The following is a 72,089-nucleotide window of genomic DNA, read 5'->3' as shown; positions in this document are numbered from 1 at the left end:
AGAGTCACATGCTGCCACCGACTGAGTGATTGACGTCGCAACTTCCACCGTTTCTGATGAGACTGCGAGATCCAGGTCATCAGGGGACGCAACGAGCTCGACCACATCCTCAGAGGCTGAACTGACAGGAAGTGGTGGCGCGGGAACCACTGGGTCCTTACTCTTTTTAGAAAGCTTCCTCTTCTCTCTCTTGTCTTTGGGAGGAGGGTGTGCATCCTGGGAGGGCTTTCCTAACGTATCGTCAGGAACAGAGGAAGAGCGTGAAGCCCTTCGACCAGCAGCTGGGGGCTTCTTCAGCCACTGGCTAGTGTCTTGTGAGACATTGGTAGAGTCCTTGGAAGGTACTCCCCCAAGGGACCCCTTCCGAACGAAGGATTCCGGAGGAGGCTGTTGCATCTCTGGCGGAGTAGCCAGAGAGGGCTGTAGCTTCGGGAGTAGTGGAAGAGAGAGTGGCCCGTACCAGCAGTGGGGCAGGCGTAACTTGATTTCTCTGTGGGCCAACAGAGAAGGTAGTCATTGCAGGAACTGGTGGTGTCTGTGTGACGGTAGCATAACTCCTCAACATAGGTGTGAGGTTGAGTCGTTCCAGATTCATCTTTGCCTCTTGGTAAGTTAAACGGTCCAAGGTCTTAATTTCTTGTATCTTCCGCTCTCGCTGGTAGACTGCTCAGTCTGGTGAGCAGGGAGAATGATGCTCCCCACTGTTAACGCAGGTGGGAGGCGGAGCACATGGAGCATTAGGATGCGAAGGTCATCCACAATCTCGACACGTGGGGCTGACAGTACATCTGGAGGACATGTGTCCGAATTTCCAGCACTGGAAGCATCGCATAGGGGGCGGGACATAGGGCATGACATCACACCGGTAGATCATGACCTTGACCTTCTCAGGCAAGCAGTCGCTTTCAAAGGCCAGGATGAAGGCACCCCTAAAGACACGAGAGACAAAGTGTACACCTTGTCGTGCCAGGTCCTCCCGTAGCTCGTCATCAGGCTGTAGCAGAAGATCTTTATGAAAAATAATCCCCTGGACCAAATTTAAGGACTTATGGGGAGTGACAGTAATGGGGATGTCACCGAGCTTCTCACAGGTGAGTAATGCCCAGGACTGTGCAGATGAAGCTGCTTGTATCAGAATGGCCCCGCTCCTCATTTTGGAAAGAGACGCCACTTCACCAAATTTATCTTCGAGATTGTGCACAAAGAAAAGAGGCTTAGTCCCCAAAAACGAATCCCCATCAGTTCTGCTGCATACAAGGTATCGCGGCTAATATGACTCCTGTCTGTCTGCAGCCCTACGTTCCTCCCATGGTGTGGCTAGGGAAGGGAATGAGTTGGGGTTATATGTCACAGCGTTAAATTCCACCTTACCACGTTTAGAGACATTGGCGGTCAGGTGACGACCAGATTGAGATTTCACCCGCTTCATTGCGGGCACCGCCCCGATGCTTCCCACTCTGACCACGGGCTCTCCCCACAGGCGCCACCCAGCCACAGCTAAGGCCACCTGGCAGGATGGCCATTTCCAGGAGTCCCGATGCCCCAGAGAGACAGGCATCTACTCCGTGGCTTATGTGGGGAGGTGTCACCTCAGGCATCGGCAGTACGATCCCTGTGTTGTCAGGGGGCTACAGCCTAGAAGGTACATGACGACCCCACCACAACGGGCTGGCTACCGTGCTGGATTTTGGGTGCCATGGGTAGTCCATAGTGATCGTGGGTGCAGATGGTGACGCACTAAGGGCGTAACTAACACAATCCATCAGGTGTGTATGCCCAAAATGAGGGATGGAGGGTGCAGTTACGACGCCAAGACGATAAAGAGTGCCAAGGTCTTAGGGCACAGAGGACTCATGGTGCACCACGTAAAGTGTCCTTCCCCAAAAGGCTTGTACTTCTGTTGAATTTGGAAAAATGAAGGTCAAACCCCAATGGGGACCATCACATTAAAGGCTGAAACAGTTGAGACTCCTTTTAGTTGCCTCTTACGACAGGCAGGAATACTGCGGGCCTATTCTTACCCGCAGACCCGCAGGGGGCTCATTCTCAGACGCTGAGCTTGCAGGTAGCGGTGGGACAGGTGCCACCGCAAGTTCCTTGGCCTTAGAGATCTTCCACTTGGATTTCTCACGCTGCTCCTTGGGTTTCACTGGCTGGGAGGGCTTCACTGATTCAGACTCCGGGATGGAGGAGGATCACGAAACCCTACAAACAGCTGGTTGTGGGCACTTATGCCACTGTCGGGCGTCAGCCTTCCCACTTGTGGAAACCAGGGAAGGATGAGACCCTTGCAAGCGAGAGAAGCCAAAGAAGGGAGATGCTTCTCCGGCTTAGAAGCGGGGACTGACATTCCCGATGTGTGTGGGGGTTTTGCCCCTGAGGTAGGCAGCACTAAAGCCACAAATGGGATGGTTCCCCCTATGGGCAAGGGTACAGGTGTTGTACGGTTCGGCGATCCGACTGCAAGTAGCAGAACAGATGGTGCTAACACAGTTGTCGTTGCAGCGGTATAGGAGGAAGTCATTTGCACAGGATGTAGTCGTTCATATTTCCTCTTAGCCTCAGAATAGGTCAGTCGGTCCAGGGTCTTATATTCTGTAAGATCCTGTAGTCTGGCGAGCAAGGTGAATGATGCTCTCCGCAGTTGACACGAATGGGAGGTGGGGCACATGGATTATTGGGGTGTGATGGGCGTCAGCAAACTCGACATGTGAGGCTGGACGTACAGCGGGAAAACATATGGTCGAACTTCCAACACTTAAAGCATCGCATTGGGGGAGGGATATATGGCTTGATATCTCAGCAGTAGACCATCACCTTGAACCTCTCAGGTAATGTGTCACCCTCAAAGGCCAAGACGAAGGCACCAGTGGCAATTTTATGATCCTCGGACCCTGGTGGACCCGCCGGACAAAATGGACACCTCGTCACTCTAAGTTGATGCACAGCTCATCATCGGACTGTAAAATGAGATTGCTGTGGAAAATAATGCCCTGGACCATATTTAAGATTTTATGGCGTGTGATAGTAACAGAAACATCCCCCAGCTTCTTACAAGCGAGTAATGCCCGTGACTAGGCAGAGGATGTAGTTTTTATCAAGACTTACCCAGACCGCATTTTGGACAAGCCCTCCGCCTCCCCGAACTTGTCCTCCAAATGCTCTACAAGGAACTGAGGCTTCATGGGTACAAAGGATTCCCCATCAGCTCTGGTACAGACGAGATACAGGGGCGAATACGTTTCACTGTCATTCATAGCCCTCCGTTCCTCCCATGGTGTGGCTAAGGCGGGGAACAATTTGGGGTCATACATGTTAGCTTTAAAGTGAGCCCTCGAGCGCTTAGAGACTGCTGGTGGTTGGCCACCAGAAAGAGAAGTGCCATGCTTCATTTCGTGTCACCCACCCTGATGCCACCTACTCCGACCAAGGGCCCTCCCCACGGGCGCCACTCAGCCACAGCAAGGGCCACCTGGCAGGATGGCCATTGCCAGGAGTCCTGATGCCCCAGGGATATGGGCATCGACTCCTTGGCATACGTGAGGAGTTAACGGCGCAGGCATCAGTAGAGTGATCGCTGTGTTGTCATGGGGCTACAACCAACTGGGTAAATGGCGGCCCCACCATAACGGACTGGCTACCATGTTGGATATTAGGTGACAAGTATTCCACGGTCATAGTCAGTGCAGAAAGCGGCACTGCACATTGCAGGGCGGAAAGTGCACGCAGGAATGTATCCGTGGCCAAGAGATGGAGAGTGGGCAGAACTACAATGCAACGATGAAGAAGCTGGCGAAAGGTCTCAACAGGCCGGCCGGTGTGGCCGTGCGGTTCTAGGCGCTTCAGTCTGGAACCACGTAACCACTAAGGTCGCAGGTTCAAATCCTGCATCGTGCATGGATGTTTGTGCTGTCCTTAGGTTAGTTAGGTTTAAGTAGTTCTAAGTTCTAGGGAATTGTTGACCACAGATGTTAAGTCCGATAGTGCTCAGAGCCATTTGAACCAAGGTTTCAACACACAATGGACACAATGCACCAAATAAAACGCCCTTCCGAAATCGGCTCGCTCTTCGGAATAATTTTGAGATATGGAAGTCAAACCCGACAAGGAACCACCACATTCGGGCCGGAACGTTTGAGACTCCTTTTAGTCACCATTTACGACAGGCAGGAATACTGTGGGCCTAGTCTAACCCCCAGACCCGCAGCGGGGTGACAGAGGGAACATAACCTGGTACCATATACTACCACTTGCGGATTGAGAGCAGGAAAAACGATTGCTTAAATGCCTCTTAGTCTTCTTTTGTCCCTATCCTGCTGCAGCAGTACGTAGAGGATTGAAGAGTACCTCTACAGTGTGTCTGACTACTATAGGTTCAAAGGAAAGGACTGAGCAGAGGACACCAAAACAGGTACATAATCGTAATAAGCATAGACCCGGAATGGTTTTCACAAATCCCCTTTTAACACGATAACGAACTTGGAACGAACACTTCAATCAGGTAAAGATCCTCAAGTGCAATTTAAGCAAAAAAAAAAAAATTCCTTTGAAGTTTTCAAATTCTCTGAATTGAAACTTCTGGCCTGGGGACAGCTACCCTAATCGTCTGCAAGTTCGTAGGCCACTCCCACTACTGTTCACCTCGTGTAACCCAAGCACTACCACCTGGGCCTGGCCTGTCCTCTACACTTGTCTTTGGTTTCCTGAGTTGGAGTCGTCTCACTGGTTTCCAACAGCGTCAGTACATGGCGATGTACTGTGTCTTAATACATCGTAACGAGGAAAGAATTTTTTTATTGTGATTATGTGCTTGTTTCATTGTCCTCAGCTTCAACCCATCCGTAACAGTCTAGCATCCTGTAGATTCTTCGCTTAATATTGGTTCTTTGGGAATTTTGTAATACCGCTTACGTGCGATAATTGGTGTATAGCTCTTAACCCTAGGTTGCATATACAGGGCCTCCGAGACCCTTGTATGTCTTCATTTTTAAAAAATTCTGTATTTTTTTGTTTGATTTCAAACTGCTTTCCAGTACTCTTTCGCTAACACTGTGACATTCCTCCTATCAAATCTGAACGAGATACCTTTTTAAGTTTTTTGTATAATTCAATATGTTTACTCATACACCGTGAATGCATAAGCAGGGCTTCAGAAGCCCTCACACATTTATAAATGTTCTTTAGCCTATATTGTGTTCAACATTTGTTTGGGAGCAGTTATTAAGTCAACAATAACTGTAGTGTTATTTCCAGTAACAGAAGAGCCAACAGCAGCAGTAGCTGTAGTAGTAATAGTATAACTAAAAAATAATACACACTACTTTCACATATTGGCGATGTATTATTGATCTTTTTGCTATCAAATGTTTTATTATTGCTTAGTATTGTTATCCTGTGCTGCTCTTGTCAGCCTCATTGTTACTATAGTTTGTTGCTGCAAGACCCATATGGTTACGAATATGACTCGTTTAGTGTTGCACAAGCTGCTGTCCGAGAGAGACTCCTTTTGCTATGGCTTCGACACGCCTAGCAAGAGAGTCAGTACGTGGAAATGCAGCTAATTTTAAAAGTGTTGTGGCTCAGTGGTTTGAAGAAGATGATTCTTGCGAGGAAGGAAATATTTTTGAAGATGCAAGTATTGAAGAATCAGCCAATGAACCTACAGATGTGAATATTGAGGTAGATGACAGTCCTTCCAATTATATTACTTCATCAGAGACTGAAAATGAAGAACCACCACAAAAAGGTATAGAAGACCACACATACATTAGTCGGAATAAAACGATTTCGAAATTAGATCCGCCTGTCCATAATATCGTAAAGAGGGCACCTGGTTCAGCCCATGTTTTGAAAACCTGTAAACCTAAGGATGCCTGGGATTATTTCATCTCCAAGGAAATACTAGAGGAAATCATCAACTGCACAAATATTGAAGGCAGAAGAGTGGCTGCTTTACGTGGTAAAACGTTTCGCTTGTTGAAATGGAGGGTTTTCTTGGTCTTTTACTGCTTTCTGGTGTTGAGGAGAGTTGGGATGTCCCTATTAGAGAATTATTCTTGGATGAAAAGGCAAATCTTACGTATAAGGCCACCATGTCAGGAAATAGATTCGAGGATATAAGGAGAATGATTAGATTTGATGACAGGCATACCCGAGAAGCTCGATCTGCAGATGACAAACTTGCAGCTATTTCGCTATGTGTGGGAACTATTTCTTGACAAGTGTAGAAATAGAATGATTCCCAATGATTCGTTCACAGTTGACGAACAGCTAGTCCCATTCCGTGGAAGATGCAGCTTCACCGAGTATATGCCATATAAACCAGCCAAATATGGCATAAAAATATTTTGGTTATGTGATGCTACATCTGCATGTGCTTTAGATGGAATTGTTTACACGGGAAGGAAGCCCCATGAACCTATTCAGAAAAATCTTGGATTGAATGTGGTGAAAGATCTTGCTAAAAGCATTGAAGGTTCATCAAAAAATATTACTGTTGACAACTTCTTTACTAGTGTGCAGCTGGCAGAAGAGATGCTTCAGAAGCAAATTACAGTGGTGGGAACAATCAAACAAAATAAACCAGAAATCCCTAATGCGATGAAACCATCTGCTTCAAGAGCGATTCATTGCATTTAGACGTGACATTACAATGGTGCGTTAGGTTCCCAAAAAGAAATAATCTGTAGTTCTCATTAGCACAATGCATCACGACAGAAACATTGATGAAACTCATGCAAAAAAGAAACCAGATATAATAAAGTTCTATAACTCTACGAAGTGTGGAGCAGATCAAATGGACCAGAAAATTCGTTATTACACTTGCAAGAGACAAACAAGATGATGACCATTTGCATTATGGATGAATATGATGGACGTCGCAGCAATGAACAGTGAAATTTGATTTTCTGTCCAACATCTGACATACCATAGTGGAAGAAGTTATAAACGGCGTTTATTCCTAAGAGATTTAGCAGAGGAAATGGTAAGACCACTAATGGAACTTCATATTCAGATCCCTAATCTTCCAAAGAAAATCGTTGATGCCATGCAAAGGTGTGGTGTCCAAAAAGATGTCATATTGCCGAACCAACTGCCTGTTTCAGGAAAAAGAAGAAGATGCAATTATTGTCCATATAATAAACACAGGAAAATGCTATGACATGCATTAAGTGTAAAACCAACATTTGTACGTAACATAGTGGCGTTCTTTGTGTTTCTTGTTTGTCACATGTTGAAAACTAAGAAAAAGGCAATTTTATGTGAACAATGAATAATAACTTTTTGTCAAAATTTTGCCAATATACATAATATTGTGAATAATGAGTATGTTTTAATTGAAGAAATTGACTGTAATAAATGTTATAAAATGTAAACTGCAATAAAATTATTTGTATATAATGTATGTAACTAACAAAAATTCCCTCTTAGAGTGAAATTAATAAAATGTTAATCAGGCCAACCAGATCCTGTTACTGTATCGTAGGAATCTTTCAATATGACAGATTTGACAGAAATAAATTTAACTCCAAAGAATGATTATATGAAAAGAGGAAAAATTTAAATTAGGGCAGGGCCTTGGAGGCCCTGCATATGCATTCATGTGTGTTTTCGGCACCATGCATCCTAGGGTTAAGAGTCTGCCATTTCAGGTCTTTCAACGTTTCCCTGACGTCCTCGAGTCAAAGAAATCTGCTAGACAATACTAATTGTAACCTCAGGTTGGTTGGTTGTCTGGGGGAAGAGACCAAGCAGCGAGGTCATCGGTCTCATCGGATTAGGGAAGGACGGGGAAGGAAGTCGGCCGTGCCCTTTCAGAGGAATCCCGGCATTTTCCTGGAGCGATTTTAGGGAAATCACGGAAAACCTAAATCAGGATGGCCGGACGCGGGATTGAACCGTCGTCCTCCCGAATGCGAGTCCAGTGTGCTAACCACTGCGCCACCTCGCTCGGTGTAACCTCAGGCATTTTGCAGATGACGCAATGTGTAACGAACTACTGTTGAAAAGAGGTGCCGGATGTTTTGTCAGAAGTTGATAACATTTGATATTGTTCAGAAATATACAACTGTGCACGTCACAAAATTCATAAAACGGGTATTCTGTGACTAGTATGTCACTCAGTGAAAACTGGACTCATTCACGACATACAAATACGTGGTTGCAGGAATACCTGGAGGTATGAAATGCAAAACCCCGTTGTAAGTGAAAAAAGGGCTAGCTTATGAAACACTCGTGCGACCCAGCGTAAAATATTGTTGAAGTATGCGGGACCCATACCAGATAGGACCTACAGGGGATGCTGAAACACACAATGAAGAGCAGCGCAATTGGTCAGAGGGTTGTTTGATGCGCGGGAAAGTGTCACCGAGGTAGTGATGAAACTGGCTTCGTAAAGCAGAGGTCAACAATTCCCCCTGAACCTAATCTCGATGGAAGTAGAGGACGGGGTATTAATTGTCTACGCTGAATTACATGAAATCTCTTTGAACAGTTCCATACAAAAGAGATAAAGTACTCCAGGATGACCGCCGCCCGACACCCACTGGGTGGTGGAGAGATTGGAGACGGCCTCTTGGCCCTGCTGGCGGAATTCTGAATCTCAGTACAATCTCAGGGCGGTGTGCCACAGAACCTGCTGGTGAGACCTGACCCAGGCCGAAACTGCAGCAAGTTACAGCAGGACTCTTGAAACTGCGACCTCACTTGCTACTTTCGTCATGCAATTGACTTAGCACAGACTAAATACGTGGTGCCGAAAACGACAACGAGAAATTAAAGTTCCTTTAACATAGACACAGGGGTTTAATGTTCATTAAACAGGTAATTAACCTATCCTTAAGGCCTCTGGTATGCGGTACCAACACCAGGAACCCAACAACTTAACAATGTGTGCTTATCTGGGACAGACCTGGAAGGCGGCAGGTGGCTTAAACACCATCAACGAACTCTAACAGTTAGGAGAAGCAGAGCTAAGTCTTTAGTAACAAAATTTTCAAAACTTACTGTGCTTCAAAAAAGTATGTCTGGCCGAGCTCGTAAGTACTCCGCCCAGTTACTGCTACACAGGCTGCCTAGTAGCCCACAGAATCACAAAATCAGTTACAGATGCCGATGCACAAATTGCGGTAGCAGCCATTAAAACAAAGGACTTTTTCGCTGCGGCGGGACCTTCTCATGAAATTTCAATCACCAACTCTCTCCACAGAGTGTGAACATATTTCCTTGGCGCCTACATAAATAGGGAGGAATCATCATGATCATTATCCGAGCGGAATGGTAGAGAAATAGCTTTAAAATGGTTCTATGAACCCTCTGCCAGGTACTTAATTGTGAATAACAGATTAATCGTGTAAATGTAGATAAACTTAACCACAAAGATAGTACGACCGTATTCAGATCAGTACTTCACGTCAGGCACACTTCAGTAAGATCACTTCACTTTTCTACACAAGCGAAGCGCCCTACTTGACACAAACGTGCTCTGCAGTAACAACCGATACAAAAGACAGAAAAACAACACTATAAAAGCTTTTAAAATCAACTCAACGAAACCAATACCAGTTACAAACAAACCTGATCTCACAACGCCGTGCACTGTCGGGCACAGTCTGAACCCCTGACAACAAACCACCGGGACGCGTCACGTATCACCATTCTGGAAACAGTACCACGGCGGCAGCCCACAAGTTGTTCCCTTTCTCATTAACCTGATAGCAGCAGCAAGACAGAAATGAGAGATGACCAGTAAATCAGTAACGGGCGTTTCCGTCACTTTACGACGGCAGCTACGCACAATAGCACTCCACCGCAAATTACAGACCTAAACCACCGACGTTGCTTTACAGTAATCCACGACGGCAGCACCACACAACTTCTCGACGGCGGCGTGCTACATCTGGAGTTTCCTTCTTATAAGTAAACGTTTTCGAGCCGTATTTCACCGCCTTACTGCTACACTAAGCACCTTGCTGCCAACGGTGAAGCTACATACAACAGGGAGCGACCGACCACTCTTGGCTACAAATTGCGCAAGCCTGCACCTCGATTGTGGCCCGTGCAACCACCAGAAACAGAGATCAACAGGACTCTATCTACCACGACGTGCTTAGCGACACCAGAGTACGGCCGAGCTATCGGAATCCACAACCCTGGCCCACGGTAAGCTCGTAAACACGGGCGGTAGGGAAGTGAAAGTCAGCCCAAGCGTGTAGTACCACACCTCGCGGCCGCAGCGGACGCCGCTAGCGCCACCATGGCAACGCGCGCACAAAGGACGTCAAACACTCCGTGGAGTACAGAGCAAGTACACCAGGTGGCGCGATGGCGCGAATCCCAAATAGTCGGGGAAGAACACGAACTGGCACTCGCCAAAGCCTACATACAGGGTGTTTCAAAAATGACCGGTATATTTGAAACGGCAATAAAAACTAAACGAGCAGCGATAGAAATACACCGTTTGTTGCAATATGCTTGGGACAACAGTACATTTTCAGGCAGACAAACTTTCGAAATTACAGTAGTTACAATTTTCAAAAACAGATGGCGCTGCTGTCTGGGAAACTCTGTAGTACGATATTTTCCACATATCCACCATGCGTAGCAATAATATGGCGTAGTCTCTGAATGAACTTACCCGAAACCTTTGACAACGTGTCTGGCGGAATGGCTTGACATGCAGATGAGATGTACTGCTTCAGCTGTTCAATTGTTTCTGGATTCTGGCGGTACACCTGGTCCTTCAAGTGTCCCCACAGAAAGAAGTCACAGGGGTTCATGTCTGGCGAATAGGGAGGCCAATCCACGCCGCCTCCTGTATGTTTCGGATAGCCCAAAGCAATCACACGATCATCGAAATATTCATTCAGGAAATTAAAGACGTCGGCCGTGCGATGTGGCCAGGCACCATCTTGCATAAACCACGAGGTGTTCGCAGTGTCGTCTAAGGCAGTTTGTACCGCCACAAATTCACGAAGAATGTCCAGATAGCGTGATACAGTAATCGTTTCGGATCCGAAAAATGGGCCAATGATTCCTTTGGAAGAAATGGCGGCCCAGACCAGTACTTTTTGAGGATGCAGGGACGATGGGACTGCAACATGGGGCTTTTCGGTTCCCCATATGCGCCAGTTCTGTTTATTGACGAAGCCGTCCAGGTAAACCAAATGCTGCCCACATGCATATCGCCGTCATCAATCCTGTGCACTGTATCGTTAGCGAATGTCTCTCGTGCAGCAATGGTAGCGGCGCTGAGGGGTTGCCGCGTTTGAATTTTGTATGGATAGAGGTGTAAACTCTGGCGCATGAGACGATACATGGACGTTGGCGTCATTTGGACCGCAGCTGCAACACGGCGAACGGAAACCTGAGGCCACGGTTGGATCACCTGCTGCACTAGCTGCGCATTGCCCTCTGTGGTTGCCATACGCGGTCGCCCTACCTTTCCAGCACGTTCATCCGTCACGTTCCCAGTCCGTTGAAATTTTTCAAACAGATCCTTTATTGTATCGCTTTTCGGTCCTTTGGTAACATTCAACCTCCGTTGAAAACTTCGTCTTGTTGCAACAACACTGTGTTCTAGGCGGTGGAATTCCAACACCAGAAAAATCCTCTGTTCTAAGGAATAAACCATGTTGTCTACAGCACACTTGCACGTTGTGAACAGCACACGCTTACAGCAGAAAGACAACGTACAGAATGGCGCACCCACAGACTGCGTTGTCTTCTATATCTTTCACATCACTTGCAGCGCCATCTGTTGTTGAAAATTGTAACTACTGTAATTTCGAAAGTTTGTCCGCCTGAAAATGTACTGTTGTCCCAAGCATATTGCAACAAACGGTGTATTTCTATCGCTGCTCGTTTAGTTTTTATTGCCGTTTCAAATATACCGGTCATTTTTGAAACACCCTGTACAAAGTTGTAAGAACCACCTTTCGTTGATGACTCTGCGAATAGGCCGCAGCTGTTGCGTATTGCTCCTGTAGGTATCGCGAAGACTTTTTTTTTTTTTTTTTTTTTTAGGCATCAGTCTTCTGATTGGTTTGATGCGGCCCAGCACGAATTGCTCTCCTCTGCAACCTCTTCAACTCAGAGTAGATTCGCAACCTATGTCGTCAATATCTGTCTTCCTCTACAGTTTTTCCCCTCTACATCTTCCTCTAGTAACATGGAAGTCATTCTCTCACATCTTAGATATCCTATCATCCTGCTCCCTCTCCTTGTCAATGTGTTCCACATATTCTTTTCCGATTCTGTGCAGATCCTCCTTATTCTTTACCTCATCAGTCCATTGAATTTTCGAGATCCTTCTTTGCCAGTTTCGGATTATAGTAGGCTAATTACACCTCTCGCGTATGCGTTTAAAGGTCAATTCTTCTCAGCCAGCCAAAAATATAAGCAATTTTTACGACTTATTTGGAAATGAGAATGAAGCAATCAACGTCAATCTTTTTGGACCTTATTTACTGACCCTTGGACAACAATCTCTAACTTTTTAAAGAAATTCAGTCATCACTAAACACCCCACTCCCCCATCCGAGGAGTTAAAGTTGCTCTGTCCAGAATGAGGTGTGTCCATGATTCCAAGTTCTGCAGTCTGCAAATCTTATATGAAATAAGAACAATTTTTTTCGTCTATAGAATATTGCTCACAGAGTAATAGCACACTTTTTTTAAACTTAACAAAATAATAGAATGGTGGACATTTGAAACAAAGATCTAGTTTTGTCGTGTGTTTATGGTCACTTTTTTTTGCAATAACTGATTAATAAATTAAAATACACCAATATATTGTATCAAGAGCTGACACAATGATATGCGGGTCACTAATAAAGACATCTTTCTGAATTTCCTCTTCATGTATGTCCGCAAAGAATAATAGGCTATTTTTTTATTTTAGTTTATTCATTAGTTACTACAACAAATATGACCAAGAAAACACATGACAAAACTACCACTGTGTTTCAAACGTCCACCATTTTATTATTTTGTTAAATTTCAAAAAACTGTGCTATTACTTTGTGCACAGTTTCTCACAGATAATTTTTTTTTTAAATTTCAAATAAGACTTGCAGTTTGCAGGACCTCCCTTATGGGCACATCTTGTTTTGGAGAGAGTAGTTCTAACTCCTCGGTTAGTAGGTTTAAAGATAACTAAATTTCTTTAAAAAATCAGAACTTATAATGAACTGAACACCCTTAGCTGCTTACAGGCGTTGACATACGTCAAAGGGGACAGATTCCCATTATGTCAACGCCTGTAAGCAGCTAAGGGTGTTCAGTTCATTGTAATTTCATTCTAACGAGCTGCCTGGTCACCGATGGCATCTGTTCTTTCGGACATGTCCGCAGGGATTCATTTCGGGAAATTTGAATGGCCGAATCATTCGCTCGAATTGTCCAGAGTGTTCTTCACACCATTAGCGAACAATTGTGGCCCAGCGACATGGCGCGTTGTCATCATAAAAACTGAAGCCCGAGAATGGCTGCAAATGGACTCCAGGCAGCCGAACGTAGCCATTTCCAGTCAACAATCCGGTCATTAATATACATTCTACTTATATTAATGTGCGAGTACCACCTGCAATAATCAAGAAAGCTAAATATGCCGGGTATAGCTACCAACACTTAAATTGTTGACCCCGGACGAAACATTCGAAATCGACGTCTGGGTCAAATCGTATTATTTTCCCGGGCACACACATTCTGTAGACACGTTTTTACCCACTCTGAACTCCAAAACAGTTACCAAAAACTACTTTAAGCAGCACCAAATTTTACCAGTTTGTCGGTGGAGTACCCCAACTCTCCTTTTGTTAAGCGATATTCCATTCTCCCAACCCCCCCCCCACCCCCCACTCTCGCCCTGTCATTAGACCCTCCCCCCCTTTGACCGACTTCTAGAATCGCCTCTGCTTAAGAGAATCATAACTGGTCATGAGACACAGGTCTACTGTTACGATGTTTGAGACCATGGTTCAATCTTCACAATAGCTCGGGAAACGTTCTCCAAGACCAAAAAAAGCTCTTCAGGTCACGTCAAATGTAAGAACCATGCTAACAGTACTCTTTGAATCTGGATTCATGCGGTAGGGACAAACTGTTAATCGAAGGTGCTGTCGGGACGTGTTGCGACGCCTGCGAGAAAATGTAAGAAGGAAGCGTCCTGAAATGTGGCGAGACAATTCATGGCTCTTTCATCACAATGACACACCCAGTTGGAGCATGAATCTTGCACAAAAACTGAAAGCATAGTCCGGCTGCTGCCTCATCCTCCGAAATCGACCACTGCGCAACAAGGCCGGTGCATTGTCAGAGGAGGGTACATGTTTCGGGTTTCTACAGACACGGTTAACGGGTGCATCACGCTATAGCAGTGAAATTTCTTGGCAACCGGAAACATACTCCAAAGTTGAAGTAGTACGTGGGACAGTACAATTCTTGTGAGCAGCCCATCTAAACTGTACACAGACACTGAAATTCTGGCGGTATACAGGGTGTCACAAAAAGGTACGGCCAAACTTTCAGGAAACATTCCTCACACACAAAGAAAGAAAATATGTTATGTGCACATGTGTCCGGAAACGCTTATTTTCCATGTTAGAGCTCATTTGATTACTTCTCTTCAAATCACATTAATCATGGAATGGAAACACACAGCAACAGAACGCACCAGCGTGACTTCAAACACTTTGTTACAGGAAATGTTCAAATGCGAGGATACATGCATCCACCCTCCATCGCATGGAATCCCTGATGCGCTGATGCAGCCCTGGAGAATGTCGTATTGTATCACAGCCGTCCACAATACGAGCACGAAGAGTCTCTACATTTGGTACAGGGGTTGCGTAGACAAGAGCTTTCAAATGCGCCCATAAATGAAAGTCAAGAGGGTTGAGGTCAGGAGAGCGTGGAGGCCATGGAATTGGTCCGCCTCTACCAATCCATCGGTCACCGAATCTGTTGTTGAGAAGCGTACGAACACTTCGACTGAAATGTGCAGGAGCTCCATCGTGCATGAGCCACATGTTGTGTCGTACTTGTAAAGGCACATGTTCTAGCAGCACAGGTAGAGTATCCCGTATGAAATCAAGATAACGTGCTCCATTGAGCGTAGGTGGAAGAACATGGGGCCCAATCGAGACATCACCAACAATGCCTGCCCAAACGTTCGCAGAAAATCTGTGTTGATAACGTGATTGCACAATTGCGTGCGGATTCTCGTCAGCCCACACATGTTGGTTGTGAAAATTTACAATTTGATCGCGTTGTAATGAAGTCTCATCCGTAAAGAGCTACTGAAATGAAGATTGACACATTGTTGGATGATCCATTCGCAGAAGTGTACCCGTGGAGGCCAATTAGCTGCTGATAGTGCCTGCACACGCTGTACATGGTACGGAAACAACTGGTTCTCTCTTAGCGCTCTCCATACAGTGACGTGGTCAACGTTAGCTTGTACAGCAGCAACTTCTCTGACGCTGGTTATCGTCAACTGCACGAAGAATTGCCTCGTCCATTGCAGGTGTCCTCGTCGTTCTAGGTCTTCCCCAGTCGCGAGTCATAGGCTGGAATGTTCCGTGCTCCCTCAGACGCCGATCAATTGCTTCGAACGTCTTCCTGTCGGGACACCTTAGTTCTGGAAATCTGTCTCGATAGAAACGTACCGCGCCACGGCTATTGCCCCGTGCTAATCCATACATCAAATGGGCATCCGCCAACTCCGCATTTGTAAACATTGCACTGACTGCAAAACCACGTTCGTGATGAACACTAACCTGTTGATGCTACGTACTGATGTGCTTGACGCTAGTACTGTAGAGCAATGAGTCGCATGTCAACACAAGCACCGAAGTCAACATTACCTTCCTTCAATTGGGCCAACTGGCGGTGAATCGAGGAAGTACAGTACATACTGACGAAACTAAAATGAGCTCTAACATGGAAATTAAGCGTTTCCGGACACATGTCCACATAACATCTTTTCTTTATTTGTGTGTGAGGAATGTTTCCTGAAAGTTTGGCCGTACCTCTTTGTAACACCCTGTATAGACCAGATGCGAAGTCACATCCAGCTATAGTGAAATGGTGCCAACAATTTGGGCAAAGCCACGCAGACGTGGGTGATGGTGATCGGGAAGGAAGGCTTTCGACATAGACGTAGGACGTAAATGCCCGAGTAATCGAGGGGCTGAGTTGCAACAGTCGCAGATTTTCCGACGATGAAGACATTTCACACAGCGGTTATAGAATGGATCTGAGAGCGAGGAACGGATTTCTATCGTCGAGGGACTGAACGGTGGGTAGAAAGCCCCAACCCAGTGGCGGATTTACATATAGGCCCAATAGGGGCGGCACCTTAAGGGGGGCGGCGTTATTTCGCTCATTACTCATTTTAATCTTTTACGTTTTAAAATAACTGCGCTTAGAAACAGCAAAAAATTTTAATATTGTTAAACAACTTTCTAGTTTAAATAAGCCTCAAGAACTAAATTCGACAGTACAAGCTTGGAAATAACCATAGTTTACTTAGTGACTGAACGGAAATTTAACATTGGGTTTATGTCTGGTATCATCTTCACGATTGTTCAAAATATTTTTAACAAAGCTGTCAGGACGGAAATCGACAATACAATGTTTGAAACGTTATTATTCCGAGAGAGTTGTCGGCTTCAATTTAACCCTACCATATTTTCTTCGTGAAAATACCGGGACCCTGGTTGGTTGGTTGGTTTTGGGGAAGGAGACCAGACAGCGTGGTCATCGGTCTCATCGGATTAGGGAAGGAGGGGGAGGGAAGTCGGCCGTGCCCTTTCAGAGGAACCATCCCGGCATTTGCCTAGAGTGATTTAGGGAAATCACGGAAAACCTAAATCAGGATGGCCGGACGCGGGATTGAACCGTCGTCCTCCCGAATGCGAGTCCAGTGTCTTACCACTGCGCCACCTCGCTCGGTCCGGGACCCTGAAAAACTGCGATAAACAAATCAGCAGTTTCTTAAATACTGTAAGATGTGTGGGCCTCAGTATGTAAAACCCTACTCTACTTCAATTTCTTGTAGAAATTAAGGGGAGGTATCAAGTCAACCCTCCGTTACTGTAATTAATGTGAAAGCTCTGTGGTCTTCAATATGGCAGCTTTGGTTTAGTGACACCTGTTTAACAAAACATGTTGATACTGGGAATGTTTTACATTTTTAACACATGTTTATTCGGAAAGAACATAAGCAGAATATCTAACAATGTTTGAAATACACTTTATTTAGGCCTACTTAGTTACATTTTTTGGCGAAAAAAGAAAAACCCAACTTTCGTTTGTCTCATTGTGCTGCAGCCTGCATGATATCAAAGTTCCCACTCTGTGCCGTCGAACAGTACGTTGTAAGTAGGCTGTTTAGGTTTTTATGTTGGTAACGTCATGTACCGCTCTGTATGAAAATCACTGACTGTGCCGTGTGCTGCTTGTGGCTGGGTGGAATTGTTGGAATTTGCTACTGTAGTGTTGGGCAGTCGGCTGTTAACAGCGCGTAGCGTTGCGCAGTTGGAGGTGAACCGCTAGCAGTGGTGGATGTGGGGAGAGAGATGGCGGAGTTTTGAGAGCGAATGATCTGGACGTGTGTCCATCCGTCAGAGACAGTAAATTTGTAAGACTGTATGTCATGAATTGATACATATATATATACATATATATAATGACTTTTGAACAATATTAAGGTAAATACATTGTTTGTTCTCTATCAAAATCTTTCATTTGCTAACTATGCCTATCAGTAGTTAGTGCCTTCAGTAGTTAGAATCTTTTATTTAGGTGGCAGTATTGGCGCTCGCTGTATTGCAGTAATTCGAGTAACGAAGGTTTTTGTGAGGTTAGTGATTCATGAAAGGTATAGGTTATTGTTAGTTAGGGCCATTCTTTTGTAGGGATTTTTGAAAGTCAGATTGCGTTGCGCTAAAAATATTGTTTGTCAGTTTAGTGATGATCAGAATAAGTAAAGTGAGAAATGTCTGAGTACGTTCAGTTCTGCTCAGCTGTTTGAAAATCAAATAAGGTAAGAGGTTTATCAACACAGTAATTCATTAATTTTTCTAAGGGGATGTTTCATATGTCGACCCTTAGCCGAGGATACCTCACTGGTATCTTCTGATTTTTTCTTGTAGTTTGTGTAATTAGTGTAGCTTTTGTTTATTGCTAGCGCGTAATTATAGAGATAATTTTTCATTGTTGTACAGTAAAACAGTTGTGAAATGCATGTAGATTTGCACCAAGTATTTCGCAGCTGCGCTTGCAATTAACGAGATATCATTTTCAGTGCTATGCTAATGTGTTTTCTTGTTTTTGCTCTTCAAATTGTGCTTTTCTTGTTATCATGTGAAATACGTGATAATTATGGCGTGTGAAAAACGTAACACTAGGCTCCAAAGTAAACTGAGAAATAATAGTGACGACGAGCGTAGCTTATCAGCACCACCGTGTAATGAATTAACAGACATTCAAATCAGTAATTTGGTAATTGTGGATAGGGAAATCGAGCGCGCTGCAAATAATGGTGTAGACAGTGAAACAATTAGTGAACAGGGAAGCATTATCGTTCGATCGGTCGGCAACAGCTCGCCTCAGGAATCCGAAATGACAGGACACAATCTTGCAAATACCGTAGATTCAGGTTTTGCGTCCTCGCCGTTTTCTCGAATAAGTCAAGACACATTTTCTGATTTTCAAAACGCGAATATTGCCGCTTCAAATGCACTGCCGGATAGCACTGAGGAACATGTTTCAGACACCAGTGCATTGTTATTACAATTAATACAACAAATGGGACAAAAGCTTCAAAAGTTAGACACAGTGGAACAAAATCTTCAAAAGTCATAATATATCATCCAATTTACTCTCTCTGATGGAGACACGTGCAGATCATCCGCTCTCAAAACTCCGCCATCTCTCTCCCCACATCCACCACTGCTGGCGGCTCACCTCCAACTGCGCAACGCTACGCGCTGTTAACAGCCAACTGCCCAACACTACAATAGCAAATTCCAACAATGCAAACCACCCACAGACTGCACACGGTCCAGTCAGTGATTTTCATACAGTGCGTTACATGACGTTACCAACATAAAAACCTAAGCAGCCTACTTACAACGTGGCATTGCAAATTTCATATTAAACTTCTTAACTAAGCTATTTTTCTTCGTAGAAAAGTTATTTTAATTTTATGTTGTAACAAAAGGTGCATTTGCCTGTAGACATAACAGCAGTGGTCACACAAATGACAACACACCACATCAACTGCCAACAAGAGTACTTAAACTTTGTAGTCTGTCTTCTCTGCCCACAGAAACCGCTAAAATGTATAAGAACAAGTGCGATAAGAGTCGATCCAGCACACCTCTCTGCAAGAAACTGCAAAAATTATTTTCTTTTTAAATTAGAAAGACAGTGTCAAGAATATTCAGGACACATTTGCATCCCAGCTAAAATTCCGGCGACGAGGGAAACAGAAGGCAGAAAAGGGACTGTCGCTTTTTCTTTACGAGACGAATTCCAACCGGGAGGTGTGCTTCTACTGTTCACTGACAACACAGAAACAGGCGAAAATGAAATTAAATTATTCTGCATTGCCGTTCATTCATAGCACAGTTACGTCGAGTAATCCGAGTTGGTCAGTTCATCACTCGTGTTTAAAGGAAAAATCTTTGTGCTCGTGTGCTGTGTTTAAAGTAAAAAGCTTTGTGCTCATGTGCCATGTAGTACTATTGGAACTGGATACAGTCTTTCTTTCTTTCCTTTTATAAATTTTTTTCTTTGTTTTGACTGTTGGTTGACAATTTTGTAATTACCTTAACATGACAAACAGTGAAAAAAGCAAACATGCAAAATTAAGTGGGGCAAAATTTCGCAAATAATCGAAGGAAAGTCGAGAACAGGAAGCCAATATTCTAAAACCGCTTGGCAGAGTAGATAAATTTTTCGCAAAAAATGTTACTAGTTCGACTTCGACTTCAAGTAGGATGGGTGATATTTCTGGCGCTGCAACTGTTGTAAAAGAAGTACATACGGACGAAACAAAAGTTAAAAATGAAGAAAAGCAAATTTTATCACATTACGAGTTTCACGAAAACTAAGGGTCGAGTCAGACATTACAAAAAGAAATAACCTCGTTTGTGATGATCCTGCAGAATGGTGTGTCAATGAATCAACAATCGACATCCTCTTACATCGTGGCATTGATCAAAATTGTAACGATGATTTTTCTAACTCAAGAAGATCAATAAACCAGATATTTGAACAAAAATGTATTTTACCTAAACTTTTAAATGGTAAATCAACATTGCGTGATTTTCAAATATACTCCTGTAGCACCGGTGCTGTTTTCTGTGCACCATGTAACGTATTCGGATGTAAGGCTGCGATTGCTACTAATGGTATTGCAGATTGGAAAAATATTTCTAATATTTATCTCATCATGAGACTTCACTTGAACAGAAAAATTCTGAGTTATCACTCTTAACAAGAAAGAAAGTCACTTGGAACAATAGATAACCATTTTGGCTCATATATTGAATCAGAAAAAATGTACTGGCACAGTGTGTTGAAAAGGGTGTTTGCAGTAGTGAAGAAGCTAACAAGTCGTGGACTTCACCCTACGTGGACACGTTGAAAGATTCCCATTCATTACATAATGGTCATTATGATGTCTCTTGAACTTATAGCCGAGTCTGATCCTTTCCTCGCAGAGCGTATTGAACAATGTGGAAATCCAGTGTGGGGACGTACAAGGTATCTTTCTTCAGCAATCTATGATGAAATAACAGAGCTTCTTTCTGAACGAATAAAAAGTGTTATCATAAGTGAAATAAAACAGGCTAAATATTTCTCTATAATAGTAGATTCTACTGCAGACATTTCACATATTGGTGAATTATCTATCATATGAAGATATGTGAACGAGAATGGTGAACCTGTTGAACATTTCCTTCTGTTTTTACCAAAACCAGGACACAAGTCCGAAAACTTAGCTGTGGCCATGCTAAAAGTCTTGTCTACAAAATCCATTGATGTTACTGACTGTAGAGGCCAGTCATACGACAACGCAAGCAATATGTCAGGAACCTACACTGGTTTACAGGCACGCATTAAAGAACGAAATCCGAAAGCTCATTATGTGCCTTGTGCAGCACATTCTTTGAATTTAGGCGGCACTAGCGCTGCAAGCTGTTGTCGGGAAGCATGTTCATTTTTCAATGTAGTGCAAAACCTTTATAATTTTTTCTCTGTTTCTACACAGCGCTGGGACGAACTTCTTTCTTTCATGAAACCAGGAAGCAAAACGGTAAAAAGTTTATCAAAAACACGTTGGTCCCAGACCCTAAAGCTTTACATGTTAACTATTAGATTATAAAAAAATTGATTTTTCCACACTAGTATGTTAAATTATGTAATAGCAAATCCAGTTCTGTGTTTGTTCGTTTGTATTTAGTTATTAGTTCGTGCAACGAAATCTCTATCTCATTTTCATTTCTTACGCTTTCCTATAGATTCACGTATTAATATCGAACGTGTTTCCTTTACCTGATACAAATTCAAGTTAGTAGGTCGTATAGCGACACATCTTTGTAAAAGTACGTATTAATTTCTAATGTATGACACGTTCGCTTCACTTTTTAGATCGTAACACAACATTTTATTTTCATTTTGAACGGCCTCGTGTAAAAGAACGTATTAAAAGTGAATATATAACAAAAATCCGTTGTCTCCTACACCCTCTGCTGAATTTTTAGGCTATAAAAGAAAAATTATTTTCCTTGTGTTCGTTTCTGTCGTCTTTCGACAGAAGAATGTGTTAACACACTGCATTTTATGTTTGTTTTATCCGCTGCCGTACACCAAGTACAGTTCAGGAGCCATATTACAGTTTGATTGCCGGCCGCGGTGGCTCAGCGGTTCTAGGCGCCTCAGTCCGGAACCGCGGGACTGCTACGGTCGCAGGTTCGAATCCTGCCTCGGACGTGGATGTGTGTAATGTCCTTAGGTTAGTTAGGTTTAATTAGTTCTAAGTATAGGGGATTGATGATCTCAGATGTTAAGTCCCATAGTGCTCAGAGCCATTTTGAACATTTTGATTGAGCGCGACTAGACCGCTGATGCGTGCTTCAGAAAAACGAATAGCAGAGTACGGCAACAGGTCACAGCGCTCCCAACCAAAAAGTCAGTTGTGAAGTGATCGGATAATAGTTATTGAAAACATTTTCTGCTCTTGGGGGGGAGGGGCGCGCATATAATATGGTGTGCCTAGGGGCGCAAAAACAGTGTTATTTATCTGTGTTGCTCTGAAGCATAGATCTGCATTCAATAGAAGTTATTTGGCTTGCCATAATAATGTGTACTTTTTCGAGCCCGCTCCTAAATTTTACTGTTATGTACCATGTCGCCTCTGACTTGGAACTCTGGATACCATAGCAAGAATACTATGTGTGTCCTCCGTGAATATGGTTCTAAGGACATAAAACTGTTTTGGAGTCAAAACACACAGAAGACACATAATAGTTTTTCAAATTACCTTAGCACTTATTTTCCTTTGTTCATAAAATTATTCCGAGTATGCAGCTGCATTTAAATATTTTCCTTCTTTTATACGGATTTACTTGGGTATTCATTCTGTCAATTTTCTATTGGAAATGAAAAACGTGTTTGTAGTGTGATTCTGAAAAAAAATTTCATGTATTGGGGAAAACACTTTTGAAATTATGAAACAGTTTGTGTACTGTAGGAGCAGCTGATTCGCGTGTGTACAACGCGGTTTTGTAAACGTGTCTGTGACAACGCCTCTTCATATCTCTATACGCCGCTATTGTTTTCGCCTACAGTCGTTTGCGCTTCGCAGTTGAAAGCTGTCAAAATTGCTGCCAGGTATGGGGGATATTCTTAATTTGACTCGACGGTAGGAGTGTCTTAATAGTAAGGAATAGATGCATTAAAAATCAATGCATGGAGTGGCATTTTATCATGAATCTCAGTGTTTATGACGTAATATCTCTTGAGATATGTAATGTATTTGTGTAGGTACCGGAAATTAGGAAATTTGTCGTAGGGCCTTATGGGACCAAACTACTGAGGTCATCGCTCCCAAAGCTTACGCACAACTTACGCTAAGGACAACACACACACACACACACACACACACACACACACACACACATGCCCGAGGGAAATTAATTGCGAATAGAATTAGGAGCAAAGAGGTATTAAATTGAAACGGCATGCATGTTCATTTTTTTCATGCTTCTCAGTGTCTATAGAGTCATATATCCTGCACCATGTGTAGCACCGTGACATTATTTTGTAGGTGCATTTCGCGGCAAATGTGGATACTGCCTGCGAAATTTATTGCGAATAGATGTGGTGGCACATAAGTAATGAATATAAACGTTACGTGTGATGCCGCCGTTTTTTCACGCCTCTCAGTGTTTATGACGTCATACCTCCTGAATTTTGGAAGCTAAGTGGTTATTACCACCTCCACCCCCACTCCCCCTGCCCCAGCGATTGTTGCTTGACAATCGGGGAAATTTGTGCCAAGTTTGGTTGAAATCGGTCCAGTGGTTTCAAACGGAGATTTGTAACACACACACACACACACACACACACATACACGTGTATATAATGCACCTCCCCTTTCGTATGCCTTGTATAACATCGCCTCGTAATAGTAAACTGGTGAACAAAAAGTGTCACATTATTTCTAGTGATGAACTTCTCTGCCTTCGATTCCGTCTGTGAAATGAGGCACACAAAAGAGTGCACACAGAGCAATGTGAACATTGCCCTGCTTTCAGTAGGAAAAAATCAGTTTAGGTCGCAAAAATAGCGTAAGCTTTAATGACACTTTTCGCCTTTTTAAGGCATCGTCAGTAATCTTATAGGAACTGTGGGTAACCCATTAGACATAAGTAGTCGACATTCTGGTGTGCACCTTAGTTGAAAGCATGCAATTGTGCTTAGATAGCGCCACACTTCCGTGCTTCCTATCTAAAGCCGTCGGCACACGAGCCGTGCATCCGAACGTTGAGTGTTGAGCGTGCCGAGTTTCTGACGTCATAGCGTGGATTACCACGTTCGGGAGTCTTTCCGAACGTGTAGAGCAACATCTGGTATGTCAGATATTCTGAGCGTTGACCAATGAGATGGCACAACGCCACCTACATCACACGCAAGCCGTCTCCCTTCAGTACAGAGTTGTGAGGCGCCATATTGGCGTTCATTTCAAGCCTATAAGTATATATGCCGTTTCTGTGCACCAGCAAATTGAGAATCACTGGAAAACTCGTTGTTAGTTATGTGATTCGTTCCAATAAAATAATGAGAAACATCATATTCGTGGCAGAAGAATTTTTGTAACTTGCGTATTATGAGAGGAGGCTATTTGAAGGCAGCGGCACACTGAAGATCCACACAAAACGCATTGTTCTTGATATAATTTGTTATAGTTAAATTTCAATCAGTAACATTATTATCTACGATTAACGTTTTTAGCAATGCGCAACACAATATGATTAAGCACAGGGGGCTTATTTTTGGTTTAGCGTAAGGAGTAGCGCCGCTATCCAGTAAAGAGTTTTTGTTGGGGCGGTGGTTCGCCTCATAACACTTCCAATTGTTTTCTCAACATTCGCGTTTTTATTAGGTTCTGATACTTTATTATTAGTTTAATATAAGTATATGCTATAATATTTGGTGTTATGCAAATATAAGTCACCTTTTTTTGAGGGGTGACTTTGATCGATATAAAGATATTTTGCTCCTTTTTCTTTTACGCTTCGTAATTCACATGTTGCAAAAATTCTGCTACTGGGTAGGAACGGTGATCAACTAAGACTGACCTTGGGGTTTTACTAAAATGTAGGAACGACGAAATAATGTTTATCTTATGCGGAGAAGTATTTCAAATTTGTACCGCACTGTTTGTAATGGAACTTTTATAAGCCTGTGTCCTTATTGATTGGACATGGTACTTTCCTTTTCATGGACGATGGAGGAAATGTGCGTTTTAGTAGAGCTAACGTGGGAATTTTACGCGCAGCCGTTGAGTAAACAGTGTGATATACGAACTAGAAACATCCCTCAACTGCCGCTGGAGTGCGTAGCGATCGCGTATACAACGTTGGGGTCCACGTACCGTATGCACGAGTCGCATCGTTCGTGAGCGTTCAGCAGCACGTTGAACTTGGCACGCTCAACGTTAACGTTCGACAGCACGGCCCGTGTGCCGACAGCACAGTCCGTGTGCCGACGGCTTGAAGAAGTCCCGAAAAGGCAAAATGCATCAATAAAGCTTACGCTATTGTTGCAACCTAGACTGAGTTTTCCTACTGAAAATATACCACGATCGCTTGCATCATTGCTACAAAGTGGGAGGATTTGTCCTGCTTCATCGTAGGTGCTATTTACTCACTGTACAAATGGTTCAAATGGCTCTGCGCACTACGCGACTTAACTTCTGAGGTCATCAGTCGCCTAGAACTTGAAACTACTTAAACCTAACTAACCTAAGGACATCACACACATCCATGCCCGAGGCAGGATTCGAACCTGCGCTGTGCCGGTTGCTCGGTTCCAGACTGTGGCGCCTAGAAGCGCACGGCCACTTCGGCCGGCTAGTGCACAAATATTTAATATTTAGATATAGATATGATATGTTGCTACGTTGGAGGTGGAAAGTAAAGAGATATTACACAACGTATATCAAGTAAGGCGACACGAACGGTGATAGGTTTGTTTGACTCATAGGAGAGTTTCTAGCAGACAGACGCCAATTGCACCGCAAAAACCTACTTGCAAAGCAGAAGTACCGCTTCTGCAGGGTTCGTATAAATAAGGTTACACTAATTACAATGTGCTCATAAGCAGTCACTTTTCCTTTGCTTCCTAAGCGATTGGAACGGGAAGAAACCCTAACCATGTGGTATCATGCTAAGTACTCCTCTGTCTTGCACTTTACCAATTTGCAGAGTATGTGTGTAGATGTAGAGCAACATTAAATAATCCGCTTTTTTTGTAAAAGGAGCTGTCGAGGAGAAGCTACTTTAATCTACCTTTCGTCAGACATTTGACTCCTGTGCGCAGACTCAACTACCTTCATTCCTATGTAACGTAAAGCCGTCGGCACAAGGACCGTGCATCCGAACGTTGAGCGTTGAGTGTGCCGAGTTTCTGACGTCATAGCGTGCTATAGCACGCTCGGGAGTCTTTCTGAACGTGCAGAGCAGTATCTAGCATGTCAGATATTCTGAGCGTGCGTCTGAGCGTTGACCAACGAGATGGCACAACGCCGCTACGTCACACGCACGCCGTCTCCCTTCAGTACAGAGTTGTGAGGCCCCATATTGGCATTCATTTCAAGCTTATATGTATACATGCCGTTTCTGGGCACCAGCAAATTGAGAATCACTGCAGAACCCGTTGTTAACTGTGTGATTCGTTCCAATAAAATAGTGAGAAACATTCGATTCGTGGCAAAAGAATTATTGTAACTTGCGTATTATGAGAGTAGGCTATTTGAAGGCAGCGACACGCTGAAGATCCACCCAAAACGCATTGTTATTGGTACAATTTGTCATAATTAAATTTCAATTAGTAACATATTTACGATTAAGGTTTTCAGCAAGGGGTAACAGAATATGATTAGACGCAGAAGGTGTGATGTTGCTTCACCGTAATGACTAGCGTTACTGTCTTGTTTTGAAATGTTTGTTGGGGCAGTGGTTCGCATCTTGACACTTCCAAATTTATTCCTAACATTCGCGTTTTATTAGGTCCTGATACTTTATTATTAGTTTAATATAAGTATATAGTATAATATTTGATGTTATGTAAATATTAGTTCACCTTTTTTGAAGGGTGACTTTGTTCGATTGGCTTAATCTACGGGACAGCTTGCGCTACTTGTATAAAGATATTTTGCTCCTTTTTCTTTTATGCTTCGTAATTCACATGTTGCAAAGATTCTGCTACCGGGTAGGAACAGTGATCAAATAAGACTGAGCTTGGGGTTGTACTAAAATGTGGAAATGATGAAATAGTGTTTATCTTATGCGGAGAAGTATTCCAAATTTGTAACACACTGTTTGTGTAGTGTTGGCAGAAGAGCCAACACTGTTTTTCTAGAGGAGGCCTAAATGCAAGCGTTTAATTACACGCTGACTTCCGTGAGGTTTGGAACAGGACAATATCTTGACAATTGCAAATAAAGTACGTAGACGATGTAATACTTAACTTTAATCCACAATTGTAGAACATCTCTCGTTACAGTACATGCTTCATAATATTAATGTAGCTGAAGGCTATGCTAACTATCGTCTTGGCAAATGAGAGCGTATTTGTCAGTGAACCATTGCTATGAACGTCGGCTGTACAACTGGGGCGAGTGCTAGTACGTCTCTCTAGACCTGCCGTGTGGTGGCGCTCGGTCTGCGATCACTGACAGTGGCGACACGCGGGTCCGATGTATACTAATGGACCGCGGCCGATTTAAAGGCTACCACCCAGCAAGTGTGGTGTCTGGCGGTGACACCACAGTTTGTAATGGAACTTTTATAAGCCTGTGTCCTTATGGATTGGACATGGTACTTTCCTTTTCGTGGGCTGTGGAGGAAATGTGCATTTTAATAGAGCTGACGTGGGAATTTTACGCGCGCCCGTTGAGTAAACAGTGTGATTTTCGAACTAGAAACATCCGTCAACTGCCACTGGAGTGCGTTGCAATCGTGTATACCAGGTTCGGGCCCACGTACCTGAACGTTCTGCAGCACGTTGAACTTGGCATGCTCAACGTTAACGTCCGACGGCACGGCCCGTGTGCCGACGGCTTAACGATTTCCGAAATCGAATGTTCCATGTGTCTAGCTCCAACTATTACGCTGCGTTCAAAATCTGTTAACTCCCATCGTTTGGCCATGATCACGATACTACCGCCATCGGTATGTGCGATATGTGCTTGTCGTTATCCCATGACTTTTGTCCCCTCAGACTAAAGCCGTCGGCACACGGACCGTGCATCCGAACGTTGAGCGTGCCGAGTTTCTGACGTCATAGCGTGCAATAGCACGTTCGGGAGTCTTTCCGAACGTGCAGAGCAATATCTGGCATGTCAGATATTCTGAGCGTGCGTCTGAGCGTTGACCAATGAGATGGCACAACGCCACTACGTCACACGCACGCCGTCTCCCTTCAGTACAGAGCTCTGAGGCGCCATATTGGCATTCATTTCAAGCCTATACGTATATATGCCGTTTTTGAGCACCAGCAAATTGAGAATCATTGGAAAACCCGTTGTTAATTCTGTGATTCGTTCCAATAAAATAACGAGAAACATCATATTCATGGCAAAAGAATTATTGTAACTTGCGTCTTATGAGAGTAGGCTATTTGAAGGCAGTGACACACTGAAGATCCACCCAAAACGCATTTTTCTTGGTACAATTTGTTGTAATTAAATTTCAATTAGTAACATATCTACAATTAAGGGTTTTAGCAAGGGGTAAAATACTACTGTCATTAAATACTTACGGTTATGTTGTTAGTTTGGCGTAATGAATAGCATCACTGTTCTGAAGCGGGATGTTTGAGAGGAGGCGGTGGTTCGTGTCTTGCCCCATCCAATTTTTTTTCCTAACATTCTCGTTTTTATTAGGTTCTGATACTTTATTATTAGTTTAATATAAGTATATACTATAATATTTGATGTTATGTATATAAGTTCACCTTTTTTTGAGAGGTGACTTTGTTCGATTGGTTTAATCTACAGGACAGCTTGCGCTACTTGTATAAAGATATTTTGCTCCTTTTTCTTTTGCGCTTCGTGATTCACATGTTGCAAAGATTCTGCTACTGAGTGGGAACAGTAATCAAGCAAGACTGACCTTGGGGTTTTGCTAAAATGTTGGAATGATGAAATGATGTTTATCTTATGCGGAGAAGTATTCCAAATATGTACCGCACTGTTTGTAATGGAACTTCTATAAGCCTGTGTCCTTATTGATTGGACATGGTACTTTCCTTTTCGTGGAAGATGGAGGAAACCTACGTTTTAACAGAGTTAACGTGGAAATTTTAAGCGCGCCCGTTGAGTAAACAGTGTGATATACGAACTAGAATCATCTGTCAACTGCTGCTGAAGTGCGTTGCGATCGCGTATACCACGTTGGAGCCCACGTACCGTATGCACAAGTCGCATCGTTACTGAGCTTTCAGCAGCACGTTAAACTTGGCACGCTCAACGTTAACGTTCGACAGCACGGTCCGTGTGCCGACGGCTTAAGGCTAGGTTCTCAATTCGGTGGTTCAATATCGTCTATCTTTCTACTACTGGTACTGTACTCCTGAACGTCGCTGCTACTCCCACAATGGGCGTCCATACGATGCCTTTCCCCTGTGCAACTTCGCGCATGGTCACATATTTCCAACAGCGCAGCAATGCAAGTGCATTATTTTATGCGTGCGTACACACATTGTTCGCGCACAACGATAAGTGTGTGTAGGCTTGTGGTCCCAAGTGATCACTATGTGTGCATTAACACGAGGCATAGTAATATTCTGAAAGGAAAGAGTTGTAAACACGCACCAGTGACGTCCATGCGTCAGTTGATACATGTTGAAAGCATAAAATCTAAATTACTTAAAAATATATACATGTGCTTTCTGCCAAAGACATGAAACGACATTGTACATGTTTTAGGGATAGTATAAGACACTATTCCTGTTCCATTGATCCACCGTAAGATTCACATGATTGTGCGACCAGTAATTCATATTCTGATTTTTACAATCTCCTGTATCATCAGCTATTATTGTTTCCATTTTGGATTGCTCCATTGTGATTGTGCCTAATCACAGAATCATACATGTCTTACGTAACATTCACTGAAATATGAGAGCCAAATGTACCATGTAAGGAGTGCCACATTGCTGAATTGCATTACAAGCGTAAGTCCTTCTATCCAGACCATAGGATCAGTCAGCCAGACAATTTTATTTTGTACATTTTCTACAGGTCCTAATGTGAGAAATTTCTTGAGTCAGACATCTAATTCGAAAAACGAAAAGTTTATCTGCGTATTATGTTTGAAACCTCCTACTGCTAGTAACTTTGTTAGCAGACGCAATTTCGACACTCCAACTCGCTAATTATATGTGCGGAATGCGAAGCTTTTAGCAGTTGGCAGCGCGTAAGAGTAGTTGGGAGCGTGAATGAACTCTGGCCGAGTGTGGGAGCATCTATGGATTACATTATTTGACGTGACTGTGGTGCGGGGGTTGATAGCAGAAGTGCGTGAACTGACGTAAATAAAAACAATGTGAAGCAAACAAATACGTAAGTGACAGTTGCGTTGTAAAAGCCTATGTGCTTTTCTGCAAAGGAGAAGTGTGACCGTTTGAGCCAGCATTTTAAACGCGATAATGATAAAAGTGATTGCGCAGATGTTTGAGGCATAGAACGGATGCCTTAGCCTTCTTCGAAAACATTAGATATAACGATGCAAAATTCCAATTTTGCTTCGTTTGCGTGTCATCTATGCAATGCTGCACTCCGAAATTTCCACTCGTCAAGGTAACGCGCCAGATAGAGTTTGATAGTTATGTAATCAAGTTATTCTTGTCTTACATCCGTACATTCACCTTTCCAGATATTTGCAGAAAACCCATTACGAAGTTCTCAAAATTGCACGAAATAGCTCAAATAAGGACATCAAGGAGGCATTCATTAAATTATCGAAGAAGGTGAGTAATCGCCTGAACAATGTTATGAAAATTTCGATACTTTTAACCGTGTTAGTAATGTTTCATTTCTTATGGTAGAAGCTTCATGGAGCTTTCAGTTTTGTAATTAACAGCAGAGTTTGTATGCCGGCTAGAAACGAATATCCATGTATTGTTACAACTGTTTCACATAAACGCACCATATGTTCCTACTCTTTTTTTTTCCGTTACAGCTGGAGGTGCAGTTTCTTTGTGCATAAATTTCACTATGTCTGTGCTAGACGGAAACTGACATATATTTTTCTAAAAATGCAAGGTGGTGTAGTATAGTGTAGAAAGCTGCTTGAAGCGTAAAAGATATGCCAGACATGAAAGAGACCTACATTGCATTTCAGGCATTATTATTATGATTTCTAAACTTCGTTCAAGGTCAATGGATTTCTTATCAACTTAGGAAACTTGACAAGAACAGTTCTGTTTTGATAGTTATGCACTCAAGTTATTCTTTTTATTACTTTTGTACATTCATCTTTTCAGACAAGTGGAATGGTGCATGTCCATTGTGATTAACTGTGGTTTGCTGACTGTCGAAAAAGTTGACGATTAACTCAAGCTTTGAGACTGCTTAGCCAATTCGCACTGAAACTGTCGTTTTCATTGTAACATAGACCTCAGGCTATGCTAAAGAGTAATGTTCACTACACCCTAATTTCCAGAAATAATGTAGATACAGAAACAATATTATCAGTGTTCTGTTTGCTTTGTTTTTGTGCTTGGTCAACTTCACATGCCACATCATTTTTACGTAATATGATGAAGCGACTTCCAGTATAGGTTAGCTCAGTTGACTCAAGATTACCATATGTTGCCACATTTTTCTTGAATTTATTTGTTTCACCGAAGCCAGAATTAAATTATAGAAATGTTGGATTGTGGTTGAACTGACTTCAGACAAAACGAGATGAATTAATCTTCCCTATTACTGTTTGTTTACACAAAACAAGAGTGTAAACTCATACTGGTAAGCAACTAACTGTAGGCACAGTGGTCAATAATTACAAATTCAATTGTATGGAAGTGCATCACCAGTGTTTTGAACTTTCATCTTATTCATTCACAATGTTAATGGTAAAAAGATTAAATTTTCAACTTTCAGAAACAGTAAATCCACTAATCGTTTGTGGAAATATTTAGGACTGTGAAGTAGCTCCACTCTATTCCAATCCTAAGTAGAGACCATCATTGAAAAATGTTTTAAGTCTCTGTATGTGCATCTGAAAATAAGTCACCAGGAAATAAAACAAAAACCACATGAAGTCTTTACATTGCACAACTAGGATTTACATGAGGTCCAGTTAACTTGTGTGGCAATATTACTGCATAGATTGGCACATCTTTCCCTTCCTTACATTTTGCAATGCTGTTTTGTCCTGTCTGCCTCCATGTGTCCCTGTTAAAGGTATTCCCCAGACATACGTGTGTGCACAGTCCTCGTACTACATCAGTAAGCAATTTTCTTTACGAGATTTAAACTATGTAAGTACATTAGATCTAAAAATACCAAAATGAGAATTGTGATGCAGCAGTCAAAACAGCACTGATAACATAGGTAATTATTATAAATACAGTAAGCCTAAATGAGTAATTGTGAAACATAATTAAGTCCGATTTATGTACAGGAAGAAAAAAAGAGAGAGAGAGAGAGAGAAGAAAGCCTTTTTATAACAGTCAGCAAGGACATAGTATGAACTCTGAAAGGATATTTTGTTACGTTTCTTATTGACTCAGAATTTACTTGCCTCCCACTGTTTGTAACATAAAGCTTCTGGAATTAGTAATTATATCAAACCCTTGCAAAACTATAACTGTGAAGTTGTTTCACTGTTTGTAAGTAGTGGCCTACTGATATTATGTGCTGTTGTGTGTATGTCAGTGTGTCTATTCTTAATGGTCAGTGATCAAAGTTCATTAGCAGTCTGTCGCATCTGACAATTCAGGACATGTACTATTGGGCACTGTTTAATAAATTAACTTTGACTAAATAGAATGAACTTTGGCTTAAAGAAAGAAGGCAATTCTGTAACAGTCAACACAAATGATAAATCTGTAGTCTGTGTAACATACACGCAAATTTTAGGTATGGATATTGATTGTCATTGAAATGGAAGGAACATATGGCGGATATTGGCAAAGGGAGTCTCCTAAGTGTGTTATAACCATAAGGTTCTATCATCACAGCCAGTGCCCCATATGGAATTATTGTTCTTATGTGCACTTAGTTCTTAGCTACAGAATTATCTTATCAAACAAAAGGCTAACTTGCTTAACTAGGTATGTTCCACATTTTAAAATAATAGACACATGGTATGTACCATTTTAACCATTAAAGTCTGCCAGAGATTGAAGACCTTGGTGCAGAAGTGGATAACTCCATTTTTTTCCATAACACAAACCAGCTTCCATAAACTTTAGAATCTGATCTCTTTCTCACTTTGGTGGAAGAAAGGGATGAATACTGGAGATATTCCTAATTTGCACTGAACATAGTGGTCCAGTCACATTAATGAGACCATCATCTGTGTTCAATGTCAGATATGTTAAATGTGAGTTATCGCCTTCTTGCACTGAGGTCTTCAATTGTCACAACAATTTGCAGCCTAATAAAGTTTTCGGCAGTTTTTAGTGGCATACATAACAAATTCCTCTATCAACGCTGTGAAGCACAATGTAAGGAAGATTTTATTTTTTGTTTTATTAAGCTAACTTGTTCTAAATATGTGCAGGCAAGAGAGAATTGTTTGTAAGATAGAACCAGATGAGGTAGTGCATTTATTAAGTTGCTTATCTCCAATTTGAGAAGTGCAGGTTTGTGCTATTCTGTGTAAAGAAGAATCCAAAAGAAAACTGAGGATCTCTTACATGATGATTGTTTCGGCTTTAGGGATAGTAAAAGCACAAGAGAGGCAGTTCTGACATTGCACTTGGTAATGAAAGCAAGATTTAATAAAAATCAAGAAACATTCATACAATTTACTCACCTAGAAAAAGTGTTCAACAGTGTAAACTGGTGCAAGATATTTGAAATTCTGAGAAACATGGGAGTAAGATATATGGAAAGACAGGTAATATACAAGAGGGAAAAATAATTATGTTAGTCGAAGAAGGACGTGCGAGATTAGAAAGGATACAAGACGTGGAGGTAGTCTTTGGCCCCTACTGCTCCATCTGTACATTGAAGAAGTGTTGGAAATCAAAGAACGGTTCAGAAGTGTGATTAAAATTCAGGTCGAAAGGATATCAATGATAAGATTCGCTGACGGCATTGTCGTCATCAGTGGACGAGAGGAAGAATTGCAGAGCATATCGAACGAAATGAACTGTCTGCTGAGCACACAATAAGGTCTGAAAGTGTCCAAAGAGACATGAAAGTGATGAGGAGTAGCAGAAATGACATTAGTAATAAAATTAACATCTGAATGAAGTGAAGGAGTTCTACCTCGGAAGCAAAATATTGGGTGACGGACAAAACAAGGATATAAAAAATAAACTAGAGCAGGCAAAGAGGGCATTCCTGGACAAAAGAAGTTTACTTGTATCAAACATTGGCCTTAATATGAGGAAGAAATTTGTGAGAGTTTATATTTGGAGCCTAAAATTGTGTGGAAGTGAATGGTGGAGTGTAGGGAAACCAGGAAAGTTACAGAACTTGAAGTGTTTGGGGTGTTTTCCTACAGAAGGATGTTGAAAGTTAAGTGAACTGATAAAATAAGGAATGAGGAGGTTCTCCACAGAAGTGGCAAAGAGAGGAACATGTGGAAAACATTGAGGAGGAGGAGGACAGGATGATATAACATTTGTCAAGACATCAACGAATAAGTTCCATGGTAGTAAAGGAAGCCGCAAAGGGTAAAAGTGGTAGGGGAAGAAAGAGACTGGACTGTATCCAACAAATAATTCAGGAGCTACTATGAGATGAAGAGATTGGCACAGGAGAGAAATTTGTGTGTATATTTGACTTACATCTTTCCTTGTACTAAGCTGATGAATCCTTTATCATAACAAGCCATTACTGTCACTTTGGTTGCCATAAGACATGGCAAAATCATATGCTCACCCTGCTGCTCTCTCTTTACTGATATCAACTCCCTGCCTTCTTGGCATCTCTCTGGTTCATACCTTGCTTGTCCCAGTGACAGTTAAATGATACAAGCATTGACAGCCTGCTTAAGCTGCTTATGCCCACTATGCTGCAGTCAACACAGCACGTCAGTTCACAAGTTTCGTCATATTTTCTGTTTACTTATTGATTTCACAAATTGTTGCAGTTTCATCCAGACATCAACAAAAATAACCCAGACACTCACAATGAGTTTGTAAAACTGAATGAAGCGTACAGCATCTTGAGTCGTCCAGACAAGAGGCGGGAGTATGACCTCAGCTTGCAGGTTGCTCACCCATCACCACACCCCACTGGTGGCCCCAATGTATACGAGAATGACATCCGGCAGGAGTAAGTACTGCACTAAAGCTGTTTATGACTTAATCTCTCTAGTCAGTGCTGAATTTCTTCATTGTTGTATCTTGCAGTGGTAACTTACATGTATCCTCATGATTCCACAAGATGGAGCACTTGGCCACTGCCATAGTTAAGGATAGGGGCTTTCAATTCATTACAAAATTCTCATGTATTGTTACAAATAATTGACTGTGATTCCATCAAACAACAGACTTATAACTGCCAAGCACAACAGGAAATCGCTTTAGCAGTCACCACAGTCCAGAAATCCAGTAGGATCCCCAGTCCCTCCACAAATCCCTAGGTCCATCCCAGAACTGCTCCCTTTAAGTCTGTCTCCCTCCTCATCCCCGCCACTCCCCACAGTCGTACCTTTTACACGCTGCCTGTATTACGTAAACCAAACCACTCAGGACTCCCCGTCGTGACCGTTTACTGTACCCCGACAGAGAGAATATCTGCCCTTGTGAACCAGCATATATACTGTGTAAAAAACACCAACTATTTTCTGTACTGACCCACTGCAGTTCCTGTTCCTTTACTGTCCAGCTTCTTGCTCGTCACTGTTGTTGCAATCACCTCCTACTCTAACATCACTGGTACCTGTGGCCTTTCCACATTGCCTTTGTTAATGCCTGACTGACTCCATCCTGGCTACCATGGCCAACTATATCCTCATCCACAATGACTTCTCCTTTGAAAGCAGGATCTACAGAGAAATCAATGGTACAGCAGTGGACACACAGTCCTGTGCTAATATATTTGTGGACCACTTAGAGGAATCCACCTAACTACTCTGAGCCGCAAACCCTCCCAACTGATTCAGATTCGTTGATGACATCTTCACAATTTGGACTGAGTGTGAGGACACCCCATCCGTGTTCCTCCAGAGCCTCCACACATTCTCCCTCATTCGCTCCCCCTGGTCCTAATCAGTCCGATGAGCCACCTTCCTCAGTGCCAACCTCTGCATATAGGATGGCTACATCAATACATCCTTCCATATGAGACCTACCAACCTCGTGACAATACAGTACATCCAGTTCGACAGCTGCCCTCCCATCCACTCCAGGAATTCCCTCCCATTAAACCTAGCCACCTTTGGCTGTCGCTTCTATAATGATGAGCAGGACCCTCTCCAAATATGCCAATTGAGATCCCCTACTATACCCGCAGGACAGGAGAGATACTTTAATTTGTGGAAAAGGGCCAAAATGAGTGGCTGTCAGCTGCACTTGAACATACTACTTCATTCATTTGACAAACATCACAAGAGTAAACATTAAAAACAGAGCAAGCCAAACATTAATTTTAGAACTTAATTCCCAGCTAAATGCGCCATTCAATCTCGTGCCTCAAGGGCAAAACAACTTTAATTTCATGTGACTTCTGAAATTTTCCCGGCGTATTTCTTCTTCTAATAATTTCCGGGTATGCAGCCGGATCCCGTCGACATTCTGCCACGATATTTCGGCCCAGAGACGTCCGGCCATCATCAGGTGAGTACACAACTACTGAAGAGCCCAGGTGCAGTCGCGGTATTTATGCCGAATCTCGCGCATGTGAAATGTACTGGCATCCTACAGCGCATGCGTCAGGTGTTGACATGCGCAGCATAGCCGAGTTGTACGTGCTGCCCTCGGTGGTGGAAATAAAGGTTCATCTAGTCATTGAGTATCGAATGACACTGTCGATTCCGCTGTGATTGTATAATTTTAATAACAGGATTCCAATTTTTATCCAGCTGAAAGCCGTTGTCTCGATTTATAAGATTATTGGCAAGACCTGATGATGGCCGGACGTCTCTGGGCCGAAATATCGTGGCAGAATGTCGACGGGATCCGGCTGCATACCCGGAAATTATTAGAACTTTAATTTCAAATCGGCTGAAGGCCAATAACTTCAAACTCAAAAACAGGAATTTGAATTTTAAAAGGCAGAAGGCCTTATCCTAAAATTTCTTTAAATCAGGCTGAAGGCCCAAACAATCTCACGCCTTAAGGGCAAAACAACTTTAATTTATAATCAGCTAGAAGTCATACATAAACAAACAAAGACAAATAAGAAAGGCAGCGCACCAAATGGTGCTCAGAAGTTTCCAAGGGTCAGCCTGGAATTCAAACACTAACGCTTACTTAGGTGAGACAGGCAGTCGGTCCTACAATTCTCAATCCGACGGCAACCCAACCGACAGACAGTCAATGGACCAGGCGACAGGATAACTTCTGCTCCAACCGACCAGCACACAACAGGGAGTTCAATGAAACAACGCAGAAGGTATCGGCACCCACAATGAAGTACACATTCAGCTGCCAAACTACATGCCATGCTGTACAGCCACAACACAACAAGGAAAATACACTGCCTGAATTTACGTCAATGGCCAGGGCAGGTAACTGGAATGTTAACGGCCACAAGGTAGAAGATTCTGCTGGTGCACTTCAACTCTGAAATAAACAAGTTAAGTTAAACTCCACAGGAGGGCAGCTAGAATCTCGGCAACTTGAAAACACACGTTGTTGCTCGGGGGAATGTCCCAAGAGCCCACAACGAAATTCAAATGACACAGTGTGAACAGTTGGAGCTGGCTAGTAGATTAAGTAAAGACTCAACTTTCGTGTCCGGGATCGGTGAGCCACGGACCTCATAGCAATGGGAACATCCTCACACTCCGACTGCGCGTGGACGCCGCCAGTGGGCCCAGCCAGACGCCCGCCACATAGACTTCCTCGCTGCTCCACGCCAACCGACCAACTTCCCAGGCCCGGAAATGGTGAAAGGACCAAATATACGTCGACCGATGAGACAACCGACAGACGGTCGTCGCACTTCAATATCCCTCAGTCAGACAGTTCATATGTGTCGCCAGTGGTCAGTGAGCACTGGCTGTCGGAGCCTCACCGGCGCTCAGACCATGACTTCACTGCTGCTGTGTCCTGAGTGCACTGCTGGTCCTTCTTCTTTTCTTAGTTTCAGATTCAAAAGAACTGTCAATTACATCTCTTGTTGAAACTTAGCAGTGAAGTGTTACACCTGCGAACATAGAGGGCTTAAGAAAGTGGTTTTCAGAATATATGGAGGAGTTATCACTTCTACATCTACATCTACACTGCTAGAGCCAACATATGGTGCATGGCAGAGGGTACCTTGTACTAGTGTTAGTGACTCCCTTTCCTGTTCCACTAGCAAATGGAGCAAAGGAAAAATGACTGTATTTGTGCTTCCATACAAGCCCTGATTTCTCGTAACTGGTCTTTACAGCCTGTTGTGAGTTGTATGTTGGTGGCTGTAGGATTGTTCTGCAGTCTATCACAAATTCTGACTCTCAAAACTTTCTCAATAGTGTTTCACAAACGAATGTCATCTTCTCTCCAGGGATTCCCATTTGCATTCACAGAGTATTTCTGTAACACTTGCACATTGATTGAGCCCACCAGTAACAAGTCTAGCAGCACATCTCCGAGCAGCATAAACGACACCTTCTTAGAATTTCGCAAATGCAAAGTCTACCACTTGCCTTCTGTACGACTGACCTTAGATGCTCGTTCCATTTTATGTTGCTTTCCAGCAATGTTGTGATCTTCACTGCGAACACTGGTTTGGTGCGGCTTTCTGTGCTACTTTATCCTGGGCAAGCCTCATCATCTCCAAATAACTACTGCAAATTACATCTTCTGAACCTGTATACTGTGTTCATCTCCTGGTGTCCCACAACAATACTAAATTGGTGATGTTTCCCATCAACTGATCCCGTCTTCTAGGCAGGTATTGCCACAAATTTTTCTCCCTAATTCTATTGACTACTACTTCATTACTTACCCTTTCCAGTGTTATGTCTATTTTGTCAAGCAGCATCTCACTGATAATGTATTTGAACATTACAGGATTGTTTATCCTACTCATCTGCATTAACTTAAGTCTTCCCCATCCATATACAGTAAGCTGCTGTCAATCACGCCAAATAGAAATTCTACACAAGTCTTCCAATATCCTCCTACAGTCACTTGACACTCTCCCGTACACGACAGTGTTGTCAGCAAACAGTCACAGATTGCTAATCACCCTATCCATTAGATGATTTATGTGTATAGAGAACAAGAAAAGTGCCGTCACACTTTCTGTGGGCACTCTTGTCGATACATTGTGTCACTTTGTCAGCGTCAAATAATTCACCCTCACTGGCACTGTCTGTGAGTATCTCTGCCAACTCTCCCTCAGTGCAGCCACAACAACCTGTAATTTTTGTTGTAGAACAGATGATGGTAAAAACTCCGTGATGCCAATTCTGATGAACTGTAAGAGATAAAGCAAAGTGGGATCCGGGAAAATGAGTTCACAACAGATGAAGTATCCGTACACCACTTAGCTTCCAGAACAGTGAGAAGTTGTGATACATGGGGGTGGACATTCCACTGTACATCTGAACTTGTAAACAGCACTCGTGTACCTGAGATCTGTGGTGTCACCGCCAGACACCACACTTGCTAGGTGGTAGCTTTAAATCGGCCGCGGTCCATTTAGTACATGTCGGACCCGCGTGTCGCCACAGTGTGATCGCAGACCGAGCGCCACCACAAGGCAGGTCTCGAGATACGGAAGAGCACTCGCCCCAGTTGTACGGACGACATTGCTAGCGACTAGACTGATGAAGCATCGCTCATTAGCCGAGCAGATAGTTAGAATAGCCTTCAGCTAAGTCCGTGGCTACGACCTAGCAAGGCGCCATTAACCTTACATAGCAATTGATAGTTTGATAGTTATCGTATGAAATGTCTCATCAAGAATGCTGTATACAACAAGGATAGATTAAAGTTAAGTATTCCAAAAGCAACGTACTTTTCTTTATAGCATTTATTGAGCGTCCTGTTTCAGACCGTCAAGTCCGCCTGCTTGCTTAATGGCCGCCTCCCTTAAATAATGTGCGTAGTGTTGGCAATCTGTCAACACTACAAGATCATTAGTGCTCAGAGGTTGGCAAGAATACCTGAGTTAACCTGTCAGTAGTGCTGAAGACAAACAGAGACGCTACACTTAAAACTTGTCAGCAGCACCTTGGGGAACAGTAAGGCATAATGAGTTAACTCGTCACAGTAGTCAAAGCGTTAATGCAAAAAAATGTTGAGTTACCCCACAGATGGTAGTCCACGTTACGCTGTCGGTTTCCCTGTAACTGGTTCAGTAAGTCAGAGGATGGCAATGACATACTACTCAGTGCAGCTGTGCCTAGTTAAGCACTGTGGTGTTCAAACTAATCCTCATGTTGACACAGTTTCACTTTTATGTAACTTTAGGTTTGTTTGTCTGTCAGCCTGCTCACAAGAAATTGTGCCATTTCTTTGGCAAGATGCCACTTTCAAATCTATATTGCTGTCAAGGCTTGTGAGAACCACCCAGAACACTGCCGAAAAAATGCTTGCCATCTTTTCGCCGGCACTTCCTCACACAGCCCTTATCGAGCTGCAGAAAGGACTCGATTCAACTCCGTGGGGTGCAGTGTGTGTCGCAAATTCCCAGGAGACTTTTATTCTGTCCCACCAATCCACTGTAAGCATGTTTATGCAACATAAACATGACTGTAACACAAAGTGTGTTAAAAAAGAAACTGAACTTTTGAAATAGCACGCTAACTGGCAGATGGAGTGCACTGCAGTTACTGAGCACATGTAGCAGGAGGTTTAGACAGCAGACTACTGTTTGCCGTGTTTTGCTCTGACCGTTGGTAAGTGAGTTTCAGCTGCTGAAGTGAGTATGTGCACAAGCTTCTTATCAGATTACTGCCAAAGTGGCAATGAAAGAGCTCAAAGAACAATATGTGTTTTTGCTATAAATTTGGCTAAACTTGCTTAGCCAAGCATACAGAGAAGACTATGAGTTGCAGACAGTGCTGTGAGTGGTTTAAGCATTTTCAACAAGGAGAAATGTTGGGTGGTAGTGATCCCAAGCCTGGACAACTTCCCACGTCAGCAGATGACCGTGTCAAGAGAGATTGTGCTACAATTCGCAGAAATTGTCATTTAACTGTTGCCGACGGAGCCTAGTGTGCACAAGAGTTGCTGTGCATGGGAAGAGGCTTGAATTGTGGGAAAACCAAAATTGGATGTTGTATCATGGCAGCTCGTGCATCTGCAGATACCTGGCAAAACATCACATTCCTGTTGTGCCCCATCTACAGTACTCTCTGGACTTAGTCCCAGCATACTTTCTCCTGTTTCCCAACCTTAAAACTACATTGAAAGGACATTTTTACCAAACCATAGAGGACATTCAGGACAACGTGACAAAAAGCTTACATACCAAACCTGAAAATGCATTCCTGGTGGCTTGCAAAAGTGGACCAAATTATGGGAATGATGTTTTGCCACTAGAGGGAACTATTTTGAGAGAGGCAATGCTTAAAATGTTGTACAATAACCAGTTACGATGTTACAGCAAAAGTTTGGTTTCTTTTTGAACACATGTCATGTACTTGGCCAGCATCCCCCCCCCCCCCTCCCCCACCCCCTTGTGGTTGTGTATCCTGTAAGGATACTCCTCACCTCCTTGCCCCAGAACTGAAACACACCAGTAGTTTACCTTTCTTTATGCAAAAACAACGCCTTCAGTGGCTTGGTGAGGATACATTTAGTTTCATTTAGAACAGCCATATTTTATACTGTAGGTTTGTGTCTCTGCTCTGTGTGTGAACACAAATACAGCGGTTGAAAAGACAAAAAGAAATTTTGTGTATTAGAAAAGAGAACACCAAATTTGCTATGTTGAAGTAAAAAAGATGTCCCGTCCAGGAGTTGATATCATCTCAAATTTTGTGGAGTGCAATATTGTGAAACATGCATTAATACAGTGCAACCCATCTGGCATAGTGCTCAACAATGTGTCAAATTGTGGAGGACAAGGAACATCTTGCTTCGTCCTCAGGTTTCAAACCAGTAGTATCAGCGAATTCAAGCACTGTTTTGGGAGCTTTCCTACATTTATCTGGTTGAATGCTGGCCCTTGGTTACACATTATGCAAACACCCCAAAATTTTAGTTTTCATGTTTTGTTTGACTTTAATTTACTATCCACTTTAATAAGTACGTGCTGATTACATCCCAGTTTCCCCAAAGTGGTAGAGAGGTGAATTACGATAAAACCAAATATCTCATATTGCACCGTCAGGCTCTCCTTCCTTGCATTGTTGGTGGGCACAACTTTGAACGAGTTCAAGAATTCGAGTACCTTAATTTCATAATGACCAATAAAAGTGAAGTGACAAAAGAAGTGAGTCAACAAATGGTAAATGGTAAATGCTAATCACATGTTCTTTAGTCTGAACAATTTATTCAGGTCACGATTGATATCACAGAAGAATAAGAATCAGCTGTACATGTACGGCCGATATGTTTATGTGGTTGTGAACTGTGGGCAACATCAGCAACACCGAAGAAGCATTTTCTGCCGTTGAGAGAAAGATATTCTGAAAGGTCTGTGGACCTGTCTACAATACCGTGGAAGATAGATGAGAATGAAAGAAGCAGTGCTTTGGAGAGCCACACATAAGCCAAATGTTAGGGCACAAGACGCTACACTGGTTTGGCCACATTCTAAGAGCTGGTAGACCCCTCCTGAACCAAATCTTCCATTCTCAACTTGCTAGAAAATGTCCAAGGGTTCATCGAAGAATGTGATGGAAAGATGGAGTAGTAACAATCCTTAAAGAAATGGACTCGACAGCATTGGAAGACAAAGCTAGAGACTGGCAATGATGGAACATCATCTACAGCAGATCTCTCTTCTGCTGTGACAGATTGATCTCCTTTAATCATGCTTTTTGTGATGTGTTTTGTTATAATTTTTTAGAGTGGTGTTTCTCCTTTCGTAGTGTAGTTATTTCTTTTGTTTTTCTGCTGTAGGCTCCAAAGAGCCATTAATGCAATAAATGATGGTTTTGTTAACTTTATTGGCCACACTAGACCAGTCGAGTCATTCCTCTTTCAGTTATTCTCTGAAGGTTGTACTCTTAGTGCAGTAGCCACCAGAAAGATCGCGGGAGCCGCACATCAGCACGGCGCGTCACGGACGGTAGTTGCCACAAGTAGAGTCCCGTCCACCAGAGGGCACGCGAGAATTCGGACGCGACCTCTACCAGCGTAACAACAACAACAACTCAGGCAACACGGGCCGTGCCCAGTCATTTAACATCGAGCATGCCTAGAGCACAGTCCCGGTCTACGCCAAGTGAAGTGAAGTGCGACGTAAACGTGAACAGTGTTAGTACACAATTGGCGACGAGTAGGGTCGTTCTTTCGCGTGTTGCGTCGTTGTTCCGGTTTCGCAGCTTCTCCGCGGCATGGAGGATTTAGTGCGGGTTTTGGTTGAGCAGCAGACGGAGCTCATGGCCACCATGAAACAAGTGCTTCCGGCGTTGCTCTCCACGCAGTCTGCTCCAGCGCCGTTCCCGCCTCCCTTTCCTCCGTATGACGAGACGGCGGAGGATTGGGACGCATATGAACATCGCCTTCGGCAGCATTTCCAGGCGTTTCATGTTGCCGATGCGGAGGTATGTCGTGCTCTCTTCTTGTCTTGGATATCTCCCTCGCTGTATCAAGTTTTGCGGCAGCTAGCGCCGTTGCAGGAACCCTCGTCCTTGTCTTTTGACGCACTGTGTTCATTGCTGTCTTCATATTATCGCCGCCGCACGCATGTTGTGGCGGCTAGGGTCGAGTTCTATCAATGCAAGAAACAGCCCCACCAGTCTTGCCGTTATGGTACGCGACGTCATTGTTCGTTCGGCCCCTGATAGGGAGGTCCGGCAACGGGCCCTGCAGTTAGAAGACCCTTCCCTCGAGGAAGTCCTGTCCATTGCTCAATCGTATGAAGTCTCTCACGCCTCCGGTCAACAGCTGGAAGCGTGGTGCGACGTCGCGGCGGTTCAGGGCGGCGCGGCCGCGTCCACTGCGTCCGGGGTGGACGACGTGCGAGCGGTACTATCCGGCAGTTACGGCCACTCCCGCACGGCGCGTAAACAGAATTCCGGCCGCCGGCCCCTGTTACCGTCCTGTGCGTCGTGCTATATACATCATGATCGGTCAGAGTGCCCCCCGCGTTGGGCCGTTTGTCGCAAATGTAATAAAAAAGGTCACATTGCTAAAGTTTGCCGCTCAGCCTCAAAAGAATCGAAGGAAGCAGGTACAGAGGACATGGACGTTGACATTCAGGAAGTTTCATCGGGCCAGGCTCCCGACGTATCGGCGCGCAAACTCTTTATCGAGGTGTCGGTTCTGTTGCGCCGGTTACAACTGCAAGTAGATACGGGCGCGGCAGTTTCGTTGTTGAATGCACAAACTTATTCCGACCTTGGATCGCCCCCATTGGCGCCAGTTTACCGGCGTCTACGCGGTTATGGTAAACAGTTCATTCCCCTACTGGGTCAATTCACTACCGACGTGACTTACAAATCAGTCACTCGGCCTATTACTTTTATTGTTGTCAGTGACGCGAGCTCCGCTAACCTTTTTGGCCTGGATGCCTTTCAAGCTTTCGGCTTTTCTATCGCTGACACCATACAGTTGGCCTCCGAAGACGTTCCCTATCAATCATTGAAATCTTTGATCTCAGACTTTCCAGATATCTTTGAGGAGGGCCTGGGGCGTGTTTCAGATTTTGAAGCTCACTTAACGTTGAAGGCGTCGGCTCGCCCGCGTTTTCTACGCGCGAGGCAGATCCCCTTGGCTCTCCGCCCTCAGGCAAAGGAAGAGCTAGACCGGCTGACAGCCCTAGGGGTCGTTCTTCCCATTTCTTCTAGTGACTGGGCTTCGCCCCTCGTTATTGTAAGGAAGCCCTCGGGAAAATTACGTCTTTCTGGCGATTTCAAGGCCACCATTAATTCCCAATTGGTGGTGGACACCTATCCTTTGCCTCGTGCTGATGAATTGTTCTCCGCCGTGGCGGGAGGCCAATATTTTTCGAAAATTGATGTTTCGGAGGCTTATCATCAGACACCACTTGATGAGGACTCCAAACGGCTGGTGGTCGTCAACACCCCCGTTTGGCCTTTACCAATACCAGCGGTTGGCCTTCGGAATATCCAGAGCCCAGGCGATATTCCAGCGTTATCTTGAGCACGTCACATCGACAATCCCTCATTGTATTAATTACCTGGATGACATAATTGTCAGAGGCCGCTGCACGAAGGAACACTTGCACAACCTTCGCACCCTCTTTCTCAAATTCAGGTCTGTGGGCTTGCGTTGCAACCTGCATAAGTCAACCTTCTTCCAACTGTCCATTGAGTATGTTGGCTACACCATCTCTCAGCACGGCGTCCAGCCACTAGGAAGTTTGGTCCAAGGTATCGTCGACCTTCCTCGACCCACTTTGCTGAAAGAGTTACAAGCTTTTTTAGGCAAGATAGCCTGTTACCACCGGTTCATTCCCAGGGCTTCCACTGTAGCCTGCCCCCTGTACTGTCTTCTGCACAAGGGTGTTCCTTTTGATTGGTCGCCTGCATGCGAGCGAGCGTTCAACTCGTTGAAGGGCCTCCTCATGTCAGTGCCTTGTTTGGCTACTTTTGACCCCCACAAGCCATTGGTCCTGGCTACAGATGCTTCGCAGTATGGGGTGGGGGCGGTCCTGGCCCATCGCAGCGCAGATGGTTCCGAGCAACCACTGGCGTTTGCGTCTAAAACTCTTAGTCCCGCGCAGGCCCATTACTCCCAGGTGGAAAAAGAGGCTTTGGCCACTATCTACGCTGTTACCAAGTTTCACCCTTTCTTGTATGGCACGGAGTTTCAGTTAATCACTGACCATAAGCCTTTCATATCGTTATTTGGCCCCGCCTTTCAGATTCCGGATAGGGTGGCCCACAGACTACAGCGCTGGGCCTTGTTCCTCTCTAAGTATCATTATGACATTCATTTTCGCCCTACCAGACAGCATGCCAATGCTGACGCTCTTTCCCGTCTTCCGGTGGGCCCGGATCCTAAGTTCGATCGAGAAGAGATTGTGTGTTTTCATTTGGATGTGGCGTCCCGCCAAGCGGTTGATGGCTTCCCGATCACTAGTTCTAGAGTCGCCAGGGACACGGCAGCTGACCCGGTTCTCCGGTAAGTAGTTCGCTTCATTCAGCAGGGGTGGTCATCCCACCCTCCAGGCCGGGCCTCGGACCCTCTTCGTAATTATTTTATTCTACGAGACCGCCTCTCGGTCTTGGAAGGAGTTTTCCTTCTGGCTACCGATGATACAGCTCCTCGCGTGGTTGTTCCTGCCAGTTTACGAACGGAGGTCCTCACGTTATTACATGCGGGCCACTGGGGTGTTTCCCGTACTAAAACCTTGGCTCACAGACATGTGTACTGGCACGGTATTGACAGAGAAATTGAGCACTTGGTGGCTGCCTGTTCCCAGTGTGCGAGCCAACAGGCATCTCCCAGGGCAGCGTTCTCTTCCTGGCCGCCAGCAACCCAAGCATGGGAACGTGTTCACATCGATTTTGCGGGCCCGTTTCTCAATGGCTTTTGGCTCATTGTCATTGATGCTTATTCCCAATTCCCATATGTGGTTCGCTGCTCCTCAAGCACTTCAGAAGTTGCAATCCAGGCACTAGCAAAAATCTTTTCTGTGGAAGGTCTGCCAATCACCCTGGTCTCGGACAATGGACCGCAGTTTATTTCGCAGACCTTCCAGGATTTTTATAGGCACTTCGGTATTCGGCACGTTTGCTCTCCTCCCTTCCATCCACAATCGAATGGGGAAGCTGAGCGCATGGTGTGCACATTTAAGACTCAGATGAAAAAGTATGTGCACGAATTTCCTGCGGAGGAGGCATTGACGTTTTTCCTGACTGCATACCGGACCACACCAATGGGCGAACGCAGCCCCGCAGAGCTCCTCCATGGGCGCCAACCTAGGACTCTGCTGCACCTCCTCCGGCCCGGTCCTCGCCAGTCTTCGCAAAACAGAGTACCTGGCTTTCCACTGGGTATGTCGGTCTGGGCGCATGGATTTGGTCGCAATCCACGTTGGATACCGGCGGTGGTCATGCACCGAAATGGCCGCCGGCTCTGTACCTTGCAGGCAGGGGACCAGGTGGTACATCGTCACCAAAATCAGCTACGTCCACGTTTGGGCACCCACCCTACGACCTCTCGGACACCGGCTTCCTCATTGCCGGCACCCGTGTTGGTTTCTCAGGGGACGTTACCTCCTCTCCCCGCTGTGACTCTGCCGCACTGCGATGGTTCTCAGCCTTGGCAGCCTCCAGTAGCTCCAGCACTGGCATCGCCATCGTTCGAGATGACCCAGCGAGAGCCGGCCCCCCTCGCAGGCCCGGTCTCTCAGGAGGCTGGTTCACCTGTGGTCGTCTCTTCCCCATCGTCCTCGCCACTGGGTCTTGCCCCTCCCGAGGTGGCACAGGATCCAGAGTTCGGCAGCTTGTCGCCCGTTCTGTCCTGGGCTCCGGTGGTGGGACGACGGCGGCCTCTTCGTATGGGTCACTTCCAGCCATATTTGAAGGTTCCGGCTCGAGGATTGGCAGATCCCCTCGACTCCGGCCTTCCCATGGATGTGGAGGTCATCGCTCCTGCCCGACGCTCCACCTTCCGACGCAGTGGATCACAGTGGCTTCACCCTCTGAAGGAGGAGGAGTGCAGTAGTCACGAGAAAGATTGCGGGAGCCGCACATCAGCACGGTGCGTCACGGACGGTAGTTGCCACAAGTAGAGTCCCGTCCACCATAGGGCACGCGAGAATTCAGACGCGACCTCTGCCGGCGTAACAACAACAACAACAACAACAACAACAACTCAGGCAGCATGGGCCGTGCCCAGTCAGTTAACATCGAGCATGCCTAGGGCACAGTCCCGGTCTACGCCAAGTGAAGTGCAACGTAAACGTGAACAGTGTTAGTACACTTTGGTTCTTGCGATCTGCCCAACACCATTTTGTTCTTTCCAATTGTAGTTTTGTCAGTTCACCTGAAATCTCTTAACCCCTTCTATTTATCATTTCTGTTGGAAATTTGTGGTTATTAAGAAAAAGAATAATAATTTCTCTATGTTCTCTGCATGTGGTATTAAGTCAAACTGCTATCTGAATTTCTCGGATCCACTGTCCTAAGATTTCTCATCACAAGTTATTGTAAAATCCTGTTTCCTAACAGTCACAACATGTGAAAGAAGTGGGAGATTCTCTTCTTCTTCTTCTTCTTCTTGGAGCTGGTGATTGTGTAATTGGTCAGTTGTGGAGGATTCTCCAGACTCATTTGACCCGGTGTTTTTTATGTATACAAATTGTGATGCGTATTGTTTTAGTTTTGAGGATGACCTGTTCTTTCATATTTTGTTTGTATCAGGGTTTCGCTAGCACAAATGGTTTCCGGGAGAGTTACAGTTTGGTAGTGTTAGGGTTATACTGTCTGTTGACAAGCATTCCTTGTTGTTGACCAGGACAGAAATTGAGCTATATTCATTATATTGGTTCTCTTTTTCCACCTTTCTTTCTCACTTAAACTATGCTTGATGACTTTTCCAAGATATACGAAGGGCATTCAATAAGTCCAATGAAGTTTCGTGGGTTCGTCTCAACTGCACAGACTTGTGTTGGCGTGGTGAAGTAGTAGTTCGTTAGCATTTTTGTGGCAGATGAACACGCTGAAGTGTTTGTTTCAGTTTCCTGAGGGTAACCCAGCACAGTTCCAAGTCGATCGTATTATCATGAGGGAGGACGTCAAACTGAATAATCCCTTCAGAGTCCCAGAAGACTGTAGCCGTGACTTTTCATCTGAGGGTGCAGCTTTGAACTTTTTCTTCGGAGGAGAGGTGGTTTGACACAACTCCGTGGGAGGGTGCACAGGTTTGCCTGACGTTGTGATGAATGACATCCCGCCCGAGTCACTGTGTGTGTGTGTGTGTGTGTGTGTGTGTGTGTGTGTGTTCAGTGCCAGGTCTCCACAGACCTTCTGCGAGCTCCTGTGAATATCTGCAATGCTGCGGTTCTCCGCCAAAAGAAATCGAGTGAAAGCTCTCTGCTTGGGACACACCTGCATTACAGATGCCTTTTTTAAAGGTATGTATACGCTGCCACCTATCAGAATTTCTTGTAGCTATAGGGCTGAAGTTGGCATATTCTATGATGTCCCACAACAAATTCCGCATTTTTTCAACTGAAATGGGCCGAGAAAAAAATTGGTTGCATTACTTACTGAAAACCCCTCGTAAATTGTAGAACTATGTTAATTTTTTATGTTTCTGAAGAGTTAATTATATACAGTTTTCTCAGATAATATTTGTAATCTTATTTTAAGGCAATTTTTTGGAGACTGGTAATCTGCACACAAACTTCTTCCATGTCATCTGGAAACCCCAATCAGTTTGTTATTATTGAATGTGTCCCTCCAGTTTTGATTTTAGGTATGGTTTCTTTTTGCCAAATCTTCGTGATGTAGTGCTGTCTAATATCAGAAAATAAGACAAGAAGATACTTTTTCGTACATTGTTTCATTTATTGAAATATCTCTTAGTGGAAGGGTAGTTGGGTCAGCTTATGGCATCTGAGCTGCCCCTCAGAGTTTTAGTGTTCTGTATTACATAATTCTCGTGGTACGAGTGTAGAGGCATAAGCCTAGTTTACTTCTCTCTCAAAACCATTATTGCGAAACTATTTCTGTAGATGACTGTCTATATTGTGGCCCCAGTGTACACTTCATTTTCAACATTTTATGACTACTGAAGCACCGTTTTCATCTGTGAGATGAAAATTTTGACAGTTATATTTGTGGTGGTGGAGGTGAGGCTTGTCTGCATTTTTGCGAACAGAGACTTTTGTTCCGTGTCCCTGTAGTATCCGTGCCGTGTTCCAAATTCCTCAATTGCTGTGGTTGTTACAGATGTTTGTCATACCACTTATAAGGTAAATTATAAGTTACTTTGACACACTTTTCTAGTTGTGCATGTTAAATTTTCTGTTTCCACTGGTAGCTCCAAATTATATTTGTTGGATGGCTTCTGTATTTACAGATCTCTGCTTTTAGTAAAGTTGATCTCCTCAGGATGGCTTCATATTATCCTGAGAGCATCAGCAGAAGTTTCCAAATGCAGATATGGATTGTCATTAATTTTAGATGTGTTATTTCTTACGCAGTTATCTTAAAAAGTAATTCTGACATTGTCAACCCTTCAATTCTTGTATTATGACGACTCATCCCGAGTGCCGCTCTGCAGGGCACATCATTCTTGTAAAGATTATCATTAGCATCTGACAAGCAACTCGCATAGTGTAACTGCAACATAGTTCTGTCTCATGAAAGTTTGGGTACCTCAAAAACAAATAGTTTCACCAACAAGTTTCCCCACTATGGGTCGCACGTGTGCAGTGGTGAGCGGCACACTTTCCAAACTCCGTTTCTCAATGTAATGCTTCTGTGTAACTAGGCTTTACATTCTTTATTTTGTGTTGCAGCCCATGGAAGGACCCATCATTCTTCAGGAACCGTGATCGCAGCCGGGACGATGAGAACCGCAGCAAGCCATATTACGGCATCGGCAAGCTGGGCCGGCTGCCCAACTCGTGGCTGGTTGCCTTCCTGTTTGCTGTAACTGCTGTCGGTGTTGCTCTGCAAGCTGTAGCTATCAGGTTATTGAGCCAGTTCCGTGCTCCTGAAATAAGCATTTCCTAACACTGATCACTGATATTTACATTGTCGAGAGGGAGGGAGGGGATGAGAGAGAGGGAGACAGTAGCGTGCTCCTGTACCTAAGTAACTATGTGTGTTTTTTATGTATTAGTGTGTGTGTTTGAGGGGTGCTTCCCCCTCCCCCCTATCAACCCCCAAATTGGAGCTGTGTCTGTACATTGACAAGTTTCAACATGCATGGGCAGCAATTTAGTCTTTACCACATGTGTAATGCACTCAGCTGGGATGCAGAAACTGTGAAACTCCTTCACATCCCCTGGAAAACAAAATGAAGGGGTGTGTGTGTGTGTGTGTGTGTGTGTGTGTGTGTGTGTGTGTGTGTGTGTGTCACTTGGTGTTTCCCAATGTAATGCAAGTAGCAAACTTCTCAATGGTTTATCAGTTTTCATGAAACTTATCATTACTTAAGAATACAGTTAAAGCTCAAAAAATAGTCATACACTAAAGTGCCATCATTTGTAGCTGGTTATGTAATTCTAGAAGTCATTCCTTGTTTGTGATCCTCATAAATTTCTTATGTTACAACATAATGTATAGTTTACATTGCAATACAGGAACAGTGGCATAGTTAGGAATCGGTGTTAAACTGTATGTTCTCCTATAGCTACCTCGGTAAGTCAGTTCAAAAGTCAGAGGAAGGCAATGGCATACTGTGTACAACAGGACCACATGTAGGAAAACATTTTTAAAGGATCTTCTGATTGAGGATTGCTTTACCTTAAAGGCTATCTTGTACCTAGTTACCTTGTATATTTACCGAAATAAAATGATCACTGAAATACAATTTTGCAGCTGCTGGCTGCCATCAGGCAGAATACTTGGGGATTTCGAATTTAATGTCTTATGATCATTGGTGGCATCCTTTTATAGGCTTTTTCACCGGAATATAAAATTCGTTCCTGAACCCTAGTCAGAGATCCACAGTTTATATGGAAATCATTTGGACTGTGAATTTCACAATTCACTTTCAATTCACTCGTATTATTAACTGTGAATACCAGGATGGAATGTAACAATACAAGAGAAGGAAAGTTGCTACTCACCATATAGCAGAGGTGCTGAGCTGCGATGGGCACAATAAAGAGATTCACACAATCATAGCTTTCGGCCATTAAGGCCTCTGTCAGTAGTCTTTCGTCTACCGCTGATGAAGGCCTTAATGGCCGAGAGCTATGATTGTGTGAATCTCTTTATTGTGCCTATCGCGGCTCAGTATCTCCACTATATGGTGAGTAGCAACTTTCCTTCTCTCGTATTGTTACATTCCATCCTGGATTTTTCATTGTTTTTTGCCTGACGGCTTTTCTTTGATCCTAACTCTGTGCTGTTTACCTTTGTAACTACTTTCTTTTGCGTCACTATACTCAATGTCCATCCTTCTTTCTTTTCTTTCCTGTGTTTCTCTTGTTGCCTTACGAATCGCACTGCATGCACTACTTATGAGCCACACTGTATCGACGGACTCGGCCGTGCGCAACAGATGGAGTTAAGAACATGCTGATTGCTGGTGCAGCATCTTATGTCCCACATTACTCCCGCCGATATAATTAAGCCTATACCTTCAAATTGATCACACTCCCTGTGCCATTTTCCGTATTTTTGTGTGTTATCTCCCACACTTTTACTGCTGACAAAGGCCTTAATGGCCGAAAGCTATGATTGTGTGAATCTATTTATTGTGCCTATCGCGGCTCAGCACCTTTGCTGTATGGTGAGTATCAACTTTCCTTCTCTCATATTGTAACTGTGAATGCCATCTGATAGTAAGTACATTGACACCTGAACATAAAGCCAGCCTCACATGGGATGTGAAAGCAAATGTGGGCATGCAACTGGATTAGTTTTGCAATATCACAGTTCACATTGTGGAGCAATTGTAAATGTAACTGGTAGAATAAGGTACATCAGATTTTTGCTGCATTGAGTGTGTCTCCAGTGAGCTGCAGTGTTGCTTATTACATCACAAGTGGGACTTGGGAGATGACATTTTGGATCAATTATTTCTAGTTGAAACCAATATCTGTTTTTATATTTTAACAGGTGTGCTATGAATATGTGCTGTTTCAAGTCATTGGCAAACTTTAGCTGTCTCGAAAATGTGTTATTTTTAGTACCATTTGTGCAGAGAACCTGTCGATGGTTAATAGCTTTTTGAATTACAACTTTTGTACCATGGAAGTAAGCCTCTTCAGAACACCATTTCATTGAAGACTTATCAAAAGTGCATCATTTTTGGTATGATCTGTTACTGTTAAATTACAGATAACAGCATATTGGTAGTTGAAGCCTTTAGGACATTGTAAGATTTAAAAAATAGACTTGAATAACATCTGTCAGTGGCAGTTTAGTGGTTGCGCGCACTGTCTCTTAATTGAAGAGTCGCTGTTCATGTTCTATTCTGAGCAAATATCTTTTTTAATTCACCCTAATGTTTTCTGCAATATGCTTCAGCATTGATATAATGCAGAAATAAGAAGAAACAATGGACCAGTGAATTGCAAGACTGCTGTCCACCTCCTTGGATGATTCATCTGCAGTTTGGTACAAGATATACTGCTCACAGAAAACATGGCTAGTATGTGGACACAGGAGCAAATGTGAATTTTAATAGACCCAGCGGAAGAGGACCAGTATTTGTATAACGTTTAAAGTAACATAAGCAGGTGTCCTCTACCAGCAATTCACTGCTCTATCTATTGATGTGTCCAGAACAACCTTACACATGTCTGTCACCATAAAGCAGACCATGACCCAGAACTTGTAAATATGTGAAAAATGTTATGATGCAGCAGTTATTGTAATCAGAGAGTGTATGATGACTTTGTGCTGTTGCTAAGTATAACAATTTTCACTGGTAGTGCCTTTTATTACTAACAACATTTGGTGAATTTAATTATATGCCTAAATACTTTCAGTCTACATATTACAGATTCACTTTCTTATTACTTCCCTTAAAGAGTTAGAATCTACAATTATTGTAGCTCTATATTACAAGATACCAGCAACACCCCATACATAAAAATTTACTTTCTTGTAAGCAACTTACTTTTAAATGAAGTATATTGGATCCTCACTGTAAAGGAAAAACAGTGGCGATACTAAACAGGAGTATATTTAATTTCATAGTGATGGCAAATTATATAAATATATGATGTTACTTATTTCGTCAGCTTTAAACAGTATTGTACTTAACATCGATCCTTATGCTAGTGTACTCTTTGTGGTTTTATGTGTCACCATTCACTGTCGGTTGCTCTCCCCTGTGCAGGCACTCGATGACACTGCGCCGAAGCGCTCTGGATGAGGCGAGTGCACGCCACAGCGTGCTTCACACAAAGATGCAGGAGCAGGCGCACGACGCCGGCAACCACAACAACCTGCGCATGATGCACTCGCGTCTCGGTGGCACCAGTGCGGGTTTTGCACTCCTAATGAAGGATGGCAATCGGGAGCCGGCAGAAAAGCAACCGGTGGAAAAGCCGCCATCACCCATCAAAGTTGTGGATGATCTTCCAGCAGTGGATGCGAAAGCAGCTTCAATTGGCTGAAGGTAAAATATTTCTTAGTGTCCTCCATCAAGCTATTTGTTACGTGCAGGCTAGCAACTAGTCTGGAAAACCTCAAAATATTGATATTTTTTTAGTGTTCTCAACTTTTCAATTAAGCTTAATTCTTTCTGATTGTATATCATTAATTTTGTTAAGGTTTGTAGGTTCACCTCATATGGGGAAGAATAAGGTGACCGCGGCTGGGTCTGTTTGGAACAGTAGGTGTCCCCCCTCCACTCTGTTTAAGTCATCTCCTCTTATTCTCACTTTCCTTCACTCTAACAGATCAGTCTGTCAGTCTCTTGCCTCCTATTGTCACTTCATGGGCCTCTCTCTATATCCTGCCAACTTCCATTCTTTTAACATGCCCACAGCATCTGTTGTTGCTTGCACAGGCTTTTATTTCACACTTTCTTTCACTGCCTCCTCCTTACTTTATCTGTTCCAGTAAGTCCTATTCTGCTTCTTTGACATTTCATCTCACAAGCCTGTACCTTGGTTACCTGCCTTCTCTTCGTTACCCACGTTTCTGATGCATATGTATTGGAGTGTAGTATGCTTGGTACAACACTTGTTTGCTTTTTGGTGGTACATGCTTGTTCCAGAAGAGGCTTCTTATACTCTGGAGGAAACCATGGGCTTGTCTTCTCTTTCACTGATCTCCTTGTCATTCCTCCTACTGTCCTCTGTTGGTACTCGAAAATTTCCACATTTTTCAGTACTTGCCGTCTGATACTTACATCTGTTATTACTCCCATTTCACCATCACTCCACACTTCTTTGCATTAAATTTCAATCCATACTGTCCCAGTACTTCCCATTTTCCCACACCATTAAATAATCTGTGTACACCTTTGCTTTCATATTTTCATCTCTTATACACACTAACACTCCTTTCATTATCTCATCCATTGTTGTTGTGGTCTTCAGTCCTGAGACTGGTTTGATTTGATTTGATTTATTTCGTGTTCCATAGGTCAACTGTGTTGAATACACAAGGACGTGGAACGAGTCAGTTTTTTACAAATACAGTCTGATAATCTTATAGCATATACAGAAATTTGAGTACATAATTATATAAAAACTTATACAGTAAATTCTTTGGGCAGCAATATAGAAAAAGAAAATACATATTTTCTTAGAATTATTAAAACACTACAGAAAACAGATACGGAGCACACACAGATACAGATCTCGGGTTAAATAAAATTCGTAGTGGCATTATGTCAGCTTATATTATATAATATTAAAATATTACAATTTATTTAGTTAAAAATTCATCTAGACTGTAAAAAGCTTTTTCTAGCAGAAATATTTTTAGTGCTTTCTTAAACTCGCTATTGTTATGAATCTTTGTCTTTATTTCGGGAGGAAGAGCATTGAAGAGTTTTGCTCCAGTGTAATGGACACCCTTTTGTGCCAAGCTCAAATTTCTGAGTTCACTGTGTATGTCATTCTTCCTCCGTGTGTTATGCTCATGATAATTACTATTTGGTTGAAATATATCTATATTTTTACAAACAAAACACATGAGAGAAAAAATATATTGGCATGTAGTTGTGTATATTTTAAGATTACGAAAACTATTTCTACAAGAGTCTCTTGGGCGCAATCTACATATAATTCTTAAAGCTCGCTTCTGTGCAATGAACACTTTCCTTGCTAATGGCTGGTTGCCCCAAAAAATAATTCCGTACTCAATGAGACAATGAAAATAGCCATAATAGGCCACTTTTGCAGTGTTAGGTTCAACACATGTAGTGACAACCCGTAAAGCATAGGTAGCAGAGCTAAGCCTCTTACAGAGATCAATAATATGTGAAGACCAGTTCATTTTCTTGTCAATGTGCACTCCAAGAAATTTTGTTGTTTCCATTCTGACTATTGGTTGATTACCACATGTCACACTTATCTCTCTCTCTTTTTCTGTTTTTGTACAGAATTGAATAAAGCTGGTCTTACTGGAATTTAATGAGAGACCATTCACCTTGAACCAATTAACCATATCTGAGAGTATGTGATTACTGAGTTCCTCAAGATAGTTGACTGTTCTACTGCTCATAAAAATTGTGGTATCATCAGCAAATAATGTAAATTTACACGGCAGGCTTGTACATGATGGTAGATCATTTATAAAAATCAGGAATAATAGTGGCCCAAGAATTGAGCCCTGGGGCACTCCACATGTAATGGAACTCCATTCAGAATCTGAGGAAGTGTCACATACTCCACCCGAGCTATTCAACACAACTTTTTGTTTTCTGTCTTGGAGGTACGACTGTAGCCAATTGCCTGCAACACCACTTATTCCTACTAATTTTGCTTTTTGCAAGAGAATCTGGTGATCAACACAGTCAAACGCTTTGGATAAATCGCAGAAGACACCAAGTGCTAGCATTTTTTCATTAAGGGTTTCTAGAACTTCATTTGCAAGTGCGTAGACTGCGTCTTCTGTTGAACGGCCCTTTTGAAAGCCAAACTGGCTTTTGCTGAGAACTCCATTCTTCATGAGATGATCAGTAATTCTTACATGTATTAGCTTTTCTAGAATTTTGGAGAAAGCTGTCAGCAAAGAGATAGGTCGATAGTTAGTTAGTTCAGCTTTATCCTCCTTTTTGTACAGGGGCTTCACAATGGCATACTTAAGTCTACTGGGAACAACACCTTTCTGAAGGGAAGCATTGAAAATATGACAGAGAATGTCCCTTATCCACACACAAGAATATTTCAATAAATTACTAGATATATTATCAACCCCTGCAGAATTCGTACTTTTTAGAGACATGATGATTTTTTGAATTTCTTCTACAGTGACAGGATTAAGGTGCATTTCTGAAATTGTGTTAGAATATACAGCTTGACAAAGAGTTACAGCTTCATCAACATCGGGCTTGCAACCAATCTGTTGAGATACTGATAGGAAGTGTTTATTAAAAATCTCAGCCACCCTTTTGGGGTTATCTATTAGGATACCTTCATATCTGATATTATTTATATCTTCTTTACTTGATGCATCTCTTCCTGTTTCTTTTTTTACAATGCTCAAAATTGCTTTTATTTTATTATTAGAATTATCTATTTTCTTCTCATAATAAAGGGCTTTTGATTTCTGTATTAGTTTCTTCAAAATTTTACAGTATATTCTATAGTGTTCCCATTTTTCTACATCTTTACAGAATCTTATTGCAGCATAAGTTTCCCTTTTGGTTTTACATGACTGTTTTATACCTTTTGTAATCCAAGGCTTGCTTACAGAATTGGAAGCACTGTTTCTGACCCATTTCTTGGGAAATATTTCTTCAAAAAGAGCACAGAATTCATTTATAAAACAGTTAAATTTAGTATCAACATCATCATGGCTATATACTAAAGACCAATCCATTTGCTGCAACCTGTGGTTGAAAGTTCCTTTCGCCTTTTCATTAATTACTCTTATGACTTTCCATCGAGGAAATTCTTTTTTGAACAGATTAACGTCATAAATAGTGAGAATTTGTCCATCATGATCTGAAAGCCCACTTATAACCTGCCTGACAATATAATTCTGATGTCTATTTACATCTAAAAAAACGTTGTCTATCATAGTTTGGCACTCGGATGTAATTCTTGTTGGGAAATTTATTACTGAAGTCAGATTGAGTAAGTTCATCACAATCTCAAAGTCTATTTTATTCTTATTTTCTGTCAAAAAGTTTATATTAAAATCACCTAATACTACAATATCCTTCGCTTTTGAAAGTAACCATGACAGAAGGAGTTCCATTGAATGCAGAAAAGTTTTTATGTCACCTGAAGCAGCCCTGTAGACAGCCAACACTATTATTGGATTGAATTTAGTTGTTATTTCTGTGGCACATGCCTCAAATTGTTGTTCCACACAATATTTCTTAATATCTATAGCTTTGTATGCTACACTATCCTTAACATAAATTGCTACTCCACCTTTATCTTTACTTTCCCTACAGTAGTATGTTACTAAAGTATAACTTGCTATAGATGGCAAGGCACATTTATCAGTAACATGGTGCTCAGTTAAGCACAAAATCTGGGCATTATTTATACTGTCCTTTTCACTAATGTTAATAAGGAGTTGATCTATTTTGTTTAAGAGGCCCCTTATATTTTGATGAAAGAAAGAGATGCCTTCCTCTTGCTTTTTCATTCTATTAGTGCTGTTACCTGACTGAGAATCCATTGGAGTCTGCCTTGAGACAGGAGAGAGGAGACACCTGACACTACCTACTGTTGTCCCTTCTTTTTCTTCGGGCCCACACATAAAAAATCGTTGAGATGAGAAGGAGGCTCAGCATTTCTTCTATCCAACAACCTTCTATTTGTTGTTGTTGATGGTGGTGCTGTTTCTGACACTTCAAATGTTGGTTCTACCACTACTGCTGTGTTTCCTTGTGAACTTGGAGTCTTCTCGTTTTTGTTATTTTCGTCTAAAATAATACTTGGCTGATGAGGAACAGTAGTTCTTTTGTTGTTGAAATCGATGTCCACTGTTCTTTCTGTTAAAATTTGGTCTTTTTTTACATGTTTTGCTGCTGCTGATGAAGTTTCTAATGAATTTTTTTGAAGTGTTTTCGTAATGGAGTCAGGCGATGGCAATGCAATTATCGTTTTGGTTTTGAATTTGTTTTGGTGGTTTTTTATTACCCTGGTTATCAGGCTTGTCAGATATTTTTTCCCCAAGCCATTCAGGTGAAGTCCGTGTTGCGTGTGGAATCTACGTCCAATACTGCTTATATCAACGCATTTCACGTTTTTAAAATGTTTGCAGATTTTTGCAAACTGACTGTTGACACTTTCTATTTCCCTGTTAACACATGACCATCTTACAAGATCATAGCGATGAGGAATATTGACAAGTATTACGTCAGTGTGAGTGAGGTTCCTCAGACACTGTTTAAGATCGCGCGTTGCACTCAATGTTTCATTTTTGTAGACATCGTTTGCGCCTCCCATAAGTACAACGAAGTCTTTATCATGCAGATTTTTTGCCTCTGCGGATTCGGTCATTTTTTTAATTTCGCTAAGTGGGGCTCCCGGTTTCACTATACCACACGAAAATGTTTCAGTTGTTTCTTTTAGTTTACTAGGAAGTCCACGACCATGGCTGTCTGAAAACACAAACAGTTTCCTGTTATTGGAGTTCACAATTTGCGAATCGTTTTGTATTGTTTTACCACACACTTCGACACAATTTTTGGTCGGCACATTTATATTGACCTCCTTCAGAGTTGTTTGCGTCAGTAAATTTTCTTCTCTTACCTTATTCCCCAAAGTGCCATTTTGCTTTTCCCAACGTTCATGCGAACTGTAAGTTGCATTTTCACTATCGGCGATCGAAAGTACTTGAAATGTGTTTTCGTGCACAAAGCTTGCGTAACTTTCGCAGGTTTTCCGAATTTGCACTTTGGACTTGCTGTTTTTGCACTTTACATTTGACCACTTTTCCGTAACGGACGAACTATCTCGCACAAGTTTTAGCATGTTCAGTTCACTATTTTCTTGTTGTATTTTCGAAATGTCCGTTTTCAAACTGCCGATTATGAACTGTAAGCTCGTTATGCGTTCATTCAGTTTCTTGATTTCGTCTTTACAATTTTCACACGATTTCTTTTTTACGGCAAAATTTAAGTTTTTCTGGAAGGACACTTGCTTAACTTTTACTGTAGCCGCCATCTTGATGACATGCAGCTCTCCATGCTACTCTATCCTGTGCAAGCTTCTTCATCTCCCAGTACCTACTGCAACCTACATCCTTCTGAATCTGCTTAGTGTATTCATCTCTTGGTCTCCCTCTACGATTTTTACCCTCCACGCTGCCCTCCAATACTAAATTGGTGATCCCTTGATGCCTCAGAACATGTCCTACCAACCGATCCCTTCTTCTGGTCAAGTTGTGCCACAAACTTCTCTTCTCCCCAATCCTATTCAATACTTCCTCATTAGTTATGTGATCTACCCATCTTATCTTCAGCATTCTTCTGTAGCACCACATTTCGAAAGCTTCTATTCTCTTCTTGTCCAAACTGTTTATCGTCCATGTTTCACTTCCATACATGGCTACACTCCATACAAATACTTTCAGAAACGACTTCCTGACACTTAAATCTATACTCGATGTTAACAAATTTCTCTTCTTCAGAAACGATTTCCTTGCCATTGCCAGTCTACATTTTATATCACCTCTACTTCGACCATCGTCAGTTATTTTACTCCCTAAATAGCAAAACTCCTTTACTACTTTAAGAGTGTCATTTCCTAATCTAATTCCCTCAGCATCACCCGATTTAATTTGACTACATTCCATTATCCTTGTTTTGCTTTTGTTGATGTTCATCTTATATCCTCCTTTCAAGACACTGTCCATTCCGTTCAACTGCTCTTCCAAGTCCTTTGCTGTCTCTGACAGAATTACAATGTCATCGGCGAACCTCAAAGTTTTTACTTCTTCTCCATGAATTTTAATACCTACTCCGAATTTTTCTTTTGTTTCCTTTACTGCTTGCTCAATATACAGATTGAATAACATCGGGGAGAGGTTACAACCCTGTCTCACTCCTTTCCCAACCACTGCTTCCCTTTCATGCCCCTCGACTCTTATAACTGCCATCTGGTTTCTGTACAAATTGTAAATAGCCTTTCGCTCCCTGTATTTTACCCCTGCCACCTTTAGAATTTGAAAGAGAGTATTCCAGTCAACATTGTCAAAAGCTTTCTCTAAGTCTACAAATGCTAGAAACGTAGGTTTGCCTTTCCTTAATCTAGCTTCTAAGATAAGTCATAAGGTTAGTATTGCCTCACGTGTTCCAACATTTCTACGGAATCCAAACTGATCTTCCCCGAGGTCCGCTTCTACCAGTTTTTCCATTCGTCTGTAAAGAATTCGCGTTAGTATTTTGCAGCTGTGACTTATTAAACTGATAGTTCGGTAATTTTCACATCTGTCAACACCTGCTTTCTTTGGGATTGGAATTATTATATTCTTCTTGAAGTCTGTGGGTATTTCACCTGTCTCATACATCTTGCTCACCAGATGGTAGAGTTTTGTCAGGACTGGCTCTCCCAAGGCCGTCAGTAGTTCTAATGGAATGTTGTCTACTCCCGGGGCCTTGTTTCGACTCAGGTCTTTCAGTGCTCTGTCAAACTCTTCACGCAGTATCGTATCTCCCATTTCATCTTCATCTACATCCTCTTCCATTTCCATAATATTGTCCTTAAGTACATCGCCCTTGTATAAACCCTCTATATACTCCTTCCACCTTTCTGCTTTCGCTTCTTTGCTTAGAACTGGGTTGCCATCTGAGCTCTTGGTATTCATACAAGTGGTTCTCTTCTCTCCAAAGGTCTCTTTAATTTTCCTGTAGGCAGTATCTATCTTACCCCTAGTGAGACAAGCCTCTACATCCTTACATTTGTCCTCTAGCCATCCCTGCTTAGCCATTTTGCACTTCCTGTCGATCTCATTTTTGAGACGTTTGTATTCCTTTTTGCCTGCTTCATTTACTGCATTTTTATACTTTCTCCTTTCATCAATTAAATTCAATATTTCTTCTGTTACCCAAGGATTTCTATTAGCCCTCGTCTTTTTACCTACTTGATCATCTGCTGCTTTCACTACTTCATCCCTCAGAGCTACCCATTCTTCTTCTACTGTATTTCTTTCCCCCATTCCTGTCAATTGTTCCCTTATGCTCTCCCTGAAACTCTCTACAACCTCTCGTTCTTTCAGTTTATCCAGGTCCCATCTCCTTAAATTGCCACCTTTTTGCAGTTTCTTCAGTTTCAATCTGCAGTTCATAACCAAGAGATTGTGGTCAGAATCCATATCTGCCCCTGGAAATGTCTTACAATTTAAAACCTGGTTCCTAAATCTCTGTCTTACCATTATATAATCTATCTGATACCTTTCAGTATCTCCAGGATTCTTCCAGGTATACAACCTTCTTTTATGATTCTTGAACCAAGTGTTAGCTATGATTAAGTTATGCTCTGTGCAAAATTCTACAAGGCGGCTTCCTCTTTCGTTTCTTCCCCCCAATCCATATTCACCTACTATGTTTCCTTCTCTCCCTTTTCCTACTGACGAATTCCAGTCACCCATTACTATTAAATTTTCGTCTCCCTTCACTACCTGAATAATTTCTTTTATCTCGTCATACATTTCATCAATTTCTTCATCATCTGCAGAGCTAGTTGGCATATAAACTTGTACTACTGTAGTAGGCACGGGCTTTGTGTCTATCTTGGCCACAATAATGCGTTCACTATGCTGTTTGTAGTAGCTAATCCGCACTCCTATTTTTTTATTCATTATTAAACCTACTCCTGCATTACCCCTATTTGATTTTGTATTTATAACCCTGTAATCACCTGACCAAAAGTCTTGTTCCTCTTGCCACCGAACTTCACTAATTCCCACTATATCTAACTTTAACCTATCCATTTCCCTTTTTAAATTTTCTAACCTACCTGCCCGATTAAGGGATCTGACATTCCACGCTCCGATCCGTAGAACGCCAGTTTTCTTTCTCCTGACAACGATGTCCTCCTGAGTAGTCCCCGCCCGGAGATCCGAATGGCGGACTATTTTACCTCTGGAATATTTTACCCAAGAGGACGCCATCATCATTTAATCATACAGTAAAGCTGCATGTCCTCGGGAAAAATTACGGCAGTAGTTTCCCCTTGCTTTCAGCCGTTCGCAGTACCAGCACAGCAAGGCCATTTTGGTTAATGTTACAAGGCCAGATCAGTCAATCATCCAGACTGTTGCCCCTGCAACTACTGAAAAGGCTGCTGCCCCTCTTCAGGAACCACATGTTTGTCTGGCCTCTCAACAGATACCCCTCCGTTGTGGTTGCACCTACGGTACGGCCATCTGTATCGCTGAGGCACGCAAGCCTCCCCACCAACGGCAAGGTCCATGGTTCATGGGGGGGGTACATCTCATCCATGATGATTATGAAAAGTAGAAGAGGTAGTGCAATCCCTTGTTTCAGCCCATTTTTCTGTTCAGACTATTGTCTTCTCTCCTATTTTTATGCCACTCTCACTCCCATGTTACATTTCCTGTATTCTTCTAATAGTCAGCCATCAGATTTCCCATATATTGCCTTTTTTATACCATGATCTGCCTTCTCAATGTACAGGTTTATACACTATCATTTAAATTTAAAATTAAATGTAGTCCACACAAATATACTTAAAGATTGCTTTCAGGTAATTGCAATAAATGTCTAATCTACTTTCAGTTAGTAGATCATTCTGTTTTTCAAAATGTCAGAAGGCTGCTTCGCTAATGCATCTTGGTGAACTGTTTTGAAACTAGAGATAATCATTCCTCACTTAAGACATTTCATGATTTTTTTTCATTAAACAAAATATTACTATTATTAATCATTAATTAATGTAGCCAACTCCTCAATGTTACTGCACATGTTCATCTACATAAGTGATGAATGTGTGGTGTGAGTGAATTCGCTGCCTGCTTCCCCTTCCACTCCCCCCATTTCCACTCCAGTGGTGAAGCAGAAAACAAGGTAGTTGACACAAAAAAAATATGTATTCTAACAAACTGCAAGGTACACAATGCATTCCATTCAGCAGTTTGCCTGTCCAAGACACGCCCACTCATCACGATGTAAAGGTAAGTGCACAAACAGTTCCTGACAGTAAGCAGTCTGTTGGTGGATTTTCGAGGTCCAGACCCATTTTCCATTGCCCTGGTTGACCTATCCACATGAGAATGTAGCACTAGATACCACCAAAGTGCTGAAAATGAGTGAGATAACTGGAAAAATCAGGGGAAAGACTTGGTTGGTGTTCTGACATACTATAGGACATGTTGGACTACATGTTGACATTAGAATATGTTCAGGGTAATTTTGTTACAAATCTGAGTGTCTCCTTCAGAAACAATCAGTTCTGGAGCCACATAAGGACAGGTAAAGAGGTTCTTTGAATTGTTATCTCTTTGTCAATCTTCCATGGTTACCACTGGCACTGCCCAGCCTCTGGAATCTCCATTACTGTTGATGGATTGTCGAGGTCCAGACCCATTTTCCATTGTCTCATTGTGAGTGTTACAGATTGTAACATGCATGTGAGAATTTGTCATTAACATAAAAGCAAAGGTGGGTTTCCAATTTTAAAAAGTAGGGGAACTGTGCACAAGTATTAATGTTTTGTAGATCAGCATTGAATATCTGGTCTTCATTTTTCTTTTTTCTAATTTGCTGTTGTGCTTAAAAGTCAACAATAAGCATAGTGTGATTAGTGTTCAGTTCAAATTTCTATCTTGAAGCTATACTTGTAAAGATTTCTCATATGTTCAATGTTATCACGCAGTGTAGATGTAGAGTAACACGGCATGACATGGACTGGTGATGGACAATGGTAATATAGGTGTTTCCAGGGGGTGACAAGAGCTTATAACTTACTGAAATGTTGATAAAACTATAAATATTTTATGTTGACAGTGTTGGTCATCTGTCATGGATTCAGGAACTGCAGCCATATTTACTATCTATAATTAGACTGTTGATTTCAGCCAAATTCAGCTCATTTTGTATTCCCCAACTGCAATGACTAATTATTCTGAAATGTTCTGTTTAAGTATAATATGTTATTGAAAAGTACCCTCTGCTGTGCAATGCAAACATTGTCATGTTATCTGTCTTGCAACATGCACATTAATGTTTACATTGCAAGGCAGAGGCCAAGTTTGTTGTAACACAAACAACAATAATAATAATAATAATAATAATAAGACATTTAATAATCAAACACAACCCCTAAAACAATCTAGTTTGAGGACATCATATTTCTTATTGTTCTGAATAGGTCACTTTGCAATTTATAAAATGTTATGTTCAACAATGTTTACATTTTAATTTGTTTTAACATATACAAAACAGTTTTTTTTTAACATATACAAAACAGTTTTTTTTTATCTTGGATTGCTTGAGACTTGCCTAACTCTATGATGTTGAAATAATTACAGAGCATTTTCCATGAGGGTAAAGAACCAACTTAGAGAATAAAGTTGAATACCTCTCAAGTTATTCTTTTAATTTGGTAGTAGGAACAGCAGACTGATTCTTTAGATTATGGCCTGGGCTAGCTTCAGCTCAACTTGAAGAGTATTTTTTTCCATCTTAACACTGTTCTGTGACTGTTTGAAATACAACCTTTCAGAATGTTTAATCACTGCAATGGTGATACACACCACCATCAAAAAATGGTTGGAATTTCACCAAAATCAAATGTCAAATTAAAAATAAGTACCACTGGGAACTATAGAATACAGTTTCCAACGAAACTGTAAATCTTAGCTGAACTTGGAATAAATAATGAGTAAATGGAATGACATCTCAAATTTTGTGTGTGCCCATGAAAAGTAGTAAAACTTGCTCTCACAGAACTCTACAACAGAAGTTGGTTCAGAGAAAGTTGGAATTTCAGCCAGGAATACCTGAAAATCTCACGAACGTCTTTTTAACGAAACAGTCACAGCCCTGGAATGATTGCTTTGAAATTTAGTTCTCCCCCCCCCCCCCCCCCCCCCCTCACAGTATGAAATCAGTATTCAGGTGCACAACTGAAATATTTTGTTACACTAAACTAAGGTTCAACAGAGATTAGTCTGTCAAGTTTGGGAAATACAAATCATTAAAACATGGGCATACATATAAGTAAGGTACAAAAAGCTTGTTACAAAAACTCACTTAATATTGGCTAACATGGATAATCTGATGTCAATTTAGGATCAGACTATAAAGAACTCATAAAAAGATTAAGTTAAAAAATATTTTTTTTTCGTTTTTTGAAATTTATCTGGTGTGCGACAGTTGATGTAACAATATGAAATATCACAAACTGTGTATAGTGTATGTGATAATTATTACAACTTATTAATAACTTAGAGCAAATTAATTTAATTTATATTCAAAGCTAGAAGTGAGAAACAATACAAAAGATGTACTTTTTATCATTTGATGTTCATGCATGCCTGTTGGGTTGGCTAATTAAATTGCAGTTACTGAATCTGCCTTTTTTTTTCTACTGATAGTTATTTTTCAGATCCGGATATGGTCTAATGCCTGATGTCACAGTGCCCTGCTGATGATTCCTTTTATTTATGCTTGAAGCACAGAAATTTTAAATGAAGATTTATTTTTCTAAGTCTTTTATGTAAAGATGTTGAAATATTAGTTGTTAATTCTTTTGCTGTTATGTCACTGCAAGATACATGAAACTGAAACCTAGTACAATGAACTGTGATAATTTTGTATGTGAAAAGCAATAGGTAAAATTTTTAGTTTGCTCAAAATATTGATATCTTACTCTGATGTAAACAAGAAATTACTTAGTGCAGCTACATGTAACAGTAAGGATACTTACACATGAAAGAAATTATGATTATTACAGTTGTACAGTGCGACTCTCTCTGTTACTAATGCTCAGACATCTTGTCTCTTTACTACTGCTAAGTAGTGAAGAAGGCTGTGATACTGTATATATTCATCCCATTTTCCCTCTCTTTAATCTCTGTATGGCTGTCTAGGTTTTAAGATTTCCATAGTTTCCGTAAACAGCATGACAATCACCAGGATGGTGTCTTTGGAAAGTACCGGCTAGTGCCCTTCCTCAATCCAAGCTTGTGTTACATCTACATACATACTCCGTAAGCCACCATATGGTGTGTGTGGTGGAGGTATCCTGTATGACCACTAGTCATTTCCTTTCCTATTTCACTTGCAAATGTAGTGAAGGAAAAACTCTCTGTAAGTCTCCCATCATTCTGCAGTCGGCCTCAAACAGCAGTTCTCTAAATTTGTCTTCCCTCCAGTGATTCCCATCTGAGTTCCCAAATCATCTCCATAATACTTGCATGTTGTTCGAACCTACTGGTAACAAATCTAGCTCTTGACTTTTTTGCCCATGTAACACCATAATTCTTTTCTCTTTTGCTGCCATTGTTGAGCTATCCAGATTTACATTATCTGTGATTTCCCTAAACTGTGTTGGGTAAATGCCAGAATGGTACCTTCCGAAAAGACATTGCAAATGTCCTTTGTTGTTCCTTTCTAATCCAATCTTGTGCTCTGTCTATTAATAATCCTGTTGTTAATGGGAAATTAAGATCTAATCTCACTTCCCTTTTATGATTACTGCAGATGCATTTTTTGTTGTAAAGCATGATGTTTAACACTGTTGCAGATATTTGTAAGCAATCTTGTTGGTATGATGTCATAAATGCAGAAGACTACCTATGATCATGTTTAAATATCAGTACTACATAATTTTTAGGTTAAAAGAAAGAAGGAATATCCATGTAATATTAGTCTTCAAAATTGTACACTTATTGTCGGTACGTAAGTAGTTCTTAGTTAGATTGATTCCAAGTTTTGTTTGAGAAAGCTATTACACTACAAGGAGTACTTACCTCCATGAGGTAAAATTAAAAGTTTCATCAACCCAAAGGTTGGTTTGAGCATCACGAAGTTTTAGTAGGTGTGATCCTACTGGAGATTGAGGAGAAGTTGTTGCCTGGTTTGTGCGAACACCCATCCATTGGCTAAACGATGCTTACTATTTAAAGTGGATTCTGACCTGTAGTGGCACTCAGCATTTTTTACACCAGGAGTGAAAGGAATGATAAGTTTTGTAGGACTGACCATGGACCTGACACCTTCAGATTGCGATGCCCGACCCAGTTCTCTCCATATACGGATCAGTTTTTGTCTATAAATGATTGAGGGTGGCGATTGGACTTGTAATTATAGTGGGCAGACACTCAAATGCAGTAAGACCTCAGTGTTTATTTCACTAAATGCTCTAAGCATTAATTTTGAGTAGCTACTGTGATGGTGTTATTTGTAATTTTTGTAAGAAACGTCTTTACACAGGATTGACCACTGTCTGAAAATGAGTTTTTACACTGAGGTTATCATGTAATTTTTAATGTGAAGAACTTCTTGAACTGATAGTTGGTTCAATGCAATGTAACAAGAACAATTTACTGCACTTTTGTTGAAACATAAATTTACTTTGTCATACATCATGAATCAGTAAAATCATATGTTCTGAACACCACAGTAATAATCTGTCTTTTTGTAATGAAAATGTGCACAATACCTTTTGTTGTCTTCTTCTACATCTGCTTTTATTATGCTTTTCATTTTAATAAAATAGCTGGTACTTTTTACACAGTCTGATGCTTTGTTTAATATGGCAATAAGAATATTAAGCACTGTATACATGGCTACGTGTAACCTGCTTATGATCTGAAAATGTTGCTGATTAAATATCACAGTATGTGAAAAGGACTCACTAAACATCTACTGAAATAGTAAAACTGTGATAAAGCTCGTTGCTTTTAAATGCTTAACTTGTACAATAGGGCAACAAATCATGACTTTTACAATAGGTCCATCACTATGAAAAATACAATATAGTGAACTTCACAGAAATAAATACTTCAGTCCTTTTGTGATGATGAGCAATGTATTGCAACCTCTGACCAGATTTTGCTACCGATGGATGGTTTAGCAGCTTTTACATAGTGCCTTCCAAGTCTCAATTCCCTTCGTAATATTTGGCTGGTACAGTGGGTAATGCTGCAACATGTCTGCCGCCTCCGCAGCAAATGACGGCTTCCCACTGGCCCTCATAATAACATTACCACTTCTGCTTGGTTGACAAATAGCTGCTGAATACTGTAGAATTAAGTGTAACAATAATTCCCCATCCATCTGAGGCAGTTTAACAATGATTATGCTCATTTTAACCACCGCATAATGCAGTACAGTGGCTTCCAAGGAGCACCACATGCTACTTCACAACCCTTCCAACTCACAAAGAGCACTGTTCTGGAACTTTGTCACAATGTTTGCCCCGCCTTATCCTTCTGCAGGGAAGTCCCTTTAGATTTTAACTTAAACCTGCAGCCATGACTCATTACAGCTTTAATTAACAAAGGTTCATAATACTTTAAAAACTAAGATCTACTTAACAATATATAGATATCTTTATTTATTTACACGAATTGGCCAACTAAGGACTGCGTTACAAATTCTATTTCATGTTCACTTTTTTCTGTCTCTTCTCTCGAGCTGCTCTTCTGCTTGCTGCCATTTCTGCCATATGTTCAGCTGTTAGTTTCCTGTTGATCTTTGGTTTTGGAGCTTCGTGAAAAACCTCGAATTCAGTTATTGCCTTTCTGTACTCGTCCCTATTCATTGCATCCATTTTTGTTACTCCAAGTTCACCGAGGGTTTTATTCCTTGCAACCAAGACTTGGGTGTTTTCCTCTGTTTAATTATATTGAAGATTTTCTTCCTTAATTTGCCATCATCCATTCTCACCAGATGACCGAGGAACATCAGCCTTCTCTTACTCATTTCCATTGTGACTGGTTTAATAGATTGGTAGATCTTCTCATTGCTCATCTTTACCCTTTCTTCATCAATTTTGTTGTGTCCACCAGGAATCTTCCTCAGAATTACTCTTTCTCGAGCTCTCTGTTCTTGAGGGACAGAGTTTCTGCTGCATATTAAACTTCTGTTCTCATCACTGTATTGTAGTGTAATAACTTTGCATTTTTATTGTACAGCTTCTGTGTTAAGATGTGTGCCCTCCTAAGTTTAGCTACTCGAAGTTTGAGAGCTTTTTCTATGCCAGTATCAGTTATTGTTTCTCCCAAATATCTGAAGTGTTTCACCCTTTCAATACATCCAACACTTTTGTGTAATTCTTTGATTTCCTTATATTTATTAGACATGAATTTAGTTTTTTCTTGTGATATCTGTAAACCAAATTTAGCTACATGCTTTGCTAAGATTTCTATTTGTTTAATTTCATCTGCTATATTTGTGGATAGGAGAGCAATATCGTCTGCAAGAGCTAGTGCATGTATCTTGAGGCCTTTAACAGATCCTCCAAAAGAAATTCCCTGTACTTTTTGTTGTGTGTATTCCTCCAATGTCTCCCTCATAATCTTTTCCAAAGTGACGTTGAACAGAATTGGGGAGAGTCCATCTTGTCACAAACCAGTTTGGATTTTAAAAGGTTTAAAAATCTTGCCTTAAAATTTGACTTAGGACTTGGTATCTGTCAGTGTTTGCTTTACTGCCCATCTTGTTTTTCTGTCAATTCCATATTCCTCCAGAGTTCTAATGAGGCTTTTTCTGTCTATGGAGTCATACACTTTTCTAAAATCAATAAACGTCGTAACATGTGGTTGACCAGCACGTGTTCTAATTATATTTTTAAGGTTAATAATTTGATCCGAACAGCTCCTCCCTTTTTTTAATCCATCTTGGTATTCTCCTGTCTGTGCATCGAGAACTTGTTAAATCCTATTCAGTAATATTTGGGAAAGGACCTTGTATGGAACAGATACAAGGGAAATCAACCTGTAATTGTTCACATCTGTCTCCCTTTTTGTGAAATGCATGTATAAGTGCCATCCTCCAATCTTCTGGGATCTTTTTGGTTCTCCAAATTTCCTTAATAATTGTACCGAGGTGTGGTGCTACTTTTTCCTCACCCAGTTTCAAAAGTTCAACTGTGATTCCATCTTCACCAGAAGATTTGTTGTTCTTGGGGGATTTTATAGCTTGCCAGACTTCGTTTAGAGTTGGTGGATGTGACTCTGCAGGAATTTCTTCTGGAGTTTTGAATTCCAGTTTCTCTGGAGGTACTTTACAGTTGAGAAGGTCTTTGAAATAGTATCATAAAATGTTTTGTTTTTGCATTTGATCATCAATGGTGAGGACCTGCTGGACATAGAGCTGAAGTTTGTTACGGACTCCATTATATTTCTTCTAACAATAGAGGCTGTACCTAATAGAGGGCATTTTCTAAAGATATAATCCGCTGGTTTTCCTTTATAAATTCTGTAGTTGCCCGTTTCAATAGAATTTTCATCAGTATAGCAAGTTTCTGGTAATGCCAGAATTTGGATATTATGGTGTTCAAGTGCTTGAGTCAGTTATTGATGTTTTCCTGTTTTGATCAGCGAGTTAATGTTCAGTGTTCCTATATTGTATTTCTTCTCGAATTTGAGTTTTTCAGGGTCTTTCGATAAAACAAGAGTAGAAAGTGCAGGCTCCTCAGAATCTGAAATGCCTGGTTGCGACCTTACTCCCTGGGGTAATTTGTTTTCTTTTCCACTTATAATCCATAAAATTTGTAAGGTTGGCATGGTGGAGCTTTCCGAAGATTGCTTGCGATACAACTGGACTGTTAATCCAGAGGGTTTGTGTTTGGTCCACAAGAGCTATTTTATTTCGGTCAAGTCCGCTGGTAAACTGACCCGCCCTATCTGCCACACGGGGACACGCCAGGTCGGAGCACCACCTCTCCGCCTGTTACGACAGCATCACAGACTCGGGGCAGCTCCTTACCTTGCACTGCTGCCATTAGATGGCATCTCTATCATCTCACTGCTTGCTTTATACAGGTTTTTACAACTGCCCTGCTACTGATCGTTTTTTTAAATTTTTTTATGTATTTTTTTTAGTTACGTCAGAGAAAAATGAAATAATTCCACAAAGTGAAATGGAATGGAACAATTCATACACTG

The 72,089-nt window shown here is 42.1% G+C and overlaps 1 protein-coding gene across 2 annotated transcripts; it reads left to right on the top strand.

Moving 5' to 3' along the window:
• Positions 1–30,254: 30,254 nt before the first annotated feature.
• Positions 30,255–68,708, top strand: LOC126424799 (dnaJ-like protein 60). 2 transcript variants are annotated; one of them, XM_050087587.1, is made up of 6 exons: positions 30,255–30,604; positions 30,681–30,774; positions 35,079–35,263; positions 50,705–50,878; positions 54,208–54,489; positions 66,570–68,708. In XM_050087587.1, exons 1-5 carry the CDS (start codon positions 30,531–30,533, stop codon positions 54,485–54,487), a joined length of 807 nt encoding a protein of 268 aa, XP_049943544.1. In that variant the 5' UTR covers positions 30,255–30,530; the 3' UTR covers positions 54,488–54,489; positions 66,570–68,708. The 2 variants fall into 2 exon arrangements, with proteins under 2 accessions (XP_049943544.1, XP_049943543.1); XM_050087586.1 differs by having other exon boundaries at positions 30,256–30,604; positions 66,581–68,708.
• The last annotated feature ends 3,381 nt before the right edge of the window (positions 68,709–72,089 follow it).

This window comes from Schistocerca serialis, chromosome 10 (genome assembly GCF_023864345.2).
Source record: "Schistocerca serialis cubense isolate TAMUIC-IGC-003099 chromosome 10, iqSchSeri2.2, whole genome shotgun sequence".
NCBI lineage: Eukaryota > Metazoa > Arthropoda > Insecta > Orthoptera > Acrididae > Schistocerca > Schistocerca serialis.
The sequence above is the reverse complement of the archived record's forward strand: the minus strand, read 5'-3'. Positions and strand labels throughout refer to the sequence as shown.

Excerpts from the sequence above, each read along its gene's own strand:
- LOC126424799 (XM_050087587.1), top strand. The coding sequence starts at position 30,531 with ATGCAAAATTCCAATTTTGCTTCGTTTGCGTGTCATCTATGCAATGCT. Across the intron at positions 30,605-30,680 it reads CGAAATTTCCACTCGTCAAG|ATATTTGCAGAAAACCCATT; the intron begins GTAACGCGCCAG and ends TCACCTTTCCAG. Across the intron at positions 35,264-50,704 it reads GAGAATGACATCCGGCAGGA|CCCATGGAAGGACCCATCAT; the intron begins GTAAGTACTGCA and ends TTTGTGTTGCAG.